Source organism: Euphorbia lathyris, chromosome 3, assembly GCF_963576675.1.
Source record: "Euphorbia lathyris chromosome 3, ddEupLath1.1, whole genome shotgun sequence".
Classification (NCBI taxonomy): Eukaryota; Viridiplantae; Streptophyta; class Magnoliopsida; order Malpighiales; family Euphorbiaceae; genus Euphorbia; species Euphorbia lathyris.
In genome coordinates, this window is record NC_088912.1 from 75,042,674 (window position 1) to 75,114,762 (window position 72,089).

The window sequence follows — 72,089 nt, forward strand, 5'->3', positions numbered from 1 at the left end:
TTAAAAAATATATATTAATTTTAAATATAAATAATATAAATTTTTTTCATAGTATGATATAAAATTATTTAAAAATAAATATATAAATTTATTTATTTATCTAAATTATATAAAAGTTTCATAATCTGCGGATCGCTTCGAGTAGTATACATTTATTGCGAAGCAAGGGACTTTTTTTAGGTTAAAAACAGAAGCCGTAATCGCAAAACCGACGTCATCAAGTTTGAAGCATGGAAACCGTAACTTGGACCCGATTCAGAAAACAGTGTGGTGCTTATCTAGGGTTACTGCTTGCGGCTGCTTAGTTTAATAGGACTCAAATTCATATGTTTCGCCTAAAATGGCAAAAACATGACACGTGTCCAGTCCAACAATAATCTAATGCGCAGTTACCACGTGCCAACATCTACCGTTTTAAATGCACTTTCAGTTCAGTCTGTACTCTGTTAACCAAAGTCTTTCAATATGACAGAAATACCCCAATGAGACCACTCCACTTTTGTGTAATTGCAGCTTGTTCCTTACACGTCAGCCCTACTACCTTTACGAAATTTTTGCCGCCGCCTGCCCCCTCCCTTACTCTGCTTTTCTTTTTTTTCTGAAAGACCTTACTCTGTTTTTTGTTATTTATACTCTTATTTGCGTTGCTTTTCAACAATATTCTCCGATTCCGACCATTTTCCCCCTTCTCTTCAGATCAGTTTCTTTCTATTCAATTGTAAGCTTTTCTTCTAATCCTATTTTTAGATCGTTGTTTGTTTGTTTTGTTATTTTGAATTTGAAGTTTCTAATCGTTATGCTCTGTACTATTCTTCGATCTAAAATTTCCATCCAAGTTTGCTGCTTATATAGTTGTATATAAACTATGAGATCTGCAAGATATCAACTGTTTCTTTGGTAACTCAGTTTGAAATTTTATTAATGTTTATCATATCATTGGATCTATGGAACTTGTAGAAGGAAATAGGCACTTCCGATCTGTATCGGAGAATTGTTTTATTTTACTTGCGAAATATAAATAGAGAATGGACAGTTCGTAGATCAAAAGTTGTGGAATGCTGGTTAAGGAACTGTAGGTAGCCATCTGATTATGCATAGATAGTATGTGATCTATGACTATTATATGCTAAGATATAGATGAATTTATTTTTATCCGATTTGGGGAAAACAATAATTTTGACTTTAGCATATAATCTTGATACTCTTCTGAAGTAAAATTAGTTTCTACATTGCTACACCCAGATTTAAATGAGCTGATTTTGCTTGTGTTTTTGTTTGAATAATTTTATTATTTAGATATATTTGTACTTTTGTCATCTAATTTTGGTCTTTTGCCACAGGTAATACCGATGGAATTAGAAGGTACATAATGTATCAGTACCATGATTTTAGTACAGCCATATGAAGGTTGAAGGTTTTATACAGCAGAGAAATTTGAAACTATTCTCTAATTTGAGATGTTGTGTATGTTAATTTGATTAAATGTGTTATATAGAGAGAGTGGAATTGTTGAACTTGTAGATTTGTTCGAGTAAAAATGGCTGTCTATGGTTATAAACCATGCTTGTACATTTATAATGTGATTGTCCAATGGTCATATTACTCCAGAAGAACACGACGAGCAGATTCTTTCCAAGGCAAAAGGAGTTAGGCCATTGACAATTACATTATATTTGTACATATAAAGTTTATAATTCATAGCTGCTATTTAATCAAGCAAATTTACTATTTTGGCAATCTTACCTTCTCTATATAACTCATCAATCAAAATAGTGAACATTCTAATTTCAAGCTGAAAACCAAGCTTGAAAGTTTTTGGCCAATACAGAGAATCCAAAATACATATAGATTAAATGGAAAAATCAATTAATTTTTATTTGGTTTTTCTTTTTAGTAAATCTGTAATTTGGATTCTCTTTTTTTTGTCAAAAACTTCAAACTTGGTTTTCAGCTAGAAATTACAATTTTTACTATTTTGATTAGTTGGTTATATAAAGACATTGTATATAGATTGTGTAAATTGTTAGAAGTTTTATTTTGTAATAAGATTATACATAAATCATGTATCTTGATTCTTCTGTAACATTTATTCTACTCCCTCCATTCCATTATATAAGTCATTCTAGGGTATTTCACACAAATTAAGAAATATATTGGTTAACTAAAAAAAATTATCTTTATGTCACTATTGGGCAATAAGCATTGGAATATTAAAAAACACACGTACCAATACAAAAAATAATTCTCTCTCATGTCACTATTGGGCAATAAGCATTGGAATTCTAGAATGACTTATATTTAGGGAAAAAACAAATTTGCTAGAATGACCTATATAATGGAATGGAGGGATTAATAAATGTTATATTTGATTAAATGATGCCATTCGTTCTATAATAATTTTCTTGTTCGTATTATTTCATTGAAAATCCAATGTCTGTCTGTGAACACATTTGCTTTATCCAACATTGGGGTTTTTCATTAAAAAAAAGCTGTCTGCAATTTTCCGTAAAAGGATCATGTTTATTTGATTCAAAACACAGATTTAAAAAAAAAATACATTTGTAAGAACTGAGCTTATAAGGACTAGTATAATCTCCATTAAGTTGTTTGGAATGATAGAGAAGGATATGTTGGAGTGGGCCGCCAGTACTCTCTTTTCTATGAACCTTCGTATTGGATTTTTATTAATAAAGCCCATGTGGCGGTTTAGAAGAATGCCACTGTTAAAAGGTTGATAAGCTTTCTTCTTCTTGTAATGGTTGAAGTTTCATACATAATATAGGTAAAAAGCATCATTAAATCTCTAATCTTTTATTTTTTGGTTCATTGAACTATTAAGGTGCATGTGATTAAGACTGTTGCTCTATACTCAGATCATCTTCCTCCACCATGTTACCACCTTCTTCCTCCTCCTCCAGGCTTAATTAGACGTACGAAAAATCCAAATACATATTACTCAAAGATGCCATCCAATACAGCCAAAAGAGAACTTCGAAAGGGAAAAAGAAAAATAGAAATGGAAAAAAACAGGACAAAAGAGAACTTTAAAAAAAGAATGATGAAACCTTAGTAATAAAAATGACAAAAGGCAAAGCTTGTTAGAAGACACTCGTTCATTTTTTAAACTCCATTAAATTGAATAAATGAGATTACAACTTGATCTCTTAAATTCAAATTTAATTTGAGTGAATTCTAATCCAATTGTTGTTTGTTAGTAACTTTAGTGGTTATACTTTAAAGTTGGTGGGAGAGTTTAACGTGGTTGGTAAATATTTTATATGAATCCATTTATTCATTTTTTCAGAAATGCTCCTTCATTTTTTAAACTCCGTTAAATTGGCATTACCCCACTACTAGAGCTAGTCTTATTGCATTAACTTGTAACTTAAAATTGTAAATCAAAACTGTTTGTACAAAATTACAACACCATAGCAATTTTAAGCTGGAAAAGAGTCTCTTTAAGTTCACGTGTGCTTGATTAGTTAAATTTTATGACGAAAGTTTTGTTCGTTTTTCTTTTATAGAAATTAATTGCTTTTGATCTTTTAATATATCGTTTAAGTATAGTATATAGTTTATAACAAAGTATACTAATTGATTTAAATTTATAAATATTTCACCAATCATTATTTATATATATATATATATATATATATATATATATATATATATTACTGAAAATTGTAATTAATTTATTTGCGATAATGATGGTTGAAGCAACAAAAATGGTTATCCTAAAATATTATTGTATCATTTTGGAGCCATGGTGTGTATATTTTGGCGAGAATTTTGCACAATATCACTCCTGCCTACACAACAATCTCCTCCATTTAATGCTCTTCATTTCCGAGAAATGTAATGATTGGTCATGTAATTAAACAACATTCTCCTTCAATTAAATACATATTAATGCCTGTTCATTGTTAATTGCATATTGTTCCTTCAAAAACAAATTGAACATCAAATTCTATTCTATTCACAAGCGAGATGGATGGCCGGTGTGAAAATCAATTAATTAAGCAGTTGTTTGGATCATCATATAACGATAGCAAGAGTTCTAATGATAACACAAGCCTGAATGATGAAGCAGGGTTGTGATTCAATTGAGAATAACATTATTCATGAAGAAGCAGTTAGATCAAATGGTAACAATACAAACGCGGAACATGGTGCATAAATAGGAATGTCATATCCTACTTTCCAAAGGCGATGGTAAGTATGTGTTCTTTAATCCGAACGACATGATCCATATGTACCCTCGTCCGTTCGGAAGCAAGTTCACAAAAGATCCTTCAGATTCATTAAAATTTGATGATAACTAGCTGCCACATCTAGAAGTGAATAAATCACAAATCTAGCCGTTGAATCAATGAGCATGTTAATGCATGTAATAGATATGAATCCTTAGGAAATGGTTAGGTTTATGGTCTCTATTGCACTTATGAGATGCATCTCCCTAAAATCTCCTTAAGTGGGAGAGCCTATGTCAAATTTGTTGCTGTGGGAGCCTGCATTTTCGCGACCCCTCTCAAACTATAGTGTTAATGTTCCTTTTCAATTTTCATATTTTCTTTTTATTCATAAAAATTTGACAACTTTCTAACCAGACAATTTCTTGTTCTCAATCCCATCTTTCAATGAATTTATGTGCTTTGAGACATAAGTTAGATAGTGTTTCGGTGAAGGTGGGAAAAGAGAGAGAGGATTAGGGTTAGGGTTAGGGCTCTGATACCATGTAACAATATGATTCTCAGTGATTGTTATTGATGTGAAGTTTAATATTTATATAGAATACAGTTCACTCTGCAGTGAACAACTATAGTCAACAACTAAACCTATATTTTAGGCTAGAGATAAATAACAGAATGATACAGATAAATAACAACTAAATACATAGTCTAATACTTAGTTCTTTCACTACATTATGCTGAATAATTAGCGTTGCAACAACTCACATTATTCTAAATAATTAGCGTTACAACAACTCTCGTATTTTTGCCACTTAATTGCTTTGAATTTATATTTTTAATTATCACTTAGGAAAACATAGTTAAATTCATGTTCAAAGATCATGAATCATCTTCATTCCAACTGTCTAAATTAGACTCTTATATTTTATTTGTTTTTTAATATTATTTATATATTTATGTTATTTTTTAATAGTAGCAATCCCACATTGTCTACTTGTGAAGCATGGAGTTGTACCCACATGCTATAAAATATGAGATAATAAACCAAAAGAAACATATTTACCTGTAGGGCTATCAATATGGGTCATAACACGATAACACGATTCGCGTAACACGAAAATTAAATGAATTAAGATTGAGATAAATGGGTTTGGGTCATAAATGGGTCGACACGCCTAACCCGTAAAATAAACGGGCCGGGTCGCGGGTTGACTCACGAATTCGTTGTAACCCGTATAATTTAGACGAGTCTATGGGTCGTGTCAACCCAACCCGCGAACCCATCTAACCCGACCCATATAACCCATCTAACCCATATATCATGTAAATATAAAAAAGTTTTATGGACATTAAAGTAATTTTAATTTTTAGCCCTAATATATATATACAGATTAGTAGATTACAGAACACGTTAGGTTTCCAACTTTCGTTCCCTAACAATTTGTGCTGCCTGCCTCTCTTCATTAACATCCGGTGAGCGTTTCAGTCTCTAGCCAAAAGTAAGTCTTTTGTTGAGTCAACTTCTAGTAGGATATGTCTAACTTATGATTGTTGGTCTTCTATTACAACAGATGGGTATATCTGTTTGACCGGACATTTTATTGATAAAGATTGGAATATCCAAAAGAGAATTTTAAACTTTTGTTATTTGCCTCCTCCACATAATGGTGTAGCTCTGTGTGAAAAAATTCACAATTTCTTGTGTGGTTGGAAAATTGATGGTAGGATTTTTTCACTTACTTTGGATAATGCAAGTGCAAATGATAAATGTGCGGATTTGTTGAAAAATTTATTGAATAGTAAGGGTGGTCTATTAAACCGTTGAGATTTTTTCCATATGAGATGCTCTGCTCACATTCTAAATTTAATAATTCAGGATGGGTTGAAAGAAATTGATGACTCAGTTGGAATGGATTGAATCAAAGACTAATGAACAAAATATTAATTCTGTTGTTGTTTAAGTTGAATTGAATGTTTTAGTTTATTTGTTATTTGAAATTGAAATTTTTTATTTTGTTTGTAAGTTTTGGATTTTAGACTTTTGATGTTATCTTGTTGAATTTGTTTTGTTAGTTTGTATTGGATTTTATTTTATTTTATATGCGATTATGCATGTTTTTATTTTCTTTATTTTTTTAGTTGAGTATTTTTTTTTTTACTATGGAGTTGCAAAATTAAATGGGTTAGCCAGGTTGACACGTTCAACCCGCTTCTTAAACGAATCGTGCCAAGTCGACCCATTTATTAAATGGGTTGGGTCAGGGTTGGGATAAATGGGTCACCTGAGTAAGTCGACACGACACGTTTACAACTCGCGAACCCATATTGACACCCCTATTTACCTAGACGGGGTCAATGGACGATCAATAAAGTCTATGGCCTATGTAGATGGTCTCCATTGCACTTAGGAGATGCATCTTCGTAAGATCTCCCCAAGTGGGACAACCTACGTCATAATTTATTGTGTTGGGGGCTTGCGTTCGCGCGGTCCTCTCAAGCTATAGTGTTAATGTTTCTTTTAATTTCTCATATTTTTTTTTATTCACAAAATTTTACCAACTTTCTAACCGGACAATTTTTTTGTTCTGAATCCCATCTTGTCAATGAGTTTTTGTGCTTCCAGAGATAAGTTAGATAGTAACGCTAACTCCCTATTTCTTTTACTACATTATGCTAAATAATTAGCGTTGCAACAACTCAAAATATTCATAATGCTTATTTTTTCATATTATTCTTCCATGATTGATTTTTATTTGCTACTTAATTGCTTTGAATTTAGATTTTTAATTATCACTTAGAAAACATAGGTAAATTCATGTTCAAAGATCATGAATTTAACATGTATCATCTTCAATCCAATTGTCTAAATTTGACTCTTATATTTTATTTATTTTTTTTAATCTTATTTGTATATTTATGTTATTTTTTTTTAATAGTAGTAATCCCACATTGTATATTTGTGAAGCCTGGAGTTGTGCCCACATACTATAAAATATGAGACAATAAACCAAAGAAACATACTTACCTGGACGGGGTTAATGGACGATCAATAAGGTCTATGGCCTATGTAGATGGTGTTCATTGCACTTAGGAGATGCATCTCCATAAGGTCTCCCAAAGTGGGAGAGCCTACGTCATAATTTTTTGCTGTGGGGGCATGCGTTCGCGCAACCCCTCTCAAACTATAGTGTTAATGTTTCTTTCCAATTCTCGTATTTTATTTTTATTCATAAAATTTTATTAACTTTCTAACCAGATAATTTTTTGTTCTGTATCCCATCTTATCAATGAGTTTATTTGCTTCGAGACATAAGTTAGATAGTAACTTCAACTCCCTATTTCTTTCACTACATTATGCTGAATAATTAGCGTTGCAACAACTCAAAATATTTATAATTCTTATTTTTTTCATATTATTCTTCCATGATATATTTGTATTTGCTACTTAATTGCTTTGAATTTATATTTTTAATTATCACTTAGAAAACATAGTTAAATTCATATTCAAAGATCATGAATTTAACATGTATTATCTTCTTTCCAATTCCAATTGTCTAAATTGGACTCTTATATTTTATTCATTTTTTATAATCTTATTTGTATATTTATGTTATTTTTTTTAATAGTAGCAATCCCACATTGTCTATTTGTGAAGCTTGGAGTTGTGCCCACATACTATAAAATATGACACAATAAACCAAAGAAACATACTTACCTGGACGGGGTTAATGGGCGATCAATAAGGTCTATGACCTATGTAGATGGTCTTCATTGCACTTATAAAATGCATCTTCGTAAGGTCTCCCCAAGTGAGAGAGCCTACGTCATAATTTGTTGCTGTGGGGGATTGCGTTCGCGCGGCCCCTCTCAAAAATATAGTGTTAATATTTCTTTCCAATTCTCGTATTTTCTTTTTATTCATAAAATTTTGCCAACTTTCTAACCAGATAATTTTTTGTTATGTATCCCATCTTGTCAATAAGTTTATGTGCTTCGAGACATAAGTTAGATAGTAACGCCAACTCTCTATTTCTTTCACTACATTATGCTGAATAATTAGCGTTACAACAACTCAAAATATGCCTAATGCTTATTTTTTTCATATTATTTGAATAATTAGCGTTACAACAACTCAAAATATGCCTAATGCTTATTTTTTCATATTATTTGATTTTTATTTGCTACTTAATTGCTTTGCATTTAGATTTTTAATTATCACTTAGGAAAACATAGTTAAATTCATGTTCAAAGATCATGAATTTAACATGCATCATCTTCAATCCAATTGTCTAAATTTGACTCTTATATTTTATTTATTTTTTTAATCTTACTTTTATATTTATGTTATTTGTTTTTTAATATTATCAATCCCACGTTATCTATTTGTGAAATCTGGAGTTGTGCCCACTTACTATAAAATATGAGACAATAAACCAAAGAAACATACTTACTTGGATGAAGTTAATGGGCGATCAATAAGGTTTATGGCCTATGTAGATGGTCTTCGTTGCACTTAGGAGATGCATCTCCGTAAGGTCTCCCCAAGTAGGAGAGTCTACGTCATAATTTGTTGCTATGGGGGCCTACATTCGTGCAGCCCCTCTCAAACTATATTATTAATGTTTCTTTCCAATTCATGTATGTTCTTTTTATTTCATAAAATTTTGCCAACTTTCTAACCGAGACATTTTTTGTTCTGAATCCTATCTTGTCAATGAGTTTATGTGATTTGAGACATAAGTTAGATTGTAACATCAACTCGCCATTTTTTTCACCCGAATAATTAGGGTTACAACAACTCAAAATATTCCTAATGCTTGTTTTTTTTTATATTATTCTTCCATGACTGATTTTTATTTGATACTTAATTGTTGGAATTTAGTTTTTTAATAATCCTTTAGGAAAACATAGTAAAATTCATGTTAAAAGATCATGAATTTATCCTGCACCATCTTCAATCCAATTAAACAAAGCTTAGTTAATGGGGTCATGAGTACTCCAACAACATATTCCTATTGCATGAGAAGTTGACCTTGTGCAAAACTTAATTCAACAGTAGCTTCTTTGTGTAAGATAGATATCTGCTTGCACAGACTCCAGGTTCTAATTCAGGTCCTGCGTGTACAGACTTTTAGGTAGCTTTAGAACGGGCGGTTGGCACTTGTTGCTGAAAACAAAAGGGTTAAATTGTTAATGGAATTTCAGAATCTAAAACAAAATGATTTGTCAATGTCTGATAAAAAGAAAAAAGGAAAATACATGGTCATTAGGTAACAAGTCCATTAATTTTTATAATTTATATATCCTCTGCTGCATTTGCAGATAAAAGGACACAATTTTATGAAAGTTGGAGTCTGAAACGAGAGCTTAATCAATTCGACAAGTGAAAGATGATTATATATGCTGGAGTTCAAAATTTGATATTTCTTCTGGAATGATATACATTGATACATAAATTGGCACATTGGACTGCACAGAGTTGCTTCAACCCATTCTACTCTATGAGAACATATATGATGGTATCAATTCCCACATTGGAAATGGATTAAAATAGAGGCATTCAGGCAGCCTATAAATGCATATTAGAAGAAGATAATAAGTATCTTTGCGCTTGGGGCAATGACGCAGCTAGTGAGGTACTAACTGAGGCGCGTCAATTGCTGGTTGAAAACTATTTCCAAACCCCTCCTTGGCCTAGGTTTATCTTTGGCCTCGGAGAATTTCTGGAAGGGCTCCTTTTGGGGTAAAGCCCTACAATATCAGTAGAAATAATTTTTGTTTCAACGCTATCAGTGATTAATTGCATGTCTCAGTAAAAATAATTTTTATCGATCTATTAATAAACTATTGTACAAGCGCTGTCAGTGATTAATTATATAAAACTGCTATAAGCTCCGGTTACTACCTTAGTTCATTCTATTTTCTGAAGGCGAATTCTTGCTCAGACCTTTTACTTTAATGCCACTTATTTAACCAGATTGTTACAGTAAATCGCAAATCTGCTATTGATCATTGTTTAAGATTTTGAAAGTGGCACCATAACTAATTGTTTAAGATTGCAAATCTGCTATTGATCATTGTTTAAGATTTTGAAAGTGGCACCATAACTAATTGTTTAAGATTTTGAAAGTGGCACCATAACTAATTATGATTCAAAACTAGTATAATTTCACAATTTTAATTATATCAGGTACTATTTGTATAATTGGTTAAAAAAAATTAAACAATAATAATTAGTTAAATAATAATAGCAAGGTATTATTTGTATAGGAAAAAAAATTAAACATTTTTTTGTGTGCAAAATTTAACTTCATCTTTTGTAAAAAAAACTATTCATTAATCAGTTAGGGGTGTTTGTTTTAGCTTTTCGGTTTAGTGTTTTACTCTAAACAATAGAAAATGTAGTGTTTGGTTAGGCTTATACAACAACAACGTTTAACATTTTTTATGAAACAACTGTTTTTTGGAGCTTTTCACGAAAAGCTATAATGAGATTTTTGTAAACAATTGTTTGTATTTATTTGATATTAACAAAATTATTCTTTTTATTTCCACAAAATACATTTCTCTTTTATTGTTTATTTCTATTTCTATAATATTAAAATTGCCGAAATAATAAGGTTTTACTTCGTTAAATAAATAATTGTTTTTAATTTTTAATTAGTTATTTAGATTATTTTTATTAATTTGTGTATTACAATTTGTATTTTTATAATTTATTTGTTGATTAATTTAAAACATGTTCATATTAGACATTTGGACTGATAGTTTATCAGTCCCTAAATTTTTACCTAACACATTATTTAGTTCTCGAATTTTAAAACAACATTTTTTAGTCCTTAATTTTTGTTATATACAAGAGTTTAGTCTTTCACATATTTGAATTATTAAATAGTTTAGTTCTCTTTAAGGGTCAAAACTATTGAATAGAACAAAAGTTAATAACTAAACAATGTATTGATAATATACGAAAACTGTGTGTTAGGAATTTAGAGACTAATAAATTATTTACGATAGACTTTTTATATACGTAACAACAATATCTATTCACAATTTTATCAAACACCAATAATCAATCAGCTAATAATCAACCGTCAACAACAACCATAAACTGTTAACCACAGCAACAAGCAGTCAAGTGCAACAGCAACAACTATTAGTTAACCGTTGAACCAAATACATACGGACTAATTGGTTGTGCAGTATTGGTGGTGCAGTATCAATAGTTCTAGCTAACTAGTACCATTTTTTTAACTGAAAATTGGGACGCGAGGGCAGGTCAGACATCCCAACGAGGTTGGCACCCCGAGACAACCCCAGCTAACTAGTACCATTGATAGTGAAGTATGCACATGCATTTTTTTCGTGATCTTTCTGGACCAGTAAATCAATATAATTTCAACAACTAATTAAATTAGCTACACTAATTTAATGCTTCAAATTGCATTTCTTGAAGTTATTGATTTAAATTTAAATTTATTATTCCTACTTGGAACATGGTTTTTGTCATTAACTAATCATTTTTATGTTTATCTCATCTTGTTATGGTCTTAGAGTCCTATATCTAAAGAATAAAACAACACATGGACTACTTTTCCCCTACATTAATTAATTGCTACTTTAAATTCACTGGAGTAGAAAAGGCCATTATTCTGAAAGCATCTTCACTTACTTCTGAAGTCAGAAAAGAGAGAAAAAAAATAAAAGAAGATGCCAAACATAATCAAATTTTAATTGATACCCTCTCTGTACTCTTGTATATGTTATTTAACATTTCACACTTTTTTTTTACTAATTTAATAGTTTATGTACTAAATTCCGATTGACTTCATTTTACACAACTCCAATTCAATTTGAAGAGTTGCTTGTGTTTTATCTAAATGTAAATGCATTGTTTTTTTAAAAATAAAAATATTATTACTTGTTATCAGGACTTAACCAGTAGAGTAAATCGGCTATTTTTATTCATACTTTTCCATATGATAAATTAGAACTAGTTCTTATTTATTAATTTATCCTTTTGAATTAATAGTTCATTGATATAAGAAAAAAAAAAAAAAAACTGGATAATATACAATTTGTATAGCCATATTTCTCATATATAATGCAAGACAAGGAAAATGCACAAATTACATATCTAAAATTGACCAAGAAAGATGAAGAAAATGCACAAATTACATATCATTTTCTTTGCTTAATTTGTGTCTATCCACTCTAATCAAAGATTCTAGCAGAAACAGCAAATCTAGCAGAAAAAGTGCGAGAGATGTGATCAGGATCAGGATCAGAGCATATTGAGGTCTGATCAAAATTCATAGAATAAGCATAATAATCATAAGAAAATTGCATTCGACTTGAACAACAATGAACAAACTTCTTCTTCTTTTTCTCCCTCATTATTTTCCTCCAAATCAATCTCCATATAGGCATATTAATACTCTCTGATTCACCCACAAATTCATTCAAGGAAACAATCCGATCATACCGCCGGATCTTCTCATAGGCGTCCATGTCGCCGCCGCCGGTGATGCCAGAGTTGCATAAGCTGCTTAATTCCATGATTCAAAGTTGAAGATTTGGGCTTATTTTCTAACTGATTAGAGTGCAAGCTTTGGCTTTTTATATAAAGGTCAAAGTGGAGCTCATAACGTCTACATATTTAATGGTTTAGAGTTAAACATGTTCACATGCCTTAATCTAGGGGTAAATATGTCATTTTCATCTATTTGTTACATTTATTTGGATGGTGTTTGGCTCTTTCGTGGAAAATGCAGACGTCCTAGAGAATTATGGAATAAAATTGCACCTAACTAATTTCTAATTATCAAACGACTGTATGGGATAAAGAAACCGTAAAAGTCCAAAGATTCGATTATCAAAATGATACCCACCTTACAGAAATAACTGAAGAACATTAAAAATAAAATTGTATTGGAAGCGTGAATGAACTTTGCACTTGAAAATTAAAACTAAGGTAATAACTAAGAATTCTAAAAATACTTAGAATTTTGCTTGGGTGTGTTGAGTTGATGAGTTTTCATCGTGATTCCTTCATTTTATAGACGTTGTGGTAACTTTCTGCTTCATTCTATAAGTCATGTTCTCCATATTGAGTAATTGCTCCATTTTAACTTCCACGATGAATTGATACGTATACTTTCTGATTTTCCTGCTTTTTAATTGGCTCACAGAACACACGTTTAAAAATTTAAATGACCTTTTGATTTCTCCTGGGGGGTGTTTGGTTTGAACTTCGGAAACGGAAACAAAATCGGAATCGGAATGTGGCGGAATCGAAATCGAAATCACTACTTATTTATTATGTTTGGTTCAATTTAGAATTGGAATGAAATTCTCTTTTAAGTTTTTTAGCTCCTTAATGATCTGAGTCATAATGAATACAATATATATTAAAAATAATTTAGTAAATAATTTTTATTATTATAACATCAATTAAAAATAAATATAAAAAATATTAAATCATCCATTAGCATAAAAAATCTAATATATTAAAATAAATTTAATGGTTTCTTATTGATATTTTTTTTTGTTATTACTATTAACGTAAATAAAGAAAATGGTATTATAAATTCAAAAGAAAACCACATTCAATGTTATAATATAAATACATTATTATATAAAACATAATGTAATATAACCATCCTTGTCTTTATAATAAAAAATTAAAACTATGGCTTATTATTAATTAAAACTTGGGTTAAGGTGTAAAAATACCCCTAACGTTTTGGGTTAGGAGCAATTTTACCCCTAACGTCTAAAATGGTGCCACTTTACCCCTAACGTTTGTAACCAAGAGCAATTTTACCCTTAACGTTGATAAATTGGGTCAATTTGATAAATAATTCATCAAACTGTCTTCTCAGCCATTAATCTTGTCATCAACACTTCACACACATGTCATTTTATCAGTAACAAATCAAAAACATATGTTGAGAAGTGAAAAAAATATAAAAAATATAATGTCTTTTGTACGAATTAGATAAAAAAAAATCAAAAAAATCACCGAATTTATAAATATTAATCTCCAATTCTATTATTAAATTACAAAAAACATAAAATCTTTTTTTATATAACGATTGATATGCAATTGGTGCGAAATAAGAACAAAAATGGATGTGTTTTATAATAATTTCTGAAATTGACCCAAATTATCAACGTTAGGGGTAAAATTGCTCTTGTTTACAAACGTTAGGGGTAAAATTGCACCATTTTAGATGTTAGGGGTAAAATTGCTCCTAACCCAAAACGTTAGGGGTATTTTTGAACCTTAACCCTTAAAACTATAGCTATACTTTATCAACAAAAGAAATCGTGGATGTAAATAGTGGAGGATGTACAATTAATTTGAAACCAAAAAACGTGGGATTAATTTTTTAATTAAATTAATAAATCAATAGGAATGAAGTTTGATTGCGGTGAGGGAACGAAGGAATTATGGATTCCAATAAAAGGGAAATGTGATTCCCATTCCTCAATTAAAATTATAAAATCAAACACAGAAATGGAATCATCCATTCTCATTCTCATTCCCTCTTTTAATTTTGACTAACCAAACACTCCCCTGATTTATTTTAGGTCTCTTTTGAGGTTCACCCTAAAAAGTAGTTTTCCTCTGATAAACTCTTGTAAAATCTATTTGGACGTAATTCAGACCAACTAAAACATTTAAAAACTGTTTAAAGCAAAAAAAATAATTATGGTGGAAACATATGGTAACATAAATGAGTATTGTTAGCTGTATTTTGTTATGAGTTTTGACGTTATAGACAGTTGACTTCTTACAATTTATGTGAGGGATCATGAGATAGGATAAGATATATAAAAAATTACGGCAGTTTCATAATTACTTACAATATTTATTTGCTTATGGTTAGGAAATTGGAACTGTTCAAGGTTGCTGAGTGAGCTAGAAGAAGCTACTCGATGAGACGCGTAAAGTTTTTCGACGAGCTATGGATTCAGAGTCAACCAAGGAATATAATGTCAAAGATGCATAATTCAAATTTAAGTAGCTACTCGGCGAGCTACGTCAGAGCTATTCGATGAGCTATGATCGATTTCAGAATTAGAAGTAGTGTGAAACTCTTCCTAAAAACCCTCCAATTGTCTTACTTCTTCAACTCTAACTCGTCAATAACAAGGGACGAAGACTTAGTAATGACCAGGGAGACATTTTATGGTTCATAATACAATAAGGATCTTGGATTCCTATAAATAGGAAATTCTACTTTGTAATTGAGATACTTTTTTATGCTATTTTAGTTCTACATTAGGTTTACATTCATTTTTAGCTTTTAAACTTCAACATTAGTTTATGTTTTCATTTAGTCTTAGTTCTAATTTAGTGATAAATCTGGGATGGTGGTAAACCGCGCTTAACAAGCATGCATCATTAAACAATTATATATGTTGTATTGTAGGCAGTGGCGAATACAGGATTAGTAGGTTGGGGGGGCCGATTTTACACGTGCGTTCGGAATTTTTTTTTTTTTTGCTAATTCGAACTTGTTTAATTTTTTTTTTGTATATATGCGTGTTATAATTTGAATGGTCAAGAACCAATTTTAAGAAGACCTAAGAGGCCAAAAAAATTAGAAATTTGGATTTATGGAAGCCTAACATGCCAAAAAAATTAAAAATTTGGATTTAGAAAGGCCTAACAAGCCAAAAAAAATATTAGAAATTTGGATTTATAGAGGTCTAACAAGCCAAAAAAAAAAATTAAAAATTTGGATTTATGTAGTACTTAATAGGTTTAAAATATTGAAATTTTGAATTTTGGACAAGTCAAACACGTAATGGGATATATTTAATTTTTTTTATTAGTTCAATACTAGTTTCTAAAAAAAATTATAACATTTTTACATTTTTTTATTTTTAGTTTTAAAATTTTAAAATTTAATTTAGAAATTAAGTTGTTTGAATCTCAAAAATAAGAAATTAATTTTTTTAATGGAAAAGACATAATAAAAATGAGTTCAAAAGTGTTATGAAAATAAATAAATAAATAAATTAATTAATTAATAATGGTAACATAGTTTTATAATTATTGAAAAATAAAATTTAAATAAATAAACACTTTCTAAAATAAATTGAGGTTAGAGGGAATTGAACCTAGGACCTTTTAAAAAAAACAAGTGTTTTAACCATCCCATCTACCTTTAAACAATGAAATATTACTACTGTGTATATACACTAATATTTGGGGGGTCCAAAACTACTCGTGACCATGGTGGTTCCGACAGCCGGAGAGGCCCAGGCCCCCCAGCCCCCCCTCTGTATACGCCCTGATTGTAGGAGTTAACTATGGAATTAACTAAGGCTATTGCTTACCTTTTATTTAAGAAATTTAATCAAGTAATTGGATAGAAAAGTTAAATTGTGAAACCTAATCAGATAAACCATTTAACTTAGCATATTAGTTAATCATATTCCATAACCAGATAGTGAGACTTTGTGGTCTAGATTACGGCTTAACATTGGTTTTCATAGAATCTAATGCCTTCAAATACAATTAAGGATTTTGCCTAACCAAGCATAAACCTAAAGGTATTTGAAGTAGATTTTAATGAATCTTGACCAAAGTTACTATTTTGTAATGGAAAATCATTGTCTCAAACTAACTTTGCTACACACAATATATACTTGTTGATCCATAGGAGTTAGTAAGGAGATCCTAATCCTGACCTTCAATTTATTCATTAAATAAATTAACTGTTTAACACTTTGCTATTTTTCTATTTTCTGTTATTTACTTTATTAGTTATAAAAACCAAAATTTCACTTAATCGATAACTTATATACTATAGAGTTTGAGTACGAATAGAGAATTGAGTACTAGTCTTTGTGGGATTAATAATGTTCTTTACGAACTTTAATGCACCTTCATTGTCATTTGCCTCTAACCATGTGTCCTCCTGCCAACAACCTGGCTCACATTAAATGTTTAACCCCCTTTTACCATTTGGAAAGGGGATAGACATCCTAATATGACAACTGGATTCCACGTGAGTAGGGCTAACATTAGGTCATTCAGGTCCGGATCACAGGTGAACGCTACTCCTTCTCTCTTTATCTCTCTCTAACTTAATCATAGGAGTATATTCAGGAGACATCGAACAAACACAACTCAACATATCATGAAGATTATTGACACCACATCAATATCAAAATCAATGATAAGTAAATACAACCAAAATTAAAATAGAAAATTTTGAGAGCATAAACCAACTAAAAGAACTCCAAGATTTGGTTCCCAAATTTTAAATTCAGGCAACAACCTTAAAAGAGAAGTTCGAAAGAATAAAACGACAACAAAGTTAATAAAAGTATACTATGTTAGCAAGAAGAAAAAGGGCAAGCTAAAATAGTGAAAACCAAATTATAGCCAGATTAAATTAATAAACTAGCAAAAACTATTCATTGGCAAAGTACAATTTAGGCCCATTTTAGCTAATTTACTCTTCTTTTTCTTTTTTGGTCGCTCATGCAAGTGGATTTACGTATCAATGGATTGTGAATGGCGAAAAAAAAAACCACCCATTTGCTTGAGTTGAGCAACAACAAACCTAAGACTAGTTTATTAGGTTAATAACTTGAGTAGCATTAGGAAAAAACAATACCAACTTTGCCTAACCGCTTGAGAAATGTGCACATCACCAGTAAACAGACAGGCAGTAGAAGGTTGAACTTGGCAGAACCAAAACTCTCTCTCTACTATGTAAAATGGTAGTTCAGAGGTTTGTGTCTTAATTTGAAACTAGTAAAAGCCTTGAATAGGTAAGAAAATCCCAAACCAACTGTCTATTCGAATTTGAAACGTGTATGCTCTGATGAACATTGTTCGTCGCCGGTCAGCAATCAAACAAAGGTGCCTTCAAATACAAAGCTACTGACCTCAGGCAAACAACGTACAAAACCAAACAACAAAAATGGGTAGCTAGAAATAAAATACTTCCTTTTTCAAACATCAATTCACCTATCTTTGTCGTCTGCTTAAACCGAGAATGGTAAGATGCCTCGTACATCATTTCTCAGCAGTTTCTTCATTCTTTGATTCTGATAAGTTGCAAGCTTCACCAGATTTCGTTGGTTCAACATGTTTTTTCTCATCATTGTCTGGTTTTTTTGCTGCATCGTCGCCCGAATGTTTCTTCGTTGCCACCACAATTTCCTTTACAGCTTCCTCCAGTTTATCTAGTCTCACTTTCACCTCCAAAATCTTATGTTCTGACCTAGCTTCTTCCTCATGGATAGCTTTTAGTTCAATCTCTTTTGCTTTCTCCTCCTCTGCCTTCTTTTTTCGCTCAAGTTCCTGAGATAAATAATTGGGTGATCAATACTCTAACATACGCATATGAAGAATTGAATATAGAAATACTTTTATTAAGGTGACAAAAGGTAGTAATGTTTACTTGTATAACATTTCAAATGATTTTGAGTTGAACTTATTAATCTAACATGGCCATGAAGTTAACTTCGAGCTAAACTATATTTCACGAGCAAATTCATGGAGCAAAGTGATTTTTAATCAATTAGGCAATATTCGAATGATTTCATTTGTGAAACAAAAAAATTTTGAATGCAATCATAGTGAAATTTGAATGCATAATAACCTATGAATAACTACCATCGGTTGCCAAAAAGTTGGCATGAATTCGAAAAGACCCTTCATGCATTTCAAGAAATTGTCATTTATAGTAGATAAAGGGGAAAAGGGAACAGACACTAAATATTTTAAGATAAACTTAACTTTGGTGTTTAGCGAAGGATAAAAGTATAGAGCAATAAATTTATATAAGCTAAAAAACATAAAATTGTTATTGATGAGCTAAACAAGAAAGTTACCGCATCCATTCTTCTCATTTCACTGCGAGCATATTGAGCCACCAAATATGCAGCTGTTACAGGAAACACAGCCATCAATCAGGAGGCTAAAGTGGAGGAAATATTTGAACATAGAAGGAACACAATGATATAAACTTGAGGAAATAGATACCCAATGAAGGCATGCAGACAAAGAAGAACTGTACCAGATGGAAATCAATCCTGACCATAGAAGGGATATATATAAATAAACTTCAACCAAAAGGAAATACAGATGCTAGGAAGCTCAACAAACAATCATCAGTCACCATAGCATAAATTAGACTAGGAATAAATCAGTGGGCTAAAGTAAATCATCAAGAAGACATTATTTAATTTTTGTTTTAATGAGCATATGGAGGAAACAGTTTACATAACCTGAACATTAAAGGGTGAAGAGATGCACAATAGGCTAGTTTACATTTATAACAATTGCATGATTGTATATTGTATTTTTCACTCTACGCTAGTGAAGGGGTGCACAAGCTGATTCAATACAAGGCTACCGAACTTATGCGTGAAATGTGTATCAAGCTTCTTTGGTACTACTGGGTTACAATCCTACAATATCAGGCTCAAGCTTAGGAATACTATCAGAGTTATTTTCAAGAATGAAAAAGAAAAACATTGTACAGATAACCATAGTTTGAACTCAATAACATGGTATCATACAATGACAATATTGAAGCTCTGTGAAGTTCCCATGTTTATGTTCAACTTACTTTAAACTTGTTTACTAAAAGTTTTAGATTAGTATACTGCATACATATGTGTTTCCCCTAAATAAAACCATCAAAGAAAGATTCATAGTTAAATAAGTAGTTGAGAAAGGCATCAAAATATCCATAAGACAACAGCTCATCAAGTGAAATGATCTACATAGCTTAACAAATTTGAATAAGACATTGATCCACATATATTTCATGTATGGATTTTAACTTAGGGTCCATTTGGTTAGGGGGATTTTATGAACAAGATTTAATTTTAGTACAAATTATATGACATTGATCTGCTCTTGCAAAAGAAAAACAAAAGGACATACTTAGAATTTATATCTTTGCAATAGTATTTCGAGATTAAAAAATAACTTGAAACTTCATATAACATTTAGATGATCCCATGCTTGATGAAGCCATCCGAACAAATAAAGTCTATATTTTTATAAATTAAAAACTTATGTTTCAAACTAAAATATTTCATTTCAAATGACTATCCTTCCAAATCCAACCTTAAAGTGAATAACTGAATATGTAGATCGGTGGCTCAATTGTTTTCCATCACGTATAGCTAGGCCTATCAATCTGCTAATCCAAAAAGACCAAGTAATAACCCATACTGAAGCATGTTTGATAAAATTTCTAAAAGAAACTCAATCAGGAATTAACATTAGAATCAAAATCCACATAGCGCATCAAAGGCCCTTGTACAAACAATCGGAAAGAAAGAGAAGTAAGTACCCGAACTCTTTCTTCTTCGGGGGTTCATTAAAGAGAATCTTCGTAGCAGTCATGAAATCCAGTTTGTCCAGTTGGCGATAGGCCTCATCATATTTACTAATACTCGACTCAGTTTTGTCGATTCTGCTTCTGTTATTTCCATTGTTAGTGGGTTTAGAGGCGGATTTGCAGAAATGTCGAGTTCCGCCGAGCTTAAATGCAGGCATTGTGGATCGCACGCGAACAATCGTTTTTCGAATTTGGCTCAACATCCGCGAAAAATCAGTTGATGTATTGATACTTGGGAAGAGTAACTAAGGAAAGAAAATATGCAAAGCTCAAGCCTCAATTGCAGAACTTAATCAGATATAACGAAGTTAGGATTCTTTTCAGGAATGAAATTGACTGATCAATTACAGTCAATCTGAGATTGCAGCTCATAAAACACAAGAAAAGTGGTGGACAGAGCTTTTCACCTCACCATCCTTACCGCCCTCCACTTAAGGGTCATCGGAAACTTTCTCAAGATCTACATGGAATAAAAGATCAAGTCTCACATAATCAATATATTATTAAATAAATGAACAAAATAAACTTCTTTTGTATAAGTCAGGTCTAGGTTTTTAAATAAATAAAGCCAAAGAAAACTATATAGATCAGATTAGATTAGGTAAATCAAAAATACAAATTATATTTTTAGATCCAAACTAATTATGAAATTAAAACTAAAAACCAAAAAATATATACATGCACATAAAAAATAAAAGGGAAAAGAGGTGCGGATCTTACCTCGTCGGAAACGACGAACGGCCAGGAGACCGAGGCGGAGTCGATGACACGGAACCTAACGGCATACGACGGTAGCAGAAGCAAATCGAACGGAAGCAACGAAATCGGACCGGAAGGCTGCAGCGAACGGCGGATCGAATGGACTCTAGCTCGGACGGCGGAAGACAGCAGTTGAACGGACTAACTCGGAAGAAAAGGAAGAGTAAATACTGTAATTAACTGAGGTTTTAGCCATCTCTACAATTAAAATATGTCAAGCCCAACTACATATATTCCTAATCCAATTCCATAGCATTAATACAAAGGCCCATTTCGTTTCATTTTCTTATTGGTAATATATTTAATCTTTTGTATGGTAAGTTTAGTTAGCCAATTATTGTTGTTTAATCTGAACTCAAATGAATTAGATTTTAATTTAATGTTAGATTAGCTAGTCTTAAATTTAATTTTTGACAATAATAATCTTTATTCAAATAATATAATAATTTTTGTTTTTTTTTTTTTTTGGTAAGATAATAATAATTTTTGTTTTAGTTTCATTTATCGAATTTAAATTGTTGTATAGCAATTATAATACGATAATAACGTTAGCGGTTTATTTGGATTACTGGATAGTGGTCTCGGTAAATAATTAATAAACCATACATTAATAAAAAAAAAATATGATAATTTTTTAGTATATATAAGGTTTAATTGCTAGATAGGGGGTTACAAATTGACTCGGTTATTTAGATCATTGAATAATGATCCGGATAAATAATAATTAACTAATAAGATCATATATCATACAATAATATTTCTATATTCATTTTTTATGAAATACAATGATATATAATTTTCTTTTATTTGTCGGGGTTTAATGACTGGATATTAATTATAAAATCAAATTATTTAAATTGTTGAATAATGATTTAAATAAATAAACGACAAATAATTGGTAAATCGTACATCATTATGTTTTAATAAATATAATATTTTTTTCTTGTTGATTCCATCAGAACTATATTCTTATCAACAAACATTGACAATATACAACTTCCTTTATCGAGTTTCAGTCGCTGAATAACGATCATAATACTGACATATCACTCCGATCACTGGATAGTGATCTCGATAAACATACGATAAATTTTGCGAGCGTTGTCAAGGGCTTGAATATATATAATTAATGACTCTTCAAAGCAATAGTAAATACAAGCACATATAGCAAGTATTTGGAAGTACAAACAGTACAGATTTATCGGCAGGATAGGGTGAGATTATGTCTCTTCCCTACACGTAACCGGAAACCGAGCTTAGAATCATCACAGACCAATACCTTATCCGAACTTACCCGAATGTGTCAATTCGTAATCAAATTGGTGTCCAATCAGACCATCAAACTAATTGGTGGCGACTCGAAAACCCATTGGATTAGTCTCCTTAGAGGGACGGTCCGGCACCATTAGCAAACCAGTAGAGCGGGTCGCGAACTGTTCTTCTTCAAATGGCATTTACAGCTGGTCCTAATTCCGGACAAAGGAGGAGGGTTGAGGTAGGTTTGTATCGGCCAGCATAAAACTTAGCCACATCTTATGGACATGAACCAAAATATGAATATCGTGGGGGCGTTCCCTACTCAGCGACGCGCTGCACTTCATAGACCTGGGTGTATTGAAAATGTGCAAGGGTTACTAGGTCGTCACCCCGAAGCGGCACGCCACCTCGGTGGCTGGGGATGGTGTCAAATGTGCAAGGGCTCACGCATTATGGTGTCAAATGTGCAAGGGTTCCCGAATGATGGATGCGTGCGGGTAAATAAGCTAGTCCATGGTAACGACAATGGTAGGGGTAGGGGTAGTAGGTTACGCTTTGGGACATGGAACATAGACTCTTTGATAAGAAGATTGGTTGAAATTGTAGATATTATGAAGATGAGGAGAATAAATACAATGTGCCTATAAGAAACAAAGTGGGTTGGAGCCAAGGCCAGGGAGATAGCTCCTTGGGGTTATAAGCTTTGGTACTCAGGAAAGGATTGGGGTCGAAATGGAGTAGGTATTCTTATTGATCGAGAGTATATTGATGATGTAGCAGCGGTGTCTAGAAAGAGCGATAGAATTATGAGTATTAAGCTTGTGATAGGGGATGAGGTTGTGAATGTCATAAGTGCATATGCACCACAAATAAGATTAGATGCCTCTATAAGACAATATTTTTGGGAGGACTTGGAGGAAATGGTGCAATAGGTTCCTAGGGATGAGAAGATGGTACTGGGTGGTGATCTCAATGGACATGTGGGTTCTAGGAGAGATGAGTTTGAGAGTGTTCATGGAGGTTTTGGTTTTGGAGATAGAAACGAAGCAAGAAATTATACTCTGAAATTCGCATCAGCCTATGACTTGAGTATCATGAACACTTAGTTTACGAAAAGAACCTCCCACTTAGTGACTTATCGGAGTGGCGATAATGCGAGCCAAATTGACTTCTTCCTAATAAGGAGTGCTTGGAGAAAGAGTTATACTGACTATAAGGTCCCTGGTGAGAGTACGACAACCCAACATAGAATAGCGGTGCTTGATTTTCGAAGTAGGAGATGTATAAGAAAATGAATACCATAAGTGTAGACTAAGATTAAGTGGTGGAAACTGCAAGGGGAGAACCAACAAAAATTTGTGGATGAGATGGCCATAAAAGATATTTGGACTTGTAATTAGACCTGTCCACGGGCCCGGGTACCCGCCCGGCCCGCCCAGGCCCTGTCCCTTGGGCCGGGCTTGGACAATGAAATTTACTCTTAGATCCAGCCCGACCCAGGCCCGCCAAAGCCCGCCTATTTTTTGGATGGGCTTGGGACATCTAAAAATATCACGGGCCGGCCCAGCCCGGCCTGCCTTATTAATATTAATTAAAAAATTTATATATTTATAATTAAATATTTATTTTAAGTATAAATTTGATTTTTTATAATTGCAAATTATGTATATTTTTTTTAGGTGGGCTTATATGGGTTGGGCTTGGGATTTGAATTTAGGCCCGAGCCCAGCCCGGCCCGAGCCCGCCTAAATTAATACTGGGCTGGGCTGGGCTTGGGACGAGCACTTTTACACAAAAGCCCGCCAGGCCCGGCCCGAACCCGGCCCAGCCCGGCCCATGGACATGTCTACTTGTAATATGGATTTAGATATAGATTCAGTGTGGACTAAGATGGAGCATAATATAAGGAAAGTAGCGAAGGAAGTTCTAGGGGAATCTAAAGGTAGCATGCCACCGGTTAAGGGCACATCTTGGAGGACAGAAGAAGTATGACAAGCAATAAAGAGTAAGCAAGAATCTTATAAAATATTAGGGAAATGCAGGAGTGATTAGAACTACGAAAAGTACAAAGAGGCTAAAAGGGAAGCAAAGAAGGTCATACGAGATGCTAGAGCAAAGGTGAATCGGGATCTGTATACAAGATTGGATACAAAGAAAGGGGAAAAAGACATATATAGAATTGCTCGAACGAGAGATACGAAGACGCAGGATCTCAGAAAAGTTAAATATGTGAAGGATGTGGACCAAAAAGTCCTAGTTGGAGATAAGGATATCAAGGAACGATGGATGTCTTACTTTGATGACTTATTTAATGGAGATCACGGGCAAGATATTGGAGATATAAGTATCCTTCACGATATGATAAATCGTGACTGCATGCAGAGAATTCAAAATGGTGAAGTCAAAATGGCATTCAATAAGATGAGATTGAAAAAAGCAGTAGGACATGATGACATCCCTATTGAGATTTGGAGATGTTTGGGAGAGAGAGGAATCGAATGGTTGATGACGTTCTTCAACAAGATTTGGAAAAATAATAAGATGCCATCAGAATAAAGGAAAAGTATCCCTTTGTATAAGAACAAAGGCGAGAATGGTAAGATGCCTCATACATTATTTCTTAGTAGTGTCTTCATTCTTTGATTCTGATATGTTGCAGGGTTCACCAGATTTTGTTGCCACCACAGTTTCCTTTACAGCTTCATCTAGTCTATCTAGTCTCACTTTCACCTCCAAAATCTTATGATCTGACCTAGCTTCTTCCTACTGGATAGCTTTTAGTTCAATCTCTTTTGCTTTCTCCACCTCTGCCTTCTTTTTTTCGCTCAAGATCATGAGATAAATAATTGGGTGATCAATACTCTAACATACGCATATGAAGAATTGAATATAGAAATACTTTTATAAAGGTGATAAAAGGTAGTAATGTTTACTTGTATAACATTTCAAATAATTTTGAGTTGAACTTATTAATCTAACATGGCCATAAAGTTAACTTTGAGCTTAATTATATTTCATGAGCAAATTCATAGAGCAAAGTGATTTTTAATCAATTAGGAAATATTTGAATGATTTCATTTGTGAAACAAAAACATTTTGAATGCAATCATTGTGAAATTCAAACGCATAATAACCTACGGATAACTACCATAAGTTGCCAAAAAGTTGGCATGAATTCGAAAAGACCCTTCATGCATTTCAAGAACTCGTCATTTATAGTAGATAAAGGGGAAAAGGAAACATACACTAAATATTTTAAGATAAACTTAACTTTGGTGTTTAGCGAAGGACAAAAGTATAGAGCAATAAATTTATATTAGCTAAAAAACATAAAATAGTTATTGATGAGCTAAATAAGAAAGTTACCGCATCCATTCTTCTCATTTCACTGCAAGTATATTGAGCCACCAAACATACAACTGTTAATGGAAACACAACCATCAATCAGGATGCTAAAGTGGAGGAAATATTTGAACATAGAAGGAACACAATGATATAAACTTGAGGAAATAGATACCAAATGAAGACATGCAGACAAAGAAGAACTGTACCAGATGGAAATCAATCCTGACCATAGAGGGGATATATATATATATATATATATATATATATATAAGTAAACCTCAACCAAAAGGAAATATAGATGCTAGGAGGCTCAATAAACAATCATTAGTCACCATAGCATAAATTTGACTAGGAATAAATTAGGGGGCTAAAGTACATCATCAAGAACACATTATTTAATTTTTGTTTTAATGAGCATATGGAGGAAACAGTTTACATAACCTGACAACAATAGAAAAACAGAAAAATGAACTACAGAGAACACGAAAAAAATCTGTATAATTTTGCTCCTAAACATTAAAGGGTGAAGAGATGGCAGATGCACAATGGGCTAGTTTACATTTATAACAATAGCATGATTATATATTGTATTTTTCACTCTACCCTAGTGAAGGGGTGCACAAACTGATTCAATACAAGGCTACCGAACTTATGCGCGAAATGTGTATCAGGTTTCTTTGGTACTACTCGGTTGAAATTCTACCATATCAGGCTCAAGCTCGGGAATACTATCAGAGTTATTTTCAAAATGAAAAGAAAAAACCTTGTACAGAATAACCATAGTTTGAAGTCAATAACATGGTATCGTACAATGACAATAATGAAGCTCTGTGAAGTTCCCATGTTTATGTTCAACTTACTTTAAACTTGTTTACTAAAAGTTTTAGATTAGTATACTACATGCATATGTGTTTCCCCCATATAAAACCATCAAAGAAAGATTCATAGTTAAATAAGTAGTTGAGAAAGGCATCAAAATATCCATAAGACAACAGCTCATCAAGTTAAATGATCTAAATAATTTAACAAATTTGAATAAGACATTGATCTACAGATATTTCCTGTATGGATTTTAACTTGGGGTCCATTTGGTTGGGGAGATTTTATGAACAAGATTTAATTTTAGTACAATTATATGATATTGACCTGATCTTGCAAAAGAAAAACAAAAGGACATACTTAGAATTTATCTTTGCAATAGTATTTCAAGATTAAAATATAACTTGAAACTTCATATAACATTTAGATGATTCCATGCTTGATGAAGCCATCCGAACAAATAAAGTCTATATTTTTATAAATTAAAAACTTATATTTCAAACTAAAGTATTTCATTTCAAATGACTATCCTTCCAAATGCAACCTTAAAGTGAATAATTGAATATGCAGACCGGTGGCTCGATTTGTTTTCCATCATCACGTATAGCTAGGCCTATCAATCTACTAATCCAAAAAAACCAAGCAATAACCCATATTGAAGCAAGTTTGATAAAATGTCTAAAAGAAACTCAATCAGGAATTAACATTAGAATCACAATCCATATAGCTCATCAAAAACCCTTATACAAAAAATCGGAAAGAAAGAGATGTAAATACCCGAACTCTTTCTTCTTGGGGGGTTCATTGAAGAGAGTCTTTGTAGTAGTCATGAAGTCAAGTTTGTCCAGTTGGCGATACGCCTCATCATATTTACTAATACTCGACTCGGTTTTGTCGCTTCTGCTTCTTTTATTTCTATTGTTAGTGGGTTTAGAGGCAGATTTGCAAAAATGTCGAGTTCCGCCGAGCTTAAATGCAGGCATTGTGGGTCGCACACGAACAATCATTTTTTGAATTTGGATCAACATTCGCGAGAAGTCAGTTGTTGTATTGATACTTGGGAAGAGTAACTAAGGAAAGAAAATATGCACAGCTCAAGCCTCAATTGCAGAACTTAATTAGATATAAGGAAGTTAGGGTTCTTTTCACGAATGAAATTGACTGATCAATTGCAGTCAATCTGAGATTATATAAATGGAAATTATATACCTTGGATCATTATTGGGCAGGTTTGATTGCTTTTTCAAATTTGTTTTTTTCATTTATTTAGCTCATATCCATCCTTTATTCTTGTCAATGTAGAGACATTGCTGAAGATGCAATATTTTACTCATACACAAGGCATATAAATGAAAATATCCAAGCCCATTAGATACACAAGCATAGAAAAGAAAACAATTGATACACAAGATATTTGGAAATAAAATGTAAAATAAGAGTATTATTAGAAAAAAAGTTATTTAATCCAGGTATAACAAAAACTATGTAAAGTTATTTGAATGCAATCATTGTGAAATTCGAACGCATAATAACCTACGGATAACTACCATCAGTTGCCAAAAAGTTGGCATGAATTCGAAAAGACCCTTCATGCATTTCATGAACTTGTCATTTATAGTAGATAAAGGGGAAAAGGGAACAGACACTAAATATTTTAAGAAAAAAATTTAACTTTGGTGTTTAGCGAAGGACAAAAGTATAGAGCAATAAATTTATATAAGCTAAAAAACATAAAATTGTTATTGATGAGCTAAACAAGAAAGTTACCGCATCCATTCTTCTCATTTCACTGCAAGCATATTAAGCCACCAAATATACAGCTGTTACAGGAAACACAGCCATAAATCAGGAGGCTGAAGTGGAGGATATATTTGAACATAGACGGAACAACATGATATAAACTTAAGAAATAGATACCCAATGAAGGCATGTAGACAAAGAAGAACTGTACCAGATGGAAATCAATCCTGACCATAGAAAGGATATATATAAGTAAACCTCAACCAAAAGGAAATACAGATGCTTGGAGGCTCAACCAACAATCATCAGTCACCATAGCATAAATTAGACTAGGAATAAATCAGGGGGCTAAAGTAAATCATCAAGAAGACATTATTTAATTTTTGTTTTGATGAGCATACGGAGGAAACAGTTTACATATAACCGGACAACAATAGGAAAACAGAAAAATGAAAAATACAGAGAACAAGAAAAAATTCTGTATAGTTTTGCTCCTAAACATTAAAGGATGAAGAAATGCACAATGGGCTAGTTTACATTTATAACAATTACATGATTATATATTGTATTCTTCACTCTACCCTAGTGAAGGGGTGCACAAGCTGATTCAATACAAGGGTACCGAACTTATGCGTGAAATGTGTATCAGGCTTCTTTGGTACTACTGGGTTACAATCCTACAATATCAGGCTCAAGCTCAGGAATACTATCAGAGTTATTTTCAAGATTAAAAGGAAAAACCTTGTACAGATAACTATAGTTTTGAACTCAATAACATTGTATCGTACAATGACAATATTGAAGCTCTATGAAGTTCCCATGTTTATGTTCAACTTACTTTAAACTTGTTTACTAAAAGTTTTAGATTATTATACTACATACATATGTGTTTCCCCCATATAAAACCATCAAAGAAAGATTCATAGTTAAATAAGTAGTTGAGAACGGCATCAAAATATCCATAAGACAACAACTCATCAAGTGAAATGATCTACATAGCTTAATAAGATATTGGTCCACAGATATTTCCTGTATGGATTTTAACTTGGTGTCCATTTGGTTAGAGAGATTTTATGAAAAAGATTTAATTTTAGTACAAATTATATGATATTGATCTATTCTTGCAAAAGAAAAACAAAAGGACGTACATATAATTTATATCTTTGCAATAGTATATCAAGATTAAAAAATAACTTGAAACTTCATATAACATTTAGATGATCCCATGCTTGATGAAGCCATCCGAACAAATAAAGTCTATATTTTTATAAATTAAAAACTTATGTTTCAAACTAAAGTATTTCATTTCAAATGACTATCCTTCCAAATGCAACCTTAAAGTGAATAACTGAATATGTAGACAGGTGGCTCAATTGCTTTCCATCACATATAGCCTGGCCTATCAATCTGCTAATCCAAAAAGACCAAACAATAACCTATACTCAAGCATGTTTGATAAAATGTCTAAAAGAAACTCAATCAGGAATTAACATTAGAATCACAATCCACATAGTGCGTATACAAATAATCGGAAAGAAAGAGAAGTAAATACCCGAACTCTTTCTTCTTGGGGGGTTCATTAAAGAGAATCTTCGTAGCAGTCATGAAATCCAATTTGTCCAGTTGGCGATAGGCCTCATCATATTTACTAATACTTGACTCGGTTTTGTCGCTTCTGCTTCTGTTATTTCCAGCGTTCGTGGGTTTAGAGGCGGATTTGCAGAAATGTTGAGTTCCGCAGAGCTTAAATGCAGGCATTGTGGGTCGCACGCGAACAATCATTTTTCGAATTTGGCTCAACATCCGCCAAAAATCAGTTGATGTATTGATACTTTAAACTTGTTTACCAAAAGTTTTAGATTAGTATACTACATACATATGTGTTTCCCCATATAAAACCATCAAAGAAAGATTCATAGTTAAATAAGTAGTTGAGAACGACATCAAAATATCCATAAGACAACAGCTCATCAAGTGAAATGATCTACATAGCTTAATAAGATATTGATCCACAGATATTTCCTGTATGGATTTTAACTTGGGGTCCATTTGGTTAGGGAGATTTTATGAAAAAGATTTAATTTTAGTACAAATTATATGATATTGATCTGTTCTTGCAAAAGAAAAACAAAAGGACATACATAGAATTTATATCTTTGCAATAGTATATCAAGATTAAAAAATAGCTTGAAACTTCATATAACATGTAGATGATCCCATGCTTGATGAAGCCATCCGAATAAATAAAGTCTATATTTTTATAAATTAAAAACTTATGTTTCAAACTAAAGTATTTCATTTCAAATGACTATCCTTCCAAATGCAACCTTAAAGTGAATAACTATATATGTAGACCGGTGGCTCAATTGTTTTCCATCATCACGTATAGCTAGGCCTATCAATCTACTAATCCAAAAAAACCAAGCAATAACCCATATTGAAGCATGTTTGATAAAATGTCTAAAAGAAACTCAATCAGGAATTAACATTAGAATCACAATCCATATAGCTCATCCAAAACCCTTATACAAATAATCGGAAAGAAAGAGACGTAAATACCCGAACTCTTTCTTCTTGGGGGGTTCATTGAAGAGAATCTTCGTAGTAGTCATGAAGTCAAGTTTGTCCAGTTGGCGATATGCCTCATCATATTTACTAATACTCGACTCGGTTTTGTCGCTTCTACTTCTTTTATTTCTATTGTTAGTGGGTTTAGAGGCAGATTTGCAAAAATATCGAGTTCCGCCGAGCTTAAATGCATGCATTGTGGGTCGCACACGAACAATCATTTTTTGAATTTGGATCAACATTCGTGAGAAGTCAGTTGTTGTATTGATATTTGGGAAGAGTAACTAAGGAAAGAAAATATGCACAGCTCAAGCCTCAATTGCAGAACTTAATTAGATATAAGGAAGTTAGGGTTCTTTTCACGAATGAAATTGACTGATCAATTGCAGTCAATCTGAGATTGAGGCTCATAAAACACAAGAAAAATGGTGGAAAGAGGAGAGAATAACACAAAAAGGCTTCATTTTCTTGGACATCCTGACTGCCAGTGCAAAGGACAGAGGGGTCAAACAGTGATGCCAACGAAGAGAGGAGGGACTGGTTATGACAGTGGCGAATAGGAAAGGGTAGACTACGGTGGCCGGTTGTGGATCGGTGGAGAGACTTGGACGATGTTGTGGTGAAAGGAACTTGACACTGTTTCTATTTTACCCTTTACCATTGTTGGATGATGGTTATTTAATGTAAGCTAATGTAAAGTAAATAAGTAGGGTGTATGAAATAACTTGTTATGTTTGGATAGATGGTAAGGTAAGTGATTGTTTAATAATATAATTGTGTTTGGTTCGAAAGTAAGATAAGATAAAGTTAGGTACAAAATTACTCTTATATCCTTACTTTTAATTATAACTTCTACTTCTCTATAAACTAAATAAAATTCTGACTAAATTTAATTAAATTACAATATACTAATTTTTTTAAATATGAGAAGTTAAATCCTCACTTATAACAATTAAAATAAAATTCTAAGTGTTGGTTCGGGGTATTTCTTAAAAAAATCCTATCTTTTTTTATTAGATTCAATTGAGATGAAATTACTGACATCAATTATTATATTTATATCCAAGCTATGTTGTTAATGGTTAATCTTCGGGCAATATTTTACTCCCAGTCCTGATCACATGCACCTTAATGAGCATGTAGAATTTGCTCATTCACCGTTAGATCTAGGCTTATTAGAATCCTAAGGTGGAGATTCAAAGCATCATGAGGCTTAGATTTAATAAGCCTATATGAGTAAATTCACTTACTCATTAAGGTGCATGTGAAAATTCATGTATTTTACTCATCCACAAAGACATATAAATGGAAATTATATACCTTGGATCATTATTGGGCAGGTTTGATTGCTTTTTCAAATTTATATTTTTCATTTATTTAGCTCATATCCATCCTTTATTCTTGCCAATGTAGAGACATTGCTGAAGATGCAATATTTTACTCATACACAAGGCATATAAATGAAAATATCCAAGCCCATTAGATACACAAGCATAGAAAAGAAAACAATTGATACACAAGATATTTGGAAATAAAATGTAAAATAAGAGTATTATTAGAAAAACGTTATTTAATCCAGGTGTAACAAAAACTATGTAAAGTTATTTGAATGCAATCATTGTGAAATTCGAACGCATAATAACCTACGGATAACTACCATCAGTTGCCAAAAAGTTGGCATGAATTCGAAAAGACCCTTCATGCATTTCATGAACTTGTCATTTATAGTAGATAAAGGGGAAAAGGGAACAGACACTAAATATTTTAAGAAAAAAATTTAACTTTGGTGTTTAGCGAAGGACAAAAGTATAGAGCAATAAATTTATATAAGCTAAAAAACATAAAATTGTTATTGATGAGTTAAACAAGAAAGTTACCGCATCCATTCTTCTCATTTCACTGCAAGCATATTAAGCCACCAAATATACAGCTGTTACAGGAAACACAACCATAAATCAGGAGGCTGAAGTGGAGGATATATTTGAACATAGACGGAACAACATGATATAAACTTGAGGAAATAGATACCCAATGAAGGCATGTAGACAAAGAAGAACTGTACCAGATGGAAATCAATCCTGACCATATAAAGGATATATATAAGTAAACCTCAACCAAAAGGAAATACAGATGCTTGGAGGCTCAACCAACAATCATCAGTCACCATAGCATAAATTAGACTAGGAATAAATCAGGGGGCTAAAGTAAATCATCAAGAAGACATTATTTAATTTTTGTTTTGATGAGCATACGGAGGAAACAGTTTACATATAACCGGACAACAATAAGAAAACAGAAAAATGAAAAATACAGAGAACAAGAAAAAATTCTGTATAGTTTTGCTCCTAAACATTAAAGGATGAAGAAATGCACAATGGGCTAGTTTACATTTATAACAATTACATGATTATATATTGTATTCTTCACTCTACCCTAGTGAAGGGGTGCACAAGCTGATTCAATACAAGGGTACCGAACTTATGCGTGAAATGTGTATCAGGCTTCTTTGGTACTACTGGGTTACAATCCTACAATATCAAGCTCAAGCTCAGGAATACTATCAGAGTTATTTTCAAGATTAAAAGGAAAAACCTTGTACAGATAACTATAGTTTTGAACTCAATAACATTGTATCGTACAATGACAATATTGAAGCTCTGTGAAGTTCCCATGTTTATGTTCAACTTACTTTAAACTTGTTTACTAAAAGTTTTAGATTATTATACTACATACATATGTGTTTCCCCATATAAAACCATCAAAGAAAGATTCATAGTTAAATAAGTAGTTGAGAACGGCATCAAAATATCCATAAGACAACAACTCATCAAGTGAAATGATCTACATAGCTTAATAAGATATTGGTCCACAGATATTTCCTGTATGGATTTTAACTTGGTGTCCATTTGGTTAGAGAGATTTTATGAAAAAGATTTAATTTTAGTACAAATTATATGATATTGATCTATTCTTGCAAAAGAAAAACAAAAGGACATACATAGAATTTATATCTTTGCAATAGTATATCAAGATTAAAAAATAACTTGAAACTTCATATAACATTTAGATGATCCCATGCTTGATGAAGCCATCCGAACAAATAAAGTCTATATTTTTATAAATTAAAAACTTATGTTTCAAACTAAAGTATTTCATTTCAAATGACTATCCTTCCAAATGCAACCTTAAAGTGAATAACTGAATATGTAGACAGGTGGCTCAATTGCTTTCCATCACATATAGCTAGGCCTATCAATCTGCTAATCCAAAAAGACCAAACAATAACCTATACTCAAGCATGTTTGATAAAATGTATAAAAGAAACTCAATTAGGAATTAACATTAGAATCACAATCCACATAGTGCGTATACAAATAATCGGAAAGAAAGAGAAGTAAATACCCGAACTCTTTCTTCTTGGGGGGTTCATTAAAGAGAATCTTCGTAGTAGTCATGAAGTCAAGTTTGTCCAGTTGGCGATATGCCTCATCATATTTACTAATACTCGACTCGGTTTTGTCGCTTCTGCTTCTTTTATTTCTATTGCTAGTGGGTTTAGAGGCAGATTTGCAAAAATGTCGAGTTCCGCCGAGCTTAAATGCATGCATTGTGGGTCGCACGCGAACAATCGTTTTTCGAATTTGGCTCAACATCCGCCAAAAATCAGTTGATGTATTGATACTTTAAACTTGTTTACCAAAAGTTTTAGATTAGTATACTACATACATATGTGTTTCCCCATATAAAACCATCAAAGAAAGATTCATAGTTAAATAAGTAGTTGAGAACAACATCAAAATATCCATAAGACAACAGCTCATCAAGGGAAATGATCTACATAGCTTAATAAGATATTGATCCACAGATATTTCCTGTATGGATTTTAACTTGGGGTCCATTTGGTTAGGGAGATTTTATGAAAAAGATTTAATTTTAGTACAAATTATATGATATTGATCTGTTCTTGCAAAAGAAAAACAAAAGGACATACATAGAATTTATATCTTTGCAATAGTATATCAAGATTAAAAAATAGCTTGAAACTTCATATAACATGTAGATGATCCTATGCTTGATGAAGCCATCCAAATAAATAAAGTCTATATTTTTTATAAATTAAAAACTTATGTTTCAAACTAAAATATTTCATTTCAAATGACTATCCTTCCAAATCCAACCTTAAAGTGAATAACTGAATATGTAGACAAGTGGCTCAATTGTTTTCCATCACATATAGCTAGGCCTATCAATCTACTAATCCAAAACGACCAAGCAATAACCTATACTGAAGCATGTTTGATAAAATGTCTAAAGGAAACTCAATCAGGAATTAACATTAGAATCACAATCCACATAGCCCATATACAAATAATCGGAAAGAAAGAGAAGTAAATACCTGAACTCTTTCTTCTTGGGGGGTTCATTAAAGAGAATCTTCGTAGCAGTCATGAAATCCAGTTTGTCGAATTGGCGATAGGCCTCATCATATTTACTAATACTCGACTCGGTTTTGTCGCTTCTACTTCTGTTATTTCCATTGTTAGTGGGTTTAGAGGCGGATTTGCAGAAATGTCGAGTTCCGCAGAGCTTAAATGCAGGCATTGTGGGTCGCACGCGAACAATCGTTTTTCGAATTTGGCTCAACATCCGCCAAAAATCAGTTGATGTATTGATACTTGGGAAGAGTAACTAAGGAAAGAAAATATGCACAGCTCAAGCCTCAATTGCAGAACTTAATTAGATACAAGGAAGTTAAGGTTCTTTTCACGAATGAAATTGACTGATAAATTGCAGTCAATCTGAGATTGATGCTCATAAAACATAAGAAAAGTGGTAGAAAGAGGAGAGAATAACACAAAAAGGCTTCATTTTCTTGGACATCCTGACTGCCACTGCAAAAGACAGAGGGGTCAAACAGTGATGCCAACGAAGAGAGGAGGGACTGGCTATGACAGTGGCAAATAGGAAAGGGTAGACTACGGTGGCCGGTTGTGGATCTGTGGAGAGACTTGGACGACGTTGGTGAAAGGAACTTGATAGTGTTTCTACTTTACCCTTTACCATTGTTGGATGATGGTTATTTAATGCAAGCTAATGTAAAGTAAATAAGTGAGGTGTATGAAATAACTTGTTATGTTTGGATAGATGGTAAGCTAAGTGATTGTTTACTAATATAATTGTGTTTGGTTCCAAGGTAAAATAAGATAAAGTTAGGTACAAAATTACTCTTATATCCTTACTTTTAATTATAACTTCTACTTCTCTATAAACTAAATAAAATTCTGACTAAATTTTCTTAAATTACAATATACTAATTTTGTTAAATATGAGAAGTTAAATCCTCACTTATAACAATCAAAATAAAATTCTAAGTGTTGGTTAGGGGTGTCTGTTAAAAAAAATTCCTATCTTTTTTTTAGATTCAATTGAGATGAAATTACTGACATCAATTATTATATTTATATCCAAACTATGTTATTAATGGTTAATTTTCGGGCAATAATTTACTCCCAGTCCTGATCACATGCACCTTAATGAGCATGTAGAATTTGCTCATTCACCGTTAGATATAGGCTTATTAGAATCCTAAGGTGGAGATTCAAAGCATCATGAGGCTTAGATTTAATAAGTCTATATCTAACGGTAAATGAGTAAATTCACTTGCTCATTAAGGTGCATGTGAAAATTCCTGTATTTTACTCATCCACAAAGACATATAAATGGAAATAAAATACTTTGGATCATTATTGGGCAGGTTTGATTGCTTTTTCAAATTTGTTTTTTTCATTTATTTAGCTCATATCCAGGGCCGGCCCTGGGCATAGGCCCGGGGTGCGGCCGCCAAGGGCCCAAGGTTAAAAGGGGCCCAAAATTTTTATTTTATTAAATATATACTATTTTTTTTGTTATAAATTTAGTTATAATACTCATTAGGTCTAAAAATTGATCAAATAATATGATATTTTAGGTCTAAAAAATGGGCCCAAATTTCTATTTTTTAGTACAATTTTTTTTATTAAGGGTCCATTATCTCTTATTTCACCTAGGGCCCTTAAAATATCAGGACCGGCCTTGCTCATATCCATCCTTTATTTTTGTCAATGTAGAGACATTGCTGAAGATGCAATATTTTACTCATACACAAGGCATATAAATGAAAATATCCAAGCCCATTAGATACACAAGCATAGAAAAGAAAACAATTGATACACAAGATATTTGGAAATAAAATGTAAAATAAGGGTATTATTAGAAAAAAGGTTATTTAATCCAGGTGTAACAAAAACTATGTAAATTTTATACTCACTTACTTTACTTCAATTACACTTCAAAACAAACGATGTAACTCAAATACACTTACCATAACTTACCTTAAATAACCTCCAACCAAACAAGATCTTAGTGGACCGTTGGAGTATTAATAATTTTTGTTATAAATCTTTAACACTTTCTTTTTTTTAAGACAATGAAGGCTCATATCCCGAATAGAAAAAGAAAAAACTATGAACGAATAATTCTGCTAAACACTAAACTTCTGCCGTTAACAGGATCTCCGAATTTGTCAAGTTTGTCAACCAGTCACTAATATGATTTTCTTTTCTGTAAGTATGCACAAACTTAAAGGACTAGTCTGCATCCCATAGCTCTTGGCAACTATTAACCAAACGTACGAGTGATGAAGGTCTGTCACACTAGCTAGAACTTGCAGCGCCTTCCTCGAGTCTAACTCCATTGTAACCTTCTGAAACCCCTTATCCCAGGCTAAGTAGGGATCAAACTGAAGTCTCCAAATTTCAGCAAGAGTGATAGGACATTAACCGATGTTAGCACCAAAGCCTTCTAACCAAACTCCCCTATCATCTCGAATTAAGCCTCACATATAAGCAAGCACGGGTTCCTCTTACAGGTGCCATCTGTATTAACCTTAACCCAATCCTCTCCCGGGGTCTGCCATCGTACCCAAATACATCAAGAGACCACATCGTGGGTGTCACTGCTGACAATGTGAGCCTACTGGAATTCTGCTCATACCCGTTTAACAAAATTTAGAACGTTCGGTAGATAATTAGTCCCTCTGAAAATGTGTTTATTCCTCCACTACAAAAAAAATATGACCTTTTATGATGATTTTATTTTCTACGAATATAATTTCGTCACCAATAATCATTTAACCATGACAAATTCTACATTTTGTCACCGTTTTTAATTTTTTCATGATAATTTTTAAGACTGACCCCATTGATTTATCAATTCGTCACTATTATATATATTTTATGACGATAAGTAAAAAAATGTAACCTCTAGTTTTTGAGGCAAAATTTAAGAAAATGAATTTAGAGGATAAACTTTTTCCTTACGAAATAATGATAAATGGTGACAAAGTTATCGTCATGGTAATAAATACTTTTTGCGACACTTTTTTTTCGTGATAATTTAATTCAAACAAAAAGTAACAAATTAGATTTCATCATGTCCTACTATCTTTTGTGATATTTTTTAAATATCGTCATATATTTTGATATTATTATCACGATGTATGAACGATCGTCACTATAATATTTATAGAGAAATTTTAGTAATTTCAAATTGGAGAAAAAAAAATATAATTTATTACGAAATATTTTTAACAGATGACGGTTAATTTTTTCATCGTGAAATATAATATATTAATAACGATTGTAATACATCATAAAATAATTGAAAAATATGTGACAAAATATATATGTCATTTATTATTATCTTATTGCAACCATGTTTTTATATTGTTATCTATTTAAATATATTTTTTACAATCTAGTCATAACATAAAGCTAATTGATGATCTTTTGATGCAGTCGTAGTATATAATATTTTGTATGATAATTCTTACTTGTCATAAAATAATTGGGTAAATTACACCTATGGCTACTAAATTTTATCCACTTTAACATTGTGGCCACTGAACTTAATACGTTTTAACATCCGTAGCCACTCAACGCTTCAAAACGATCGTTCACAACCTCAAAATAAAAAATTGGAAGAGTTAATAATATTTTAAAAAACTTTAATTCTTGAAAATTTTCGTTTTGAATATAATTATGACATTCAATATTTGAAATAATTTGTTTAATTTTTTTAACAATGATTATACTAATTAATTATATTTTTTTAAATAAGGTTAAACTAATTTATATATTATATGTTTGTTCATAGACAGAGTTTTGTATGAAGGATAATAATTACTATCCACCTGACATAATATTCGTGCGTCGAACCAATAATTTAATATCATAACATATATTTAAATTTTAGAGTTTATATTTTAGATCCATGGTTTATATTTTAGGGTCTAAAATTTTATATAAATAAATAATTAAAAATAATTAACTAATTAATTATATATTGACATTTTATGACCTTAACAAAATTAAAAAAAAAGGACCATATGGAATCGTAAATTAATTGCTTAGTAAGATAAAACAAAGAAACTGCACTATGAGAAAGAATTAAAAGCCAAGGCATGCCCAAAAATATCTAAAAGATAATAACTTAAGCAAAACTAAAAATTGAAAATGAAGAATTTTTTTTATAAAAAATTTAGGACCAATTAGCTAAGGACATGGCAACTTGAAATAATATAGATGTGTTTGAGTAACAGTTAAACATCTCAATTTTCTCTCACTGTAAAAGCGGACATATATGGTTAGGAAATATGCTATGAAAGCGGAAGTCATGCGATCGTGAATTGAAACGGAATTTGAAGATAGCTCCATTAATAGAGTTGTGAATTGTTGCAACACTATCATGTATGCCCAACTTTTCCCTTTCATCTCTCTTGCATCAACATTTTTCTTTCACTTGTTCTTCTATTTTCTTCTCTCATTTTTGTTCAGTGTCGACTGCAATTAAATCATCCTAGCTTTAGGAGATTTCCCCAAAATCGCCTTGGCGAAAATGTACTTTTGATCCGATAAAACATCCATGCTCCCCAAAAATGGTATAAATTTATCACTGGAAGACATTCGGTACCACTACAAACCAGACCCAGCAAACCTGGCATCATCGAGCATCAGACCTGATGGGAGATTTCATTGATATATTGCGGACAATGAACAACATTAAAAGATGAGATCTTGCGGACAATGATTAGTGATTATGCAATATACAAATTTATGTGTTAACAGATTTATTTGTCATTTTTCTTAACTTTTTTGTTTTCAGTGAAGACAGAATTCAGAGAAATGAACAACATTAAAAGATGTCATTTTTCTAGGAGCAACGGTACAATGATTTAAGATGACTTCAACTTGCTCGCATTTGCTACCACTATTTTCTGTTAATTAATATTTGGAGTATCGTGTTGTACACAAATTTTCTTATTTATTCCACTAATTAAATCTAGGAAATTTTGGCTTATACAATTGAAATATGAATCTTGACAAATAAATTAGGTTTTACTTATATATGGAAACCTGATGCGATTAACGTTTCAGATGAAACTTACTAATTATTGGGCCAACACCTCTCTTTCATCTATAACAATATAATTGTCACAATTTAATACTCCTCCGTGACGAATTAAATGTTAAATGACAATAATAATTGACAATTATAATGGCATTAAAATTCTACAATTTTAGTCACATAGACATATTCGTCACTTTAACTCTATTTTATAATGATGAATTATAAATTTTGTCAATAAAATATTTACATTTCATGACAAAATTTAATCTTAAGTGACAAAAATTATCTCAGTTACAACATCACTAAAACGTTATAACTCCAATCTTATATTTGTATTCGTCACCTTAACTATATGTTTGAATGACAAAAAAAATTTGACGTCATATAAACGTTTACTATTAATGACTGACGAAATAAAGTTTTAAATGACACAATATTTACAATAATAGTGACAAAATAAGCGTCACTAAAACAAAACATTATAGTGACATATGTTATTCTTCGTCATATAAAAGTAAATCACTTATGACAAAAAATAAAATTCGTCATATATACAAAATACCACGCTCCTGCCATGACGATCATTGTGACGATAAATTTTTATCACATATTGTGTATAGTGACGAAAAATCATGTTATCCTGACAAATTTTGTGCATCGCAAAAGACCAAATTTCTTGTAGTGCTCCATCGCCATAGCCACCAAATGTCGAACACAAAGAACATGGACCACTTGATATTTCAGATGAGGCTAGGACAATCAAGGTTATACCGCAACTAGTCTGGTAAAGTAGCTGCACAAAATAGGTGGCGACGTTGGGATGGTAGGAGATAATTCCAAAATGATCGAGCCACAAAGTAATCACAAAGAATTTACAGCTCTGATTATTAATCAAATGCCGCCGATTACGGTTCACATTACACAACAGTCCTCCTTGCAGAATAATCCAAATAAACCCCTTATTTTTTTCGGAGCTTCGAGTTGCTAGAGACGACCTTAGGGTTCTCAACATGTTGAAATTCTATCAATTAGATTCATCCCTCATTGAAATAAAATTTATTTCGATTTTATATATTTTCAGTTTGATTTTTATCAGTATTTTATGATATTTTTAATTTCGATTATATGTTTAGTTATTTTATATTTATAGTTCATTTTGATCAATATTTTATGATATTTTCAATTTTAGTTATGAATTCAATTTTAGTAAAGAAAATCGGCTAAACTTAATTGAAATAAACATTATATACACATAAAAAAAATTGATATAATTAATATATTGATTTTGGTTCGATTTAACCAAATTTTATTTACTAAACCCAAAATATTAAAAACAATATGGATTAAAACCGAATTAAAAAATAAAATAATCAAAGAAAATTTATTTTAATTATGGAAGAGGTCCAATTCAAAATTTTAGATATAGATTGAGGGTTTAATTAAGGCTTAATAGGCATCCAGCCCCCTAAACTTGTACCTTTTTTTCACCTGGCCACCTCAACTTAGGGGACAACCTCTCAACCCCCTCAACTCTCCAAAAACATCACATACAACCCCTTACACCTAATTTCACTACATTCAACATCGAAAAAATGACACGTGGCATTGGTGTGGTCAACAATCAAACGCGTTTTTTACGCGGCTCAATATTAGAGACAGTGAAATTAGAATTTGGTCTATGATGGTGGATGTAGTGAAATGCCTTATTCCTTTTTCGATTTTTTCATCTGCCAACTTAAAAAATATTTAATTTTTTTTAATAAACAAATAATACTCTAATTTGTAGTGAGTTGGGCACAGTAGTAAATAGTGTAGTGAGTTAGGTTGGGTCTAACTAAGTCAATTAATATGATTAATTTTGGTTTAACTATAATTTATAGTGGGTTTGGCAGTAATTAGTAGTGGGTTGGGTTTAACTAAATTATGATTAGTTCGGTTTTTTGGTTTTTTCGGTTTATACCCAAACCAAACCAAACCAAATCGAAAACCAAAATTGTAAAAAAATAAGAACTGAACCGAACCAAATTGCAATTTGGTTCAGTTTGGTTCGGTTTTTTGGTTTGATTTGTTTGGTTTTCGGTTTTTGGCTCGGTTTTGCTCACCCCTAGGTGTAAGGGGTTGTATGTGATGTTTTTGGAGAGTTGAAGGGGTTGAGAGGTTGTCCCCTAAGTTGAGGGGGCCAGATGAAAAAAAGTTACAAATTTAGGGGGCTGGATGCCTATTAAGCCTTTAATTAATGGTTTTTTTGAAAGTTTACATAATTGGACTTTAAGCCTCATTTTAATTTGATATAGTAAAATCTAGAAAGCAACATTTCCAATTAAATTGACACCATTTACATATCATAATACACCATTTACATGCCACAATATTTAAGTTAAATAATGACCGGATCATAAGAATCAATGATCAAGATGAAAAACAAGGTTTGAAGCATTAAATTAGTGTAGCTAATTTAATTAGTTGTTGAAATTATATTGATTGATTTACTAGTCTAGATATTGCACAAGTTTTAGTGGGGGCATTCCATTATATTACATCCAGAAAGATCACACACACAAAAAAAAAGCATGTGCATACTTCACTATCAATGGTGCTAGTTAGTTTTTTTTTTTTTTTTTTATTGAAGTCCGGTTAACGAAAAAGTGCAAAAAAACAGACATCTCAGCTATGCTGGTACTTCTGAAAATCACACCAAACCCGAACCAATATTATTAAAGAAAAAGAGAAAAGTTACAAATAACTAAATACAAAAGTTCAAAACAAAACCAAATCAAGAGAAGCGATAAGAACCACGCATCTCCAGATCATGCAAAAAAACCGAGCAACAAAAATCGGGCATAATATCTCACCAATGTAAACTATCCACCATACGACCAAAAGAGGTAAGAGAATCCGCAACTGCATTTCTTTCACGATAAATGTGAGAAATGCAAATTGCATTGAATTTAATTTTGATAAACACTCAATCCAACTCCGCTGAACCACCCAAGGAACGAGAGACGACCTACTACGCAACAACTGTACCACATAAGTCGAATCACTCTCTAACTAAAGGCGACGCCAACCCTTATCAAAAGCCGTATGAATTGCATATATGGCAGCCTTCAACTCGGTCAAAAAAGCAAAAGAAACATCAAAGGGGAAAGCAAAAGCACCAAGGAACGTACCATTTGAGGATCGGTAAATACCACCATAACCCGCAACACCCGGACTACTCAAAACAGAAGCATCTGTATTAACCTTAAATGATACTGTACCAGTAAATCTGGCACTGTTTGGTTAGGCTGTTAGCTAATAGTTATTGTAATTAACTATTTGTTGTTATAATTAACTGTTTGCAATTACCGTTGGTTGTTTATTATTAACTAATCGATTCTTAGTGTTTGATAAAATTGTGAGTAGAAGTTAATGTTACGTATATAAAAAGTCCAGGGTAAATAATTTATTAGTCTCTACATTTTTACCCAACATACTGTTTAGTTCTCGTATATTAACAATACATTGTTTAGTCCTATTCAATAGTTTTGTCCCTTAAACGGAACTAAACTATTTAATAATTCAAATATGTGAAAGACTAAACTATTGTATAGAACAAAAATTAAGAATTAAAACATGTTTTTCTAAAATACAATGACTAAATAACGTGTTAGGTAAAAATTTAACGACTAATAAATTATTTATACAAATGTCTAATATTAACATGTTTTAAATTAATCAACAAATAAATTAAAAAAAATACAATTTGTAATACACAAATTAATAAAAATAACCTAAATAACTAAATAAAAATTAAAAATAATTATTTATTTAACGAGTTAATGTTTAATTTTTTTAATTTTTTTTTGGGAAAACAAGTTAACCAATTATACTAGTTTTGAATCTCAATTAGTTATGGTGCCACTTTCAAAATCTTAAACAATGATCAATAACGGATTTGCTATTTACGGTAACAAACCGAGTGAATGACACTGGAATAAAAAGTCTGAGTAAAAAATGATGAACTGAACCGAGAGCTTATTAGTCGGAGCAATTTTACCAGTTGCTTTTTCGTGCATATGCCCTAAAATGCATCTCCCTAACCGCAAGCAAACATCTATCTGCTATGCGCAAAGGAGTTTTATCAAGCAATATGACGTAGCGTATACCATATGAGATTCCCACTATGAAAATATAAAGGAACTCTCATTCCTCACTTCAACATAATATCCTGCTGATTATATAATTAATCACTAACAGCCTTTGTACACAAGTTTATTAGTACATCCACAAAAATTAGTATTTGCTGAGACATGCAATTAATCGCTGACAGCATTGAAACAAAACATATTTGTACTGAGATTGTAGGGCTTTACCTAAAACGGGAGCCCTTTCAGAAATTCTCCGAGGCGTAGGGTGAACCTAAGCCAAGGAGGGGGTTTGGAAATAGTTTTCAACCAACAATTGACACACCTCAGTTATTACCTCATTAGCTGCGTCATTGCCCCAAGCGCAAAGATACTTTCTACTTTCTTCTAATCTGCATTTATAAGCTGCCAGAATACCTCTATGTTAATCCCTTTCCAATGTGGGAATTGATAACATCTTATATGGTAGAGTAGAATGGGTTGAATCAACTCTGTGGAGTACAATGTGGCAATTTATTCATCAAGCAATAACAACAAACTGTTTGTCACTGTCTTCATATAAGAACTCATTACACAATGCATCTACCACATAAAGTTGTATGTATTTATGTATCAATGTATCATTCCAGAAGAAAGATCAAAGTTTGAACTCCATCATATACAGTTATATTTCACTTGTGGATTTGATTATTAAGCTCTTGTTCAGACTGCAACATTCATAAAATTCTGTCCTTGTATCTGCAAATGCAGCAGCTTCATTGAAATTGGATTATAGAAATTATCAAAATTAATGGACTTCTTAGCTAATGACCATATATATATATATTTTTATCAGAGATTGACATATCATTTTGTTTTAGATTCTGAAATTCCATTAACAATTGAACCCTTTTGTTTTCAGCAACAGTGCCAACCGCCCATTCTAAAGCTACCTAAATGTCTGTACTGTCATGAACCAATTAAATTAAAAACTCAGTCTCATAGTTAAGACCCATTCATAGATCTTATACTAATTTCTGACACACTCTTACATGCGAATGACTCTTGGACTCGCAGTATGTACAACGCAGACCCGGACTCGAGCCTTTTACTGTTATCATGTCATCAAACACAGACTTATCCCGCCATATGTTTTTTAATACCACAAATTAATGAAGCTGCCAGGACTCGAACCTTCTACCGTTTGATCCACGAGGCTCTGATACCATATCATGGAATCGCTTTAACTAAAAGATCAACCTTTTAATTAAGTCTCAATCATAGATCTTATATTAATATCTGACATTTAATACTCACATCAGATTAGTATTAGTCAGCAACATGTTATAAAAGAGAAAATGCTGGACATGAAACAAAGTTAAATTCAAAACATGTATATGAAACTTTTGAGGTTATTGTACATTTGGTTAGAGAAGTAGGTGAAGTATCATTTTCTGTACAATCTTACATGTATATGTGAAGACAACATATTTGTGGATGTTCCAAGCAACCTCTGCTACATATGTACATATCAAATAGCTTTTGCAGCACTTGTTTGTATCTCATCATCCTCCATCTTCATTCCTATATGCTATAAAAACAGTGTCAATTCATTAAACACATGTGGAATATTATATACAATGTTAGCAAAGAGCTATTTCACACCTGAGGAGGGTAACAATTTTGGCGAACAATTGTTTGATTGTTTGTATTCACTATAACTTCACATGCAATTTTGCCCTGTTAAGGAAGATAATGTGAAAACGAATATTAATACCCTAAATAAAGTACCAAAATAGTTTAACATCATATAAAAGCTAGGTTTATTAAAGTCTAACTAGATCACCCATCATGTCTTAAAAGCCAATTGAATCCCTAACTTTTTAAAATTATCAATTAGATCATCAACTTATATTCTGAAAGTCAATGAGGTCCATGACATTCTAAAATCACCAATTATATAGGTCCATGTTGAAATTCTGTCAATTGAATTCATCCCTCATTGAAATAAAATTTATTTCGATTTTATATATTTTCAGTTTGATTTTTATCATGATATTTTTAAATTTCGATTATATGTTTAGTTATTTTATATTTATAGTTCATTTTGATTAATATTTTATGATATTTTCAATTTTAATTATCAATTCATTAAAATAAAATCGGCTAAACTTAATAAAAACGGGTTATTTTATAATATTTTCAATTTTAGTTATCAATTCATTTCAGTAAAGAATCATCTTCAGGCATAGACTAATTAAAAAACTTAAATCATGTCAAGAAATAACACATTACCTATACAAATAAAATAAACAAATATAAAACAAATAAAATAAAAGTTAGTTATACCTTCAAAGGGAGTTCAAAGAACAAGACTCCAAATCTTCCAACAACTTCAGTAACAGTCTCCAAAGGCACTCTACCTCTAGCCAAATCCTCAAGCAAGTAAACCACATCAGAAAGAACTCCAACCCCACTCAACTCCAGCTCAGCATCCACGTAAGATGAAGACAAGGCTCTCACGTGACCTTCCCCGGACTTCACGTGCCCCAGCCTCTTCCCTCTATAGCTAATACTGACCATGAGAGACTCAAAATCCATGGAGTAAACATCAACATTACTTACTTGTAGAGTAAAATGCAAGGACATGTCAATATTGATTTTGGGAAAGGTGTGGATGTGTAGCTTGTCTAAGTGTAGCCGTACGATCTTCAAACTGGGATCGGACGGCCAGAAGAGGTAGATGAGGAGGAGGATAAGAGTGCCGGAGATGATGAAACGCCAAGGAAGGCGTCGGAGGTTGGGATTGTGGGACGGTAAAACGGCGTAGTTTTCTTCATGTTCGGATGGTATGGGAGGAAGAGGTTGTTGAAGCTTTGGGAGACTCATAAATATGGTCTGGGAATAAATTTGTTTGTTTTCGTTAGGGGAAATTATGAAGGGAACTTCCCACTGGTTATTGGTTTTTTTATTATTATTATTTATAGATTATTCAGTTCGTCACGTATTATATTTCAATTGAAAAAAAAAAAAACTACTTAATTGAAAATTTCCAATTTAAACGACTTAAAGTTGATATATGTAGTCTTTTATCTTAATAACTTCAAACAGTATAGCAAAACAAATATAAAAATAAAATAAAAGATCTAGAATAACCAAAAGGTAAAAGAAATTATATAAATGATTCAAAATTTCAAAATTATAGAATTTTAATTAATGCTAGTTAGTGAACAATAATGTAACACGCCCAACATATATATTTAAATTTAGTTCATAGATTTTTTTTTTGATAAATAAAAAAGAAAAAAAAAAGAAACTAAGGCGGAACCATCCTAAGAAAGCCAGTTCCCACGAGATCATCCAGCAGCAGCTTTCGAATATCAACCGGCCGTAGTAGAAGATGAGTAACACCTGGTTCAAGAGAGTTTATAGATTAATTAAATTATGTAATTAAATAGGAGTTATTTATAAAATTAAATTACCTTTAGAAAAAAATCAAAATGTGTTTTCATAAAGATGATGATATAAAACTTTTATCATTATATATAAAAACAAATGGTGTTGTTATACCCAGCCACAATTTTCCACCCCTAGCCATGTGAAAGGATGAAAATGCCCTTTCAGGTGTTGGGGTGAGAAATGCCTATTTTTTTTGCTAACCCGACACGCGGACGTGTGACTATCGGATGAGAAAAAAAGTTAGGCATCTATCGACGATTAAAACCCGTAAATACCTGTAAATACTATACAATTTTAATTAAAACCTGAAACAATAATATAAGTTCATGAATAAATATTATCAATTAAAACACATATATAAATTCATATACATCAATGTAATCTAGTCCAAACCGCTCTCTCCTGTCTGTAGGAAAATAGACAAGCCTAGGCATATCGCAGTAATAAAATTTTATCTATTTTATCTATTTCCCTTTTCCAAGATCTGTTAACCGTTATTTCATATAAGGAGGGATAGAAGGAAATACATTTTCTGAAGTTCTATCTACAGTTGCAAACGAAGTGCCCACAACTTCTTTTATCAAATCCGAGATCCACGAATGGTTTGTTCAACACAGAAGACAATAACCGATTAGTAATCAACCTTAATAATAAACAATCGCAATGATTGTCTCTAACGGAATCGATACAAGATCAAAGAGAGAGTTAGAAAGAATGTAAATTAGCCGAGACGGAGACGGAACGATTCCTCTTCCTCTTCTATTGTGTGTGTCGAAATTCTGGGTTAGGGAGTCTATTTATAGACTTCTCTAAACCCTAATCCTAGTTGTGTTAGATAATTAAATAATCAGAATCTCATTCGGAATAGGATTGCTAATTAGATAATTAAATAAACACTTCATTATTATCTAAATAATAACTAATTATATCTAGATAATATTATTAATCAAATTAATAATCTAATTATTGTTAGTGATAATTAATTAGAGTTTCATTCCCATTAAAATCTCTAATTAACATTATCACATAATCCATTAATTTAATTTATAACTATAATCCAATTATAACTATTAATCAAATTAATTTATCCCTAATTATTATATAAATTTCGGCCCATGTGTAGTGTTTGGCTAATTACATTTTCGTCCTCAGGTTCCAAATCCCATATGCGACCCATTAGGTCCTTTATTGCTACTAGCCGTATATATCATTTGAAATTAAATCATCACGATTATTTCAATACATATATAACGGAATACCGTCGCGAGCTGTTACTAACAGAACCTATGATATTCCCCCAGAGCAATTAAGAAGTCAGGTTGATAACTGACGTTAACCTTTCTGCATTAGGTACAGTATAATAAGATCCTTCATCAACTATATCCTATTGGTCAATTCCTTATAACCATGGAACGTGTCAAGGTTGCATATAACGAAGAGTCTGTTTTACTTGTACAGGTTGAATTCACTCTGAAAGATAAGTTAAGTGAAATTTCTATTTCTACTCTTAACTCTATCACCTTGCAACGATTTCAGTTAATTCACCACAAGCGGCCATTTGGATATATCTCCCATTTATCAAGAGCGGTGAATGCTTAATCTGACATTAACTATTCTGCAACCACTTTGTGTGATACCCAACCCTACTCTTACACACCCCAGGCTCCCACCTGTAATGGATCATGCTCGCACAAAATCTAAGTATCACACTCTACGATCCAGAATCACTAATTAATGAATGTTTAAGTCTGAGGATTAGTTATACCTACTAATACCAATGAGATGAACAGTTGACACATTTAGATAAATTAATCTATACTGTTATCTCAAGTCGGGTCCCAATCCTAATGAACTCCTTCACCGGATCCATGTAACTGTCTAGATATCTCTATATCTAAAGCTTGTGAGATTAGCTTTCTGTCTCGATAGAAAACACTGTTACATGCAAGTCTCAACAGTGATATGCCAACCCCTATAACATATCACTTGACTTGGGTTGATTTTAAGTTTATTGATCTTGTTATAAAGTACAATCTCACTTCATGCTTGTATGAACACTTTATAGTTATTAAACAAACTTAGGATTACTTTCTTTATGAAAGATTTGTGCCTTATATATAGTTACATATTAATGCTATATATCTGATTAAACAAATGACTAAATAAACAATTTATTCATTAATATTTATATCCTAAAACAATTGTCTTTAGGACACTAAACTCCAACATTCTCCCACTTGGACTAAAGCCAATTGTTCTTGTAACTAATACCAGAAGAACCAAGATGTCTATCATGAGCTCTTTGTGGTAATGGCTTGGTCAAGGGATCTGCAACGTTGTCCTCAATAGGCACCTTTTCTATTCTCACATCTCCCCTGGCTATAATCTCCCTAATGAGATGATATCGCTTGAGGTAATGCTTGGATGCATTATAAGACCGTGGTTCCTTTGCTTGTGCAATGGCTCCATTGTTATCACAGTACAAAGTAATGGGATTTACAATGTCGGGCACCACTCCTAGTTCTGTCATGAACTTCCTAATCCAAACTGCCTCCTTTACCGCTTCTGCAGCTGCGATGTACTCTGATTCAGTCGACGAGAAAGCAACGCTTCCTTGCTTGGAACTCTTCCAACTAACTGAACCTCCATTCAAGATATACTGGTATCCTGATTGGGATCTGTAATCATTTTCATCAGTCAGATGGCTAGCATCTGAATATCCTTCAATTTTCAATTCTCCATGTCCATATACGAGGAAAATATCTTTAGTCCTTCTAAGGTACTTAAGTATGTTCTTGACAGCAATCCAGTGATCAAATCCTGGATTCCCTTGATAGCGGCTCGTCATACTCAATGCGAACGCCATATCATGTCTAGTGCAAAGCATGGCATACATGATTGAACCAACCGCACTGGAGTAAGGAATTACAGCCATGCGTTTCTTATCATCGTCCGTTTTAGGACATTGATCATTTGATAACTTGACACCATAGACCATTGGCAAGTTACCCCTTTTCGATTCATGCATGTCAAAACGCTTTAGGACTTTGTCAATATATGTAGACTGGGATAGTCCAAGCAGTCTTCTTGATCTATCCCTATAGATCTTAATCCCCAAGACGTAAGTTGCTTCTCCCAAGTCTTTCATGGAGGAATTACCAGATAACCAAACTTTTACCGTTTGCAACATTGCAACATCGTTTCCCATGAGTAGTATATCGTCGACATATAGTACTAAGAAAACGACTGAGCTCCCACTTATCTTCTTGTAAACACAAGCCTCTTCAGAGTTTTGTTCAAAACCAAATTGTTTTATGGTTTCATCAAAACGTTTGTTCCAGCTTCTAGATGCTTGCTTGAGTCCATAAATGGACCTTTGAAGTTTGCAAACCTTAATCGCATCCTTCGACGTGAAACCTTCAGGTTGCATCATGTATACATCCTCAAGCAGGTTTCCATTTAGGAAAGCTGTTTTCACATCCATTTGCCAAATTTCATAATCAAAATGAGCGGCAATTGCAAGCAATATTCTAATGGATTTGAACATGGCTACAAGAGAGAAAGTCTCGTCATAGTCAACTCCTTGCTTTTGCCGACATCCTTTCGCTACCAACCTAGCTTTGTAGGTACTAACCTTTCCATCCATGTCTGTCTTCCTCTTGAAGATCCACCTGCACCCAATGGGTTTTATCCCTTCGGGTGGATAAACCAAAGTCCACACTTGGTTGGTATACATGGAGTCCATTTCAGAATTCATGGCCTCGAGCCATGCTTTAGATTCTGGACTAGCAATAGCTTCTTCGTAGGTTTCAGGTTCGTCGTCTAACACGGGAACCAGTTCGTTATCTCCCACTAGAAAACCATATCTAAATGGGAGCTCACGAACTCTCTGAGACCTACGTGTGGGATATAACACTTGTTCTTCATCTAGTGAAACAGGTTCGGGTTCAACTTCCTCTTCCGCTGTCTCAGCATGTGTTTCATTTTGAACTTCCTCAAGTTCGACTATACTTCCATTCTGTGTTTCCTCTAGAAACTCTTTCTCCAGAAACACTGCATTCCTGGATACAATTACTTTCTGATCATCCGGATGATAAAAGTAATATCCTATGGTTTCCTTAGGATATCCAATGAAGAAGCATTTATCAGATTTAGAATCCAACTTATCTGACACTATTCTTTTAACATATGCTGAACATCCCCATATTCTCATGAAAGAGAAAACGGGCTTCTTTCCAATGAACAGTTCGAATGGAGTGGCACTGACGGATTTGGTGGGTACTCGATTCTAGGTAAATAGAGCAGTTTCCAAGGCATAGCCCCAGAATGTCTTTGGAAGAGATGTGGTGCTCATCATGGATCGTACCATATCCAATAAGGTTCGATTTCTTCTCTCCGATACACCATTATGTTGTGGTGTATAAGGAGGTGTCCATTGTGAGCATATTCCATATTCATTTAGATAATTCATAAACTCTTCTGAAAGATATTCCCCATGTCGATCAGATCGAAATATTTTAATAGTCTTTCTAGTTTGATTTTCAACTTCATTCTTAAAGCATTTGAACTTCTCAAAAGCTTCTAACTCGTGCTTCATCAAATAGATATAACCATATCTAGTATGATCATCTATGAAGCTAATGAAGTATCTGAATCCTCCTCTTGCTTGGACTGACATAGGACCACATACATCTGAATGTATCAATCCTAGAGTGTCTGATACACGCTGACCTTTATTGCTAAAGGGTGTCTTTGTCATTTTACCTTTTAAACATGACTCACACGTTCCCATCGATTCACTATCAATCAAATCTATAAGCCCATCTTGATGTAGCTTAAGCATGCGTCTCTGGTTTATATGGCCTAAACGACAATGCCACAAGTAAGTTGAATTATCTAGCCTAAGTCTTTTGGTATCAATTGTGTAAGCAGAAATATCATCATTCAAAATATAAATCCCATTTAACGATATTCTTGAAAAATAGAAAACGTTGTTTCTATAAAATTCGCAATTATTGTTCTTAATTGAAATATGAAAACCATCATTAACTAGACAACTAATAGAAATAATGTTACGAGACATCTCTGGAACATACAAACAGTTCCTTAATTCTATTACAAGTCCTGATGGTAAACGCAAAACATAATTTCCAATTGCGAGTGCGGCAACCCTTGCTCTATTTCCAACTCGCATATTTATGTCTCCTTTCTTCAAGTCCTTAGTCTGTTTTAGTTCCTGCATATTCGTACAAATATGAGATCCACATCCGGTATCCAATACCCAAGATTCAGACTGTGAAATTGAATTAATTTCAATATAGAACATACCAGAAGTTGAAGCACCATTCTTTCCCTTCTTGAGAGAAGCTAGGTACTCCTTGTAGTTCCTCCTCCAATGCCCGTCTTTAACACAGAAGTGGCATTCCCCTTTGGGCTTCTTAACTTGCTTCCCTTTGGCTTGGGCTGACTTGGCTCCCTTGTTCTTCTTGGGATATTTAGGATTGGGAAAATTCCCTTTCCTCTTCTTTGACCCCTCGATGACAAGTGCGGAAATTCCCTTATCTTTCTTCATATTGGGCTCAATAGTCTTGAGCATATTAGCGAGCTCTTCAAGAGAGGTCTGTAAGTCATTCATCTGATAGTTCATCACGAATTGAGAATAACTTTCTGGGAGGGATGCGAGAAGTAAGTCGACACTTAGTTCATGATCCATCGCAAAGCCAATACTAGAAAGTTTGGTAATGTAGCCAATCAGTTTGACACAATGTGTCATAATAGATGTACCCTCTTGCATCCTGCAACGAAACAACAGTTTTGATATCTCAAAACGTTCACAGCGAGTCTGTTTCCCGAATAGCTCTTTCAAGTGCATGACTATAGAATAGACATCCATCTCTTCATGTTGCCTTTGCAATTCTGGTGTCATCGATGCAAGTATGATGCATCCTGCATGCTCATCATCAAATCGATGCTTCTGATAAACATCTATCTCTTCAATGGGTGCATCATCAGCCGGAGCCTCGGGTATCGACGTATCCAATACATGCCCAATCTTTTCGAACTTCAAAACGATTTTGAGGTTACGAAACCAGTCGGCGAAGTTTGAACCATTTAGTTTGTTATCGGTAAGGATATTTCTTAAATCGATTTTCGACATGATTGTTTAGAGTAAGATTTTGATTTATAACTTGAGAGTGAGAAAAGGTGACGAATGTTTATTCATTTGTTTAATTCTTATACAATTTTAGTAGTAGGACTTTATTGATTTTAAATTGCTCCCACTATTTTACCAAATTAATAACCCTCTATATTAATTCGAAGAATCTAATATAAATTCCTTAGTGAGCTAGGATCCTATCTTGTGAAGCTTACCTTGAATGACTCAAATAAGTTCACTCCCTTTAATAGGTAGATTCATGTAATCAATCACATCAACCATATGATTCCTAGGTTTATTGGGTTACTAACCACATTAGTAACTAATGCTTTTGACATTAATCCCAACCATTTTGCCCCGGCGTGATGCTCATACGCCCCACCTTGTGGTGGGCGTGATGTTCACACGCCCGACAGCCCCAATTTTTTCAAAGATTAAACCGAAAAGATAAATGCTCAAACGAAAAAATACCTCGACTTCAGCGGCTTGGTCGTTCTCGTCTCTTCCCGAGGATGACGGATTTCTCGCCATTATACGTCTAATCTCTGATTTTGGAAAGAAATAAGTTTGCGAGAGTTTGAGAGAGTGTGGAGGAATCAAATTTTTGGCTAGGGAAAGTTTTGTCTTTTTTCGGGACTGAGGGTGGGAAATTGGGGCTGGGTATAGTAATCCACTAAACAAAAGATGCCTTTATTCTTTCTATCTTATTTCATCCCCGCTCCTTTTTTTTCCAATAATGTTGACCGGGATTAGTATTAGTGTCCGTTTGTTTTTATTTTTTGGAACTGCTTTTTGCCTTTCAAGTCTAAACAGGAGACACAAAACGTTTGGTAAAAATTCGAAAAGCTGCTTTTTAGATAAAATTCAACTAATATTTGATGCCTATCCGTAACAGTAAACAACAAATAACTAACAGCAACAGCAAACAGGAGCAGCCGAAACAAACGGGCCTTTAGGGCTCGTTTGCCTACTTGCTGTTTACTGTTCCTGTTTGCTGGTTCCTGCTCATGTTTGCTGTTTGCCTTTGAAAAACGTTGCTTTTCCAAAAAGCATGGATTTCTTGCTTTTATAAAAAGCTACTTTTCAGCTGTAAAAGACAAACAGGAGGTGTCTAACTAAACACCTCAAACTCTGCATTTTAAAGTGAAAAGGCAAACATGAGGTGAAAAGTAGGTAACCAAACACCCCTTAGTCTCATCTAGATGATAACATGTTAATGATCTTGTGCCATTATAAAAAATTTCTTTTCAAAACCACAACAGATTTAGTATGTGGATAAATGAAGAATTGTTTCCCAGTTATCCAAAATATTAAGGCCCTGTTTGGGAATTAGCTGTTAGCTGTTAGCTGATTACATTAGCTGTTAGCTGTTAGTTGATTACATTAGCTGATTTGACTAGCTGATTTGATTAGCTGTTTGTGTAGACCTGTTTGGTAAAAATTAGCTGATTGATAATAGCGGTTTGTGCAAAAAGACGAATAAGGGCATTAATTTTGGCGCAGGAGAAGAGGGAGTCTATCTATTAGGGTTAAAGAAGTCCATTAATTTTAATATTGCAAAATGCTAATTGAAAAAGCTCATTTTAAGAGCTTTTTCTAAATTAGCATTTTCATCCCAAAACTCCCTCCCAAACCTCTCTCCACCAAACACTCCAATTAGCGGTTTCACTGGTCAAACCTCTAAAGTTGGTCAAAACCGCTCTTTTTATCCCAAAACGCTCTTTACCAAACAGGGCCTAAATTTATATGGAAAAAAATCAAACAATTACTATATTTATATATCATTTATTATAAATTTTAACAATTAGTTTTTTTTTGAAACAAAGATGATATTCATTCTTAAACCGAATCCGCAACAATAGTATCCTGCAACCAAATCGGGGCAGAAAATGACACAAACTCGCTAGCATTGGACAGGGCATGTCGTGCAACAACATGGGCTCCCCTGTTCGCTAGGCGTGGAGAGAAAGACACTTTATAATCGTGTCGACAATTTAGCAAAGACTTACAATCCTGAATAATTGACCCATAAACAGACAAGTCTGGATCAGACGAATTAACACTATTAACCATAATCAACGAGTCACTTTCAAATAAGACATTAATACAATTAAGATAGACACACCACTGCAATGCTTCACGCAGAGCTAATGCTTCAGCTTCCTTAATATCGTCAACAATTGGGATTAATCGACTCCGACAAGCCATGAAGGATCCATCAGAGGATCTAAGTAAAGCTCCCACCCCACTTCGAGACTCAGCTTTAAAGGTAGCCGCATCACAATTGCATTTAACAAAGCCAGAAGGGGGGCGAGACCAGCTAATATGTCGTACCTGTATCAATGTCGCCTGTGATGTATGCTCAAAATGATGGGCAGCAGTGTTAACATTGGCGTTGGTGTCGACGGTGGTGGACATGGACAGCCTTCGATGCGCAGCAGGGCGGACGGGGACCGGCAGGCCCGCCTGAGGTGCTGAACTTGGGCGATTCTGTGCGCTGCCTGCCTCGGCTTGGGCCACTGAGGGTGTGGAAAGGTGACGGGCAGCCACGGGGAGGTTCTTCAGTTGGGACTGGCACCAGGCAGCAAGGTAGTTACCCGCAAGAGAGATTGCCGTTTCTGGTAATTGGATTTTGCTCTCCCAGACTATCTGATTCCTTTGATTCCAAATGACCCAAAGCGTCATGACCATCTTAGTTATGGTTTCCTGATCGTTGGACAAAAGTACCTGCAAAATAGAACCTGTTAGATAATCAGGTTGGAATACATCCGTATTGATCCCGGATAGGTTGCAACATTCTTGGGCATAAACACACTCCACAAAGAGGTGATGGTCGTGCTCAGTATCAGAATGACAGAAGGGACACTGCGTTGGGATTGACAGCCCCCTCCCTGCCAATCTATGTCTAGTGGCCACACAACCCGAAGCCAACTTCCAAATAAACATTCTAACTTTTGGAGGGACATGCATCTTCCAAATTCTACTCCACCCATCATCCTGATTTTCACCACCATATCCATCACAAAGCGCTCTATACCCAGATTTACTTGTGTACATGCCATTTTTGGTAAAATTCCACATTGGTCCATCTTCTACTTCTCTGGTTGGTAATACCATCCTACACACAATTCTGGCATCTGCCTCAGTCAACAACTCTTCCACCTTCCCTCTATCCCAGATTTTCCTACCATGAACAAACAGGTCAGCCACTTTTGTATCATCCTACTGCATAACAGCATCACCCTGGGTCCTAAAAGGCGCCACAGTATTCACCCATGGGTCTTTCCACACATAAATTGACTTCCCATCCCCAATTCTCCATCTAACTCCCAGTCTCAATACCTCAATGGCTCTCCAAACACTCCCCCAAACAAAACTAGGATTATTGCCCAATTTGGAGGAAAGAAAAGGGTCTCTAGGGAAATATTTAGCTTTCAACATTCTACCCACTAAAGAATTTGGAGTAACCATCAACTTCCAGGCCTGTTTGCCTAATAAGGCAAGATTGAATTTTTGGAGGCTCCTAAAACCCAAACCTCCCTCTTTCTTATCCCTGCTAAGTCTATCCCAACTCTGCCAATGAATCGATCTCCTACCCCCTGGTTTCTGATGCGGATTCCGGAGAATCCTCACTAAGGGATAAGTGTACCCCGTCGTTATCAAGTAATAAATTTCTGGTTTAAGTCCATGTTATCGTCCACAGGATTTATTTCTGTAAGTATCAAGCTACTCGATCTCGGATGTTATCTAGGCTTAGGGGGTTTTAAGTTTGGTTTGTTTAATTAATCTACTCCTAGGTTGAATTATGCTAATCCTAGCTAAGTTATTCTAACCCTAACTAAGTTACTCTACCCCTAATTGATCTTTTACTAAAGCAATTAACTGAATGAACATGAAGGAATACGATGATAACAATGATAGAATGTTTAAGCAATTGAATTGAAACTAAGTCGCTTGTGTCCAAGGCGATTAACCCGACCTATCCTCCTAAAGTCCCTAGTTCGTGATTCCCTTGTAAGGTCGAAACTAGCTCTAAGGCTCAGTAATTTGGGCTTAATCTTCTATAGGGTCGTCAATCCTATAGGCACTGACTAGGTCAGATTCAGCTCGCAATATGTGCCAACCTAATTTTGGGATTATCGAATGAGTTAAACCAATCAGACAAAGCGTGAGACAAAGATTAAAACATCAAAACAATTGAATGAACAAAAACTATATTATATATCAAAGATGAATGTATTATCACGAAGTTACAATCAACCTAGAATTCATAGCATGTATCAGAGGCTAGACAGAATATAAAAGAAGAAAAATCCCTTTCAGGGAACCTGTCTACCAATGCAGGCGTCTTTCTAGGATTTAAGGATGGAGCTTGAGTAATCCTCGGTGAACGGAGCTTCGAAGGTATCTTCAATGGAGGTTTGAAGGATATGGAGGAGGTGGAGAGGATTTCTCAAGGTGGAAGCTAAGCTAATTACAAAAGTAAAAGATATCTAAATTACAATGGAAAAATCCTATTTATAGACGCATCTCGGGCCTCGTTTTGACCTATTTTCGTGTCCTTGTTGGTGTAGGAAGACGTGGGGCCAAACGTGGCTTCGTGGGGGCGGAATTGGTCTTTTTGACCAATTCTCGCAGGGCTGCTCGCTGAGCAGGGAAGGCTGCTCGGCGAGCAGGGCTGCTCGCCCCTGCTCGGCGAGCAGAAATGGCCCGTGGGGCCCTGCTCGCCGAGCGTTTTTGCCCGAAGTGTGCTCGATTCAAGCTTGATGAGTTCCATGCCCTTTTTCGTCCGAACTTACACCTGCACACGCATAAAAACTCCGGAAAACATTAGTCCAAAAGCCAAAGTTGATATGTCAATCGCTCATTTTAAGCAAACGCTTCGTTTGGTGCGACTTTTGACGGACCAATTAGCTTCAAAAGATAACGGAATTCTATTATGCATGCTATTTCGGCCGTATTTGCCTAAATTGATCATAAAACGAGCCTAAACGACGAAAAGTAAATAGAATGTTTCCAATTCCTAACTAACTCACACAAAAGCATTTAAATGCGAGAATCGCTCGCTTATTAACCAAATAACTCTAAAACCCGTCCTAAAACCGTACCTAAAGATAGGGGTTTTTGACCCCTATCAAACCTCCTCGCACTTAAAACTTTACTTGTCCCCAAGTAAACTAAAAACTAAACCCGCCATCACAAGCAAGCTAGAAAACCTCCCGGTTTGACTAGGTGCTTGACACAACTTCGAGCATCTGTAATTACATGCATTCGGAAATACAAAGTAGAGACACGATATCCAAAAGCCGCATTTCAATTATCATGGGTCATAGTTTTAAGCAAATGGACACATGTTCAATTAAACGAGTTTAAGGGGATCGCTAAGTAAAACACCTCACCATAGGTAGTTCACTCATTCACACAATTTCGGTGGCTAAAGTGTTTACTCTCGGCTTATGTTCTTGCTTAGGATTACGTTGATTTTGCACGTTCATCCGAGTTCCTCTACTATGCTATATGACTCCGATGACATCAAAAACAGCCTCTAATTGGGGTTGTAATGTGGTTAGAGGGTTAAAGGTACAACAAGGGTTAAAAGCTCTAGCGCTACAAAAACAAAGTTAAAATGGCTTTAGCAAATACGAAGTGACTGAGCTTTTTATTCATCGCTTATTATTTTTTTCTTTTGGGATGTTTTCTTGAGACGTTTTTGATTTTTAGGAACTGGGGAATGAAGTTTTTCCCCTTTTGTTCGTCTCTTTTCTTTTCTTTTTCTGTTTCTGTTTTTCTCTTTTTCTTTTTTGGGTAGTGATGCTCATTCACTTCTTAGCCTTTTGGCTTGCTACTGAAATGCCATAAACAAAGGTAAAGCGCTAGAAGAAAGCAAAGGCTCAATTTCGAGCTTTGCAAAAACAAAGGTTAAATAGCGAACCAAGTTGTGGTTTGCAAAAACGGGTTAGAACGAAAGAAAAATCTACATACTATAAAAATGTCGGCTCAAAGGGGCTTCCTAGAGTGGATGAAAAAGAAAAAATAAGGTAAAGAAAAGGATTAATTCTAATGAGGCTGATTCATCGTTTATCATCTCAAATCATTGCATGTAGGTTCAACACAGTATTAGGTGCAAAATCTGTAATCTTCCACAAGTCAAAGCATTCACACAAAAATGTCAAGAAAAAGAGCTTTTTGATGTTCGCTCTTAGGCTCAAATTCAGCTCACAATTCTTTGGGTTTCAATTTTGTGTTTACTAGTTTTCCCCAAACTCAGGTTTAATATCACATGCCTTCAATTCTTAAGTTATCTACCTAAGTAATGATTTTAGCATTTCTTCAAAAGTAGGGTCTAAATGCAAACTGTAGCTCATGCTTTTACAAATACAAGAGTTGTGTCCTACGCCTAAACTAGTTGTCATGCAATTTTAGATTCGGTTCTCAGCCCTCAAAGACAAATAACGAAGTTTAGGTTCGAAGGAGGTTCACGGTTTTAGGTCCTAAACATGCAAAAACATAAACAAAACCTAAAAACGCTAAACTAAACTAGACACGACGCCACAAAAATTTAAAAATTATACAAATTTTTGTAAGTTTGTCTACCCCTCCTCCTCACACTTAAAATATGCAATAAGTTCCAACATTGCATCTAAAACCATCAAGCGCATGTGCAAAAAGTTAGGGTGGAGAAGACAACTTACTAACCAAAGTTAAAAACAGAAATCTATAATTGAATTAAAAAGAAAAACAAACCTAGAAAAAGTTTAATCCAAACTTGGGTTGCCTCCCAAGAAGCGCTACTTTATAGTCGGTTAGCTCGACATGGAGTTCCTTCCTAGGTGTAAGCTTCTACTCGCGTTAGGAACTCGAACTCCTTGAGAAATAACCCGTACCTACAAAACGGATTAAGAGCCTCTAATAAGTTTAATGAAAGCAGGAGGTCGAATTTAAACATATTATGAAAAAGTTTGGTTTGCTCCCTTTTGGATTCTCTTGGTAGGTCGAAGAGAATGAAAACTTCTGAGCATGAAGCAAATATAAACTTTTCTAATTTTTGAGGAAAAGGTAGTTGAGATACACAAGTTTTGATTTGATCTTTTATCTCTATCACATGATTTAGAATTTCAGATTTTGAACCGGGGTTGCTTACCGCTTCCGGTTCCTCACTTACCTCGAGTGATGCATGTGATAGTGGACTTGGTTCTACCTTTTTGTCATTCCTCAAAGAGATGGCTTGAGCTGATTCCCTTTGTGGGATTTCTATGTTTTCCTTTATGCTTGGGAGGGCATCTCGGGAGTGCTCTTGCATCTCATGGTTTATTTGAGCCAATTGGTTGCTCAAGTCCTTGCAAACCTCCTCATTGATTGTAAGTCGGGCTGATATTCCTTTCAAAAGGGACAGCACCTCATCTCGTGAGCTAGAGGGTTGTGGAGGAACTTGGCTTGCTTGCTCGTAAGGGAACATTCCCAATTCGTTTTCCCTGTGCTCATTAACAAACCTATTTGGAGGCCTCAGCATGTTAGGGTTCCCGTAGGACAGATTTGAGTGTTGAGGTCTCCTCCAATCACTACCATAAAAGCTGTAAGAATTGGGGTTAGAATTATACCTTTGGTGATTACCCACAAAACTTACACTTTCATTGGTGTTGAGGCTCAGTTTCGCCATCAAGATATCCATTTTCTCATTTAAGTCGGCCATGGAGGGATTGGGAGCCTCATTCTCCAGGGCATGAATGTATTGTCTTGATGGGATAGTAAACTTTTGAGCTTGCCACTCGAATTTTTCTTGCCAATTCATTGATCAGAGAATGCTGAGAAAAAGTGAAGTTCTAGCACAAAAGTTGATAAGTAACAGTATACAGATATGAACAAGTATAGAAAAGTATAAAGAAATTATATATCAACAAGTATAGACGATATAAACAAAGATATTCACAAAGGAATGCCTAAACTAACAAATCGACCTTTGGTTCGATATTGCAGAAGAAATAAATCCCCGGCAACGGTGCCAAAAACTTGATGCGGATTCCGGAGAATCCTCACTAAGGGGTACGTGTACCCCGTCGTTATCAAGTAATAAATTTCTGGTTTAAGTCCAGGTTATCGTCCACAGGATTTATTTCTGCAAGTATCAAGCTACTCGATCTCGGATGTTATCTAGGCTTAGGGGGTTTTGAGTTTGGTTTGTTTAATTAATCTACTCCTAGGTTGAATTATGCTAATCCTAGCTAAGTTATTCTAACCCTAACTAAGTTACTCTACCCCTAATTGATCTTTTACTAAAGCAATTAACTGAATGAACATGAAGGAATACGATGATAACAATGATAGAATGTTTAAGCAATTGAATTGAAACTAAGTCGCTTGTGTCCAAGGCGATTAACCCGACCTATCCTCCTAAAGTCCCTAGTTCGTGATTCCCTTGTAAGGCCGAAACTAGCTCTAAGGCTCAGTATTTTGGTCTTAATCTTCTATAGGGTCGTCAATCCTATAGGCACTAACTAGGTCAGATTCAGCTCGCAATATGTGCCAACCTAATTTTGGGATTATCGAATGAGTTAAACCAATCAGACAAAGCGTGAGACAAAGATTAAAACATCAAAACAATTGAATGAACAAAAACTATATTATATATCAAAGATGAATGTATTGTCATGAAGTTACAATAAACCTAGAATTCATAGCATGTATCAGAGGCTAGACAGAATATAAAAGAAGAAAAATCCCTTTCAGGGAACCTGTCTACCAATGCAGGCGTCTTTCTAGGATTTAAGGATGGAGCTTGAGTAATCCTCGGTGAACGGAGCTTCGAAGGTATCTTCAATGGAGGTTTGAACGATATGGAGGAGGTGGAGAGGATTTCTCAAAGTGGAAGCTAAGCTAATTACAAAAGTAAAAGATATCTAAATTACAATGGAAAAATCCTATTTATAGACGCATATCGGGCCTCGTTTTGACCTATTTTCGTGTCCTTGTTGGTGTAGGAAGACGTGGGGCCAAACGTGGCTTCGTGGGGGCAGAATTGGTCTTTTTGACCAATTCCCGCAGGGCTACTCGCCGAGCAGGGAAGGCTGCTCGGCGAGTGATGCGGATTCCGTGAAGAACCCGATCTGAGGGATAAGTGTACCCCGTCGTTATCAAGTAATAAATTTCTGGGTTTAAGTCCAGGTTATCGTCCACAGGATTTATTTCTGCAAGTACCGAATTACTAAGTCTCGGATGTTATCTAGGCTTAGGGGGTTTTGAGTTTGGTTTTGTTTAATTACTCTACTCCTAGGTTGAATTATACTAATTCTAATTAAGTTATCTAATTCTAGCTAAGTTATTCTAAGCCTAATTAAATTACTCTACCCCTAATTAAATTAAACTACTCCTAAGTGATCTTTTGTCAATGCAATCATCTAAAGGATCATGGAGGGATACGATGATAATGGAAATAGATTGTTTAAACAATTGAATTAAAATCTAAGTCACTTGTGTTCGAGGCGATTAACCCGACCTATCCTCCTAAAGTTCCTAGTTCGTGATTCCCTTGTAAGGCCGAAACTAGCTCTAAGGCTCAGTAATTTGGGCTTAATCTTCTATAGGGTCGTCAATCCTATAGGCACTGACTAGGTCAGATTCAGCTCGCAATATGTGCCAACTTGATTTTGGGATTATCGAATGAGTTAAACCAATCAAACAAAGCGTAGGACAAAGATTCAAAGCATTAAAACAATTGAAGAAACAAAACTATTATATTAATCAAAGATGGAGAACATTGTCACGAAGTTACAATAAGCCTAAGATTCATAGCATGTATCATAGGATAAACAAGATATAAAAGAAGAAAAATCCCTTTCAGGGAACCTGTCAACCAATGCAGGCGTCTTCCTAGGACTTAAGGATGGAGCTCGAGCAATCCTCGGTGAATGGAGCTTCGGAGGCGTCTTCAATGGAGGTTTGAAGGTTTTTGGAGGAGGTGGAGAGGATTTCTCGAGGTGGAAGATAAGAAAATTACAAAAACAAAAGATATTCAATTTACAATTGGAAATTCCTATTTATAGCCGCGTCTCGGGCCTCGTTTTGACCTAATTTCGTGTCCTTGTTGGTGTAGGAAGACGTGGGGCCGAACGTGGCTTTGTGGGGGCGGAATTGGTCTTTTTGACCAATTCCCGCAGGTCTGCTCGCCGAGCAGAATTGCGACGAGCAGCCCTTGCTCGCCGAGCAGGCGCCTGGTGGCCTGCTCGCCGAGCAGGCTCCTGCTCGCCGAGCAGGCCTCTGGCGGCCTGCTCGGCGAGCAGAAATGGCCCGGGGGGCCCTGCTCGCCGAGCGTTTCCGCTCGAAGCGCGCTCGATCCGTACCGGATGACTTCCAAACCCTTTTTTCGTCTGAACTTACACCTGCACACACATAAAAACTCCAGAAAACATTAGTCCAAAAGCCGAATTGATCCGTCAATCGCTTATTTTGAGCAAACGCTTCGTTTGGTGCGACTTTTGACGGACCAATTAGCTTCAAAAGATAACGGAATTCTATTATGCGTGTTATTTCGGCCGTATTTGCCTAAATTGATCCCAAAACGAGCCTAAACGACGAAAAGTAAATAGAATGCTTCTAATTTCTAACTAACTCACACAAAAGCATTTAAATGCGAGAATTGCTCGCTTATTAGCCAAATAAACCTAAAAACCGTCCTGAAACCGTACCCAAAGATAGGGGTTTTTGACCCCTATCAGCGAGCAGGGCTGCTCGCACCAAGCAGGCCCCTGCTCGCCGAGCAGGCGCCTGGTGGCCTGCTCGGCGAGCAGGCATAGCCTGCCCGGCGAGCAGGCCACCAGGGGCCTGCTCGGCGAGCAGAAATGGCCCGTGGGGCCCTGCTCGCCGAGCGTTTTTGCCCGAAGCGTGCTCGATTCAAGCTTGATGAGTTCCATGCCCTTTTTCGTCCGAACTTACACCTGCACACGCATAAAAACTCCAGAAAACATTAGTCCAAAAGCCAAAATTGATCCGTCAATCGCTCATTTTAAGCAAACGCTTCGTTTGGTGCGACTTTTGACGGACCAATTAGCTTCAAAAGATAACGGAATTCTATTATGCATGCTATTTCGGCCGTATTTGCCTAAATTGATCATAAAACGAGCCTAAACGATGAAAAGTAAATAGAACGTTTCCAATTCCTAACTAACTCATACAAAAGCATTTAAATGCGAGAATCGCTCGCTTATTAACCAAATAACTCTAAAACCCGTCCTAAAACCGTACCCAAAGATAGGGGTTTTTGACCCCTATCAGTTTCATACCCCACCAAAATGAATTCATTATCTTCTCCAAATCCAGGCAAAGGGATTTAGGCAGTTTAAAGACACTCATACAAAAAGTTGGCAAAGCCTGCGCAACTGCCTTAATTAGTACTTCCTTACCCGCAGCAGAGAGGAATCTAAAAGACCACACACTCAACCTCTTCCTGAGTCTATCTTTGAGGAAACTAAAAATTGCCACTTTGGACTTCCCAATTAGTGAAGGGAGACCCAATTAGCGACCAGTATCCAGAGGATGAAAGACCTGAAGAGAGTTGCATACCTCATTTCGCAGTTCCAGGCCAACATTCGGACTAAAGAAAATTCCAGATTTTTGCAGGTTGATAGCCTGGCCAGAAGCTACCTCATACTCAGATAGGATCATCCCAATTTTGTTACACTCATCCATAGAAGCCCTGAAGAACAAGAAGCTGTCATCTGCAAAAAACAAGTGTGTAATAGTTGGCGCACCCCTAGCAATGAGGCACCCATGGAGGGAACCCTCATTCGTCGCCCTTGTAATCAGGCTAGATAAGACTTCGGCACACAGTATAAAAAGGTACGGCGACAGGGGATCGCCTTGTCTCAGGCCCCTGCCAGGTTTAATCGGGCCCACAAAAGTACCATTAATCGACACAGAGTACTCCACGGTAGAAATGCATAACATGATCCAATCAATCCATAGCCCAGGAAAGCCTAATTTTTGCATAACAAGTCTCAGGAAGGTCCAATCAACCCTATCATAGGCCTTGCTAATATCCAATTTTAAAGCCACCTCACCAATTCTACCCCTATTCTTTCTCTTCATAAAGTGTAAAGACTCAAAGGCCACCATAATGCTGTCAGAGATAGACCTACTAGGGACAAAAGCTGATTGAGACTCAGATACCAAGAAAGGTAACACAATCTTGAGCCTATTGGCTAGGACCTTGGCTATCAATTTATAAAGCACATTGCATAGGGAAATAGGGCGAAAATCCTTCATGCATTCAGGCCTATCAATTTTGGGGATAAGGACAATTATTGTGTCATTTAGGTGTGGAGGAAATTCCCTGCGGGCCAAATAACCCTTACATGCATTAACAATCTCGGGACCAATGAGATCCTAGAAATGTTGAAAGAAACCCGGATTTAGCCCATCAGGACCAGGGGATTTATCAGGGTGCATTTGAAACATGGCAGTTTTGAATTCTTGAAAAGTAAAAGGGGAGCACAGGTTAGCCTGCATTTCAGGCGTAACAAGAGGTACAAGGGTATCCACAGCATCATAGCATGGGCTAGTAGGACCAGCAAACAGATCAGAGAAATAAGCATTGACAATACTCCCCATATCATATACTCCTTCTACTATCAGGCCGTTCCCATCCTTAAGGTGGCGAATGGTGTTTCTCTGCTTTCTAGCTTTGACACAGGCATGGAAAAACTTAGTATTTTGGTCCCCCTCTTGTAACCAGAAATTCTTAGCCCTTTGTTGCCAATGTATAGCTTCAGAATCAAGTAGCGAATTCAGCTCACTCTTGGCCTGCAGGAAACTGGCCACATCAGCCGGAGCACTGCTATCCACAAGCCTATCCAGCTTCTTCTTGCATCCCTCAATCTGCTTTCTAAACCTCAGCCGATACTTCCTCCCCCATTGTTCCATGCTGCTGGCACAGGCAGCCAGCTTTGCAGCTAGGTTATGGCAGCTACTACTTAGCCAACAATTCCTCACCAGCACCTTAAACTCAGGATCTAAAAGCCACTCTTGTTCAAAGCGAAAATGACTGCGCCTCACATTAGTAACCGGGTTATCAAACTCTAAAAAGATGGGAGCATGATCAGAATAAGGTGAGATCAGAGTACGGAGCCGATGTGTTGGGAATCTGTCCGCCCAGGCACTAGTGACCATAGCCCTATCCAACCTCTCTCTGACCCACAGTCTAGAACCCCTACTCCTCTCCCACGTAAATTGACTGCCCTGTGTAGGGAGGTCAATTAAAAGATTCTCTTCCACCGCCTCTTGGAACCGGCGCATCAACCCTTGAGGGTAGCCTGGACCCCCAACCTTTTCTGAATCAAAAAGAATGCAGTTAAAGTCCCCAATAACCAGTAAAGGGAGAATCGAGGAGGAACACAATTGAGTCAAGAGACTCCAGGACCACACGTGATTGGCTCGGTTAGAATGACCATAGAAGCCTACCAACCTCCAATCCCCCTTCCCAGCATCATGCATCTGAACTTCAATATGGTGGTCAGAGAAAGAAACTACCGAAGCCATATCAGACTTCCTCCAAAGTACGGCAATACCCCCACTCCTACCTCTACAATCAACTGCAAACGAACCTTCAAAACCAAACTTCCTCCTCAGCCCTTCAATACAGGAATTAGTAACCAAAGTTTCAATCAGGAAGACCAAATCCGGCTTACTTGTCTTAACAAGCTCACCGAGAGATCGAACTGCCCGGGCGTTCCCCAACCCCCGGCAGTTCCAGCTTAGGCAATTCATAATCCTCGGCGGGCCTGCTCCGCAGACCGCGCCGTTTCTGTATCATTAGAAGAAGAAGAATCTACTTGGTTCGTAGAAACTGTCCCCTTCGGAGTATTAAGAACCTGATCAGACCCATTCCCCTGCAGCTTATTCATAATAGCCTGTACTGATATCGAATCCGGGCCTGCACGCCTACGCTTGCGGTCATCCGCCAATTCAAGTCCCTCATCATCACTATCCACAGCCATATTCACTATCTCCCCCTCCTGCACTGGCTGTATAATTGGATCCCCTTTTCCTGCTACCATTTTACCTTTCAGTTTTGCCCCCTCCTGTCCCCCAGGGACATTCTCCTTCCCGGCTCCCTTACCCCCACTCGACTGCCCTACTTTTAGGGCTTTACCAGTGTTCTCCAAAGTAGGTCCACCCCCAGAATTGAGAGTCATAGCCTGACTACCTGGCTCTCTCAGCCACTTCACACTCAAACCATCCCCACCCCTGCGTACAGGGGCCTTCAGCCAATCCCCCCACTCTCTAGTGATCTCCTCAGGTTTCAGGATAAAGATTTTGTCACAAAATCTATCAGTATGCCCCAACAACCCACATATATAGCAGAACGATCTCAATCTCTCATATTTGAACGAGATATAAGCCCATTCTTCCTTCCCCTTACGGATTTTCTTCATCCTTTTCAGCGGTTTCCTCACATGAATGGAGAATCTTAGCCTCATAAATTGTCTACGTAAACCAGTGTTATTGTTGATATCGTAGGCCTGGAATTTACCAATAAAATCCCCAATCTGTCTCCCCACCCCCTCCGACATAGACCCAATAGCCAAGTCATAAATCTGAACCCAAAAATCAGCAATAAATAGATCAACCAAATCAGGTGACGGCTCATCTTTCCAGAGGGAAACCACGAGCAAGTGATTGTCAAAGGACCAAGGGCCCCCTTCCACTACTCGGGCCAGATCGATAGCATGGTAGAATTCAAAAACATATTTATTGTTTGAAAGTTCTGATATAGCCACTCCCCTACCAGGCCTCCAAATCGTGGCCATCCTAGCCTTCATGGTTGCAGTATTGATGGTGCGCTCTGTGAGGAAGCGACCAATCAGGGTTAGGCCTCCATTTTTAGCAATAGGGTTAGAGGATGGTCCACTAAGGTCTAAAGCTTCCTCCTCTCCGTCCGATAGGGACAGATTGTTTATGGCATTCTCCACCCCAGCCATAGAAACCAAGAAACAGATTATATCAGATAGTTAAGACAAAAGCCAACAGAAGCCACACACAGCCAATTCAACCACAATCTCCCCAGCAAAAATCCAAGCACCTAACCCGATACTCCGAACCCCAGATAGTAGTGGAGCCCAAGAAAACAAGAAGAAAGCCAAGCCAGAAGTAGTGAAGATCGAGATAGCAATGCAGAACTCAAAGACAGGACCAAATCACACAAACAGCCCAAACAATACTCAATTCCCAACCAAAACAATCCACACAGCCAATGCTACCAAGGCAAACCAAGAAACCAGGCAAGCCAAAACAGGGAAACAAAGAAGGGATTTAGGGATTACTAACCAACTACCGTGACGGTAGCGTTGAGTCCGCGGAGGAGAGACATCAACAGTACAAGTCGCAAAACCGAGCAGCCCGGACCCCGACGGCAGAGAACAGCAAAGATCCGATTATAGTCGGCGCCGGAAAGCGAGGCAGAGAACAGCAAGAAAAACCAACTCGCACAAGATTTGAGAAAACAACCGCTCACAGGACACTCAACGGCGACAGGCAAGCTCCCACGACACCGACGGCGACGGAGAGGAGGGCGGCTTCGACGACAGAGTCAAACAGACGCGGCGGCGGCGGTGGTGCGGTTAACGAAAGACACAGATCCGGCGATCGCAAGTCGCGAATATCGCGTTTTTCGTTTTTAATTTTAACAATTAGTTAGTGTTGTATTTAAAATTGGTTAAATGTTATCTATCAAAATAATTCACACAGTAAATATTAGTGATAGAGTCAGAATTTCATATTTGAGGGTTGAAAATTTTCTTCGCAAGAAGCATGATAAAACTTCTTCGTTTTAATGTGAAGATTCAAACCAAATACACCTCTCGGATATAGAGAGATTTCTAGCTCCTACTTAAACAGTTAGTTATTCTTTTATTTTATTTGACATTCACTTTTACAAGGACAAATATACTTTTCTTAGAGGGTCTACGCTGGTAGGGGTGTGCATTGGTTCAAAATCGAACCGACAAAACCGAATATCGAACTTATTAAAATAATTCACACCGATACCGAACCGAATAATATATAAAACCAAAATATAACCGAACCGAAATATTCGATGCGGTTTGGTTTTAAACGGAACAATCCGATTTAAAAATTAAAAACAATAAATAAAAATCACAAACTTTTCATGATTAAATTTACCTCAACAATAAAAAAAATTGAAATACTTTTAAAATATATTCATATTAGCTTATTATCTCAACAAAAATAAACAAAATTGAACTTGTAAATTCAAATATATATATATATATATTTATAGATAAAATATGTGTAATTCAATGCGGTTCGGTTTTTTAACATTTTTTTTGTCAAACTGAACCAAACCGAATACCGATATACACTAAAAAATATAACCGACGCTAAATCGAAATGTAAAAAATTAAATTCAATCGGTTCGGTTCGGTATACAGTTTAAACCGCATCGATGCACACTCCTATGCTCAGGGCAACTCTTTCCCTTAAATATAAGGGAGTGTTTGGTTATCTAAATTTAAACTATGGAATGGGAATGAGATGAAATTATTCCCTTTGTGAGTATTTGTTTAAATAAATATAACTTGGGAATGATAATCTCATTCCCCATCTATAAGAATATTGATTCCCTCCTCCCTCCACATCAATCATATTTCATTCCCATTACATTGATTTTATTAAAAAAAAATTACAATGCCCACGTTTTTTAGAACCCACTATTCAAAACCATAAGATCATGGTTATTTTTTTATATTTTAAATGATTAATATTTTGATAAACTAGTTACATTATATTATATTTTACATATTAATATATCTGAATTATATAGCAATTTTTGTTTTTCTTTTGAATTTATAATACCATTTTTTTGTTTATAATAGTAATTATTATTATTTGTAAAAAATTATTAATTTTATTTTAATGTACTATTTTTTACAGTTAATTTTTCTTTGTATTAAAATATCTAATTTCAGGATGATTTAATATTTTTTATATTTATTTTTTAATTGATGTTATAATAATAATTATTTACTAAATTATTTTTAACAAATGTTGTATTTATTTCGATTCCGATCATTAAAGAACCAAACAGCTTCAAAGAGATTCATTCCGATTCCAGATTGAACCAAACATAATAAATAAATAGTCATTCCGATTCTGATTCCGCCACATTCCGATTCCGATTCCGTTCCAATTCCGAAGTTTAAACCAAACGCCCCCTAAGAGTGATACTGAAGATTAGGTCAACTCCGAAACCTGAGTTGTCTCCACCCTGGATAAATATTAGTACTAAACAATATCACGTCACAAATAAATAAATAATACTACATGAAGCAAATAACAAGATTCTATATACGGAGGAACCAAATAATCAAGAGATAAGGTACCAAAATATGCCTAAGGTTTTTAGATAAGTATCAAGTTAGGCTCCACGTTCAAAATAGCACAAATATATGCTTAACTTTTATAACATAACATCAATTTAGGCTTAACGTTTACAACATAGCATCAATTTATGAATTACTAACGGAACGTAACACATCATCCGCTCAAGCCGACTAACTCACGTGCCAAGCCGCTTGACTCAAAAGACATGCAACCACCCAACATGGTTGAGCCACCAACATCTCTCCCATCTCCATAGCCATCAACCTCCACACATAATGTGATTTCCTCATTCTCCTCAACCTCAAAATCAATGCCCTCACTTCCTTTAAGCATATCAATGAAGTTATATTCAAGGGGCATTTTATCAAACACAAAAGGAGCATCCTTTGCTACATGGGTTTTCTCACTATTAGCACACACAAAAGCAACCTCCCCCATGTTTTCACATACAAGTATCCCT

General features: G+C 34.6%; 2 protein-coding genes, 1 long non-coding RNA gene and 6 other non-coding genes across 12 annotated transcripts; 6 read left to right on the plus strand and 3 right to left on the minus strand.

The window, feature by feature from the left end:
• The first annotated feature begins 459 nt into the window (after window positions 1-459).
• LOC136221687 (uncharacterized) lies at window positions 460-2,083 on the plus strand. The gene is made up of 2 exons (XR_010685263.1): window positions 460-718; window positions 1,341-2,083. It is a non-coding gene; the product is annotated as an uncharacterized lncRNA (long non-coding RNA).
• A 4,441-nt stretch (window positions 2,084-6,524) lies between these two features.
• On the plus strand, window positions 6,525-6,685 carry LOC136225031 (U1 spliceosomal RNA). Its single transcript, XR_010686770.1, has one exon. It is a non-coding gene; the product is annotated as a U1 spliceosomal RNA (small nuclear RNA).
• A 522-nt stretch (window positions 6,686-7,207) lies between these two features.
• Window positions 7,208-7,368, plus strand: LOC136225008 (U1 spliceosomal RNA). The gene has a single exon (XR_010686748.1). It is a non-coding gene; the product is annotated as a U1 spliceosomal RNA (small nuclear RNA).
• A 529-nt stretch (window positions 7,369-7,897) lies between these two features.
• LOC136225019 (U1 spliceosomal RNA) lies at window positions 7,898-8,058 on the plus strand. The gene has a single exon (XR_010686759.1). It is a non-coding gene; the product is annotated as a U1 spliceosomal RNA (small nuclear RNA).
• A 575-nt stretch (window positions 8,059-8,633) lies between these two features.
• On the plus strand, window positions 8,634-8,794 carry LOC136225043 (U1 spliceosomal RNA). Its single transcript, XR_010686781.1, has one exon. It is a non-coding gene; the product is annotated as a U1 spliceosomal RNA (small nuclear RNA).
• A 997-nt stretch (window positions 8,795-9,791) lies between these two features.
• On the plus strand, window positions 9,792-9,941 carry LOC136225281 (U4 spliceosomal RNA). Its single transcript, XR_010687005.1, has one exon. It is a non-coding gene; the product is annotated as a U4 spliceosomal RNA (small nuclear RNA).
• An 8,046-nt stretch (window positions 9,942-17,987) lies between these two features.
• LOC136223584 (uncharacterized) lies at window positions 17,988-21,545 on the minus strand. Of its 2 annotated transcripts, XM_066011675.1 has the most exons (6): window positions 21,302-21,545; window positions 20,989-21,041; window positions 20,534-20,826; window positions 19,210-19,259; window positions 19,059-19,111; window positions 17,988-18,525 (listed from the first exon to the last, which is right to left on the minus strand). In XM_066011675.1, the coding sequence occupies exons 3-6, from the start codon at window positions 20,782-20,784 to the stop codon at window positions 18,238-18,240; spliced, it is 642 nt and encodes a 213-aa protein (XP_065867747.1). In that variant the 5' UTR covers window positions 20,785-20,826; window positions 20,989-21,041; window positions 21,302-21,545; the 3' UTR covers window positions 17,988-18,237. The 2 variants fall into 2 exon arrangements, with proteins under 2 accessions (XP_065867747.1, XP_065867746.1); XM_066011674.1 differs by having other exon boundaries at window positions 20,534-21,041; window positions 21,302-21,544.
• A 23,101-nt stretch (window positions 21,546-44,646) lies between these two features.
• On the minus strand, window positions 44,647-47,531 carry LOC136224408 (uncharacterized). 3 transcript variants are annotated; one of them, XR_010686414.1, is made up of 4 exons: window positions 46,972-47,531; window positions 46,288-46,362; window positions 46,091-46,213; window positions 44,647-45,048 (listed from the first exon to the last, which is right to left on the minus strand). XR_010686414.1 is itself a non-coding variant. In XM_066012735.1 (3 exons), exons 1-3 carry the CDS (start codon window positions 47,509-47,511, stop codon window positions 46,154-46,156), a joined length of 675 nt encoding a protein of 224 aa, XP_065868807.1. In that variant the 5' UTR covers window positions 47,512-47,531; the 3' UTR covers window positions 45,929-46,153. The 3 variants fall into 3 exon arrangements, 1 of the variants encoding a protein (XP_065868807.1); XR_010686415.1 differs by having other exon boundaries at window positions 44,647-45,381; XM_066012735.1 differs by lacking the exon at window positions 44,647-45,048 and having other exon boundaries at window positions 45,929-46,213.
• Window positions 44,864-45,015, minus strand: LOC136225326 (U4 spliceosomal RNA). The gene has a single exon (XR_010687046.1). It is a non-coding gene; the product is annotated as a U4 spliceosomal RNA (small nuclear RNA).
• Window positions 47,532-72,089: the final 24,558 nt, after the last annotated feature.

Excerpts from the sequence above, each read along its gene's own strand:
- LOC136224408 (XM_066012735.1), bottom strand. The coding sequence starts at position 47,511 with ATGAGTCTCCCAAAGCTTCAACAACCTCTTCCTCCCATACCATCCGAA. Across the intron at positions 46,363-46,971 it reads TCTTTGAACTCCCTTTGAAG|GGCAAAATTGCATGTGAAGT; the intron begins GTATAACTAACT and ends CTTCCTTAACAG. Across the intron at positions 46,214-46,287 it reads AAAATTGTTACCCTCCTCAG|CATATAGGAATGAAGATGGA; the intron begins GTGTGAAATAGC and ends CTGTTTTTATAG.
- LOC136223584 (XM_066011675.1), bottom strand. The coding sequence starts at position 20,784 with ATGTTGAGCCAAATTCGAAAAACGATTGTTCGCGTGCGATCCACAATG. Across the intron at positions 19,260-20,533 it reads CCGAAGAAGAAAGAGTTCGG|GATTGATTTCCATCTGGTAC; the intron begins GTACTTACTTCT and ends TTCTATGGTCAG. Across the intron at positions 19,112-19,209 it reads TGTCTGCATGCCTTCATTGG|CTGCATATTTGGTGGCTCAA; the intron begins GTATCTATTTCC and ends TTCCTGTAACAG.